Source organism: Medicago sativa, chromosome 4, assembly GCF_051527215.1.
Source record: "Medicago sativa cultivar Bolivia chromosome 4, Bolivia_mono, whole genome shotgun sequence".
Lineage (NCBI taxonomy): Eukaryota > Viridiplantae > Streptophyta > Magnoliopsida > Fabales > Fabaceae > Medicago > Medicago sativa.
The window spans coordinates 35,332,020-35,404,108 of record NC_140752.1 but is presented as its reverse complement, the minus strand read 5'-3'; the positions used below and the strand labels follow the sequence as shown (position 1 = coordinate 35,404,108).

The window sequence follows — 72,089 nt, the reverse complement described above, 5'->3', positions numbered from 1 at the left end:
TTTTTTAGTTTATTTTATTGCTTTTTATCATTTTAGTCTTTTTTTTTTGTGGTGGTCGGGGTTTGAACCTTGCATATATTATGCATTGTCCATACCAACCGAGCTAAGCTCACGTGGACAATTCATAGTTTGTTAAAAACATTTTATCATTTTAGTCTAACTTAGTTGCTTTATTTTCTTTTCTTTTTTTAGTTTATTTTTTTATTAGTTTTAGTATCCTTAATGCTTTATTTGCTTTTTTTTTTTTTATAGTTTAGTTTATTTTAATGCTTTTGACAATAAGTGGCACACTACACTAATTAAGGGTTGCAAGACAGCTCTCGACATTAGAAAAATACCTACTAAGCCACATAGAAATTCTCCACCCCCTTAAAATTACCTATGCCATCTTGTGATAGTCAAAATTTTATAGTACTCTATTACGACCTAGTCCTGAATTCAAGAAAAAAAAAACACGGGAAACTTGACCTCTACTTTGTTAAGGAATAAGTTCTCAACAAATGTCTCACGGTAACTCATGGGGACAACCTCACAAAACCTTCCTTCAATCTACAATTCTTCTCCATCAGAAATAAACTTAGAGTGTTGAGTACCCGTCAACCTACAAGATTTTGAGGGAGGAATGATTAAGTATGAACTTGGTAGGTAAACTTCTTAGTTGATGTAATAACAAATGAGCCATCAAACTAGTCCCTGACTTTGTAAAACACTTTCAAATAGGTTTTTCGAAATGAATAAAGCATCAATATGAACCCCAAATTATCAACCTATCTCCAATGTCGGTGGACCATAGAAATATACCAAGTAGTTCCTAAACTATTATTACTCCATAAAAATAGTCTCTCCGTCATTTTATCTTTTTTAAGGAAATTGAGGACTAACTTGATGCTTTATAATATTTTAAGGAATACTTTGTATACTTTTATAGTTCAGAGACTAAAATTGAAGAGAGGTTGATAGTTCGGTGGACCAAATTGATGGTTTATTCATTATGAAATTATAAATATTTCAAAAAGAGGCTTCTGACTTTATTCAACTCTTAATAAGATACATATATTTAACTACTTACTATCCATTAGATACTTATATTTTAACAACTTAATATCAATTTAGTCCTTATCTTCAATCAATTATTATAGTCCCTAACAAGTTAACTGAAAGACTTATATGAGCAAAACATGATAGAATCAAGACTTTTTTTTTTTTTTTTTTTAAATATTTTGCAATATCAAGGACCTATTCAAAACACCTAACAAAGTGATAGAAAAAATTTGGTGGTATATTTTGTCATATATATGAAGGGATCTGAAAATTATGCTTAAGCATCTAAAGACCTAAAGAAATTGTAAAAATGGTGGTTTACTCTGTCATATATGAAGGGATTTGAAAAACTTTGGTGGTTTACTCTATCATATATGAAGGGATCTGGAATTGTAGAAATCTGAAGAAATTAGTAAACATTTTACACTTATGGGTTGACCAACTTGGAGATGTCAAAAATTTCAAATGTTTCATTTTCCACTTTTGGATTGATTAGTCACATGTATTAAAAAACCATAACTTTTTTACATCTAAACAAGACATTCATAATCGTCAAAGTTAACCGATACAACCACATTTTTTTTTTGGTTACTTTTCTTCTTCGATATGTGACACTTTCCATTTAGAGAATTGCTATATCCTACGACAACTAAAACCACGAAACCCACGATACAGTGGAAAACATGGGTGGGGTCAGTTTTTTTTAATTAAAAAATAAATATAAATTGTTGATGGATGGAAATCATGGGGGGTGATTGTATTACTCGTGGTTTTCGTGGTTAATACTTCTTCGTGGCAACAAGTATTTCCCTTCCATTTAACTTATATAATCTGAAAAGAGAAGAGGTAAATTTGAAAAATTAAGATTTTTTTTAAATAAAAATTGGGACCCTTTAATTAAGATATTTTTTTGTAGTAACTCAAAATTGTTTTCAACACAAAAATATTCGAAGTCCACACAAAATCAGCCGAACCATTAGTGTGGTCCATTCATAACATTACACATGAATAAAAAAAAAAATTGGTACAAATTACATATTGATAAATTAATTATTATATTAATACATCACATTGTATTTTAATAGGTGAAAAAGAGTCATATTATACCTAAATATAGAATTCTAGATGCAGCTTCTGAACATTGTGTCACGTACGTGTCAACAACTGATTTACACCAAAAACCCTCTTTTAACAAACCTATCTCACTCCTATATATACCTTCTCTTCCTCAAATAGGGTTATACCAGTTCCACTCCTTTCAGCAGCCGCAGCTGCTCTTTTTTTTTCTTTTTGAGCAAATGTTTTTCTCGTAGCTTCACAGCCGAACTCAGTCATCACCTTCAACTTCATGTAATCAAAATCTTCTCTTCAATTTCCAAGATCTACACAACCCTCTTTTTTGAATCACTAGTGATTCTCTTTGCCATCTATATGTGTAGATCAACGAGCAATTCCACAGCTAGATGCAGCGTGGGTGCATCATGTGTTGGGGATCTGCTACTACAAAGATCGTTGAGGGTGGCTTTTGTTTCTGGGTCATCTCCTACGTGGTTTAATGGATCAATTAGGAATAATTTTATTATTCCATCGGGTGTAATTTCCTTGATTAATTATGTCATAAGGTCTATGTCTTAACGGTGACATAACCTTATTTCTTCATATAAAAAAGACATTGAGTTTAAAGTTGTAAGATCTATAAATCTTTATAACTTTCAAATCAAGTGCTAGCTTCAATGTTTTTTAATATATGAATGATGAATTCTTATTTTATGGATCTGATTATTCTAGCAGATATTCTTATTGTATCATTTTAAAATATAATGATTGTGATTTTATTGATTAATTAAGATGTATTTTTTATCTATTTTACCTGAATGGAGTGACTCAGTCGTTGGTGTAAGAATGGTGTTTGTTTTCTAGTGAGTGTTTTAAGTGCTTATGGAGTTTTTGTTTGGGCTGCTACTGGTTTCGGTTTTGCAGGGGTAAGACTGCTGTTTCATTTACCTTTGTGTTTTTTTGGGCGTTACGCGAATGGGCGGCGCCTTTGTTTTGTTCTGTTTCCGGCTATTGTGCTTTTGTGCAGGCTAGGCCTTCAATATATTTGTTGATTAAAAAAAATGTTTAAGTTATGTATTTACTCATTTATAATTATTTTATGTTTTTCCTTCAAAGATATTTGTTTACGTTTAAATTCTGCTTATAAACTTGTCTTTGCCATTTAAATAATGGTATGGAGAGGATAATTTTATATAAATAAGGGACCATTTTAAATAAAAAATTAAAAATATCACTGTAGAGATGTCCACAAGTCTAGTTCAATTGGTAAAAGTTTAAAATTGTTTGGTCGAATGTCTTGATCGAAATTTGAACCTTGGCCTCATCAATCGTATGTGAATTTTAATAGTTATTTGTCCTTTCTTCTATAAAAAAAATCTCATAAAAAATCATGACATTTTTTTATACCTAAGTTTTCATTTTCATTTAAGAGTAGGGGTGTTCATATTCAAATCTAAGTAAAACCGTAAACCATAAAAACTGAAATTTGTTAACTGTGTTTGAGTACACCTTTGGAACGATGTTTGGATTGAATTTTTGATATCTTTTTAAAATCAAACTAAACCGAATTGTATACATAAATATTAATACTTATTTATTTATATTAATATTAATATATCAGGATTTGGCATGGAAGAAACCGCCTCCCATATCTTCCTTCATTGTGAAGTTTTTGGTTCTTTATGGCAGTATTTCAGATCTTGGATTGGCATGTCGGGAGTTCATCCTCAAAATATTAGGGAGCATTTCTTTCAATTCACTCATTCTATAGGACATTCGAAGGTGCGTCGAACTTTTTTACAACTAATTTGGCTCCTTTGCGTCTGGTTGATTTGGAATGAACGTAACAACAGGTTGTTCAAGAATAAAGAGACACCGATTTTACAGTTGTTAGAAAAAGCAAAATATCATTCGTTATGGTGGTTAAAAGCAAATAACACCAATTTCGTGTACGGTACACAGAGATGGTGGTCGGACCCTTTACTTTGTTTGGGTATCGACTGATTTATTGTATCTATGTTGTAAACAATTCTTATTCGGGGTGAGTTTCTCTAGTACACCTTGTACTGAGAGTTTCTTTCATCGCCGCTAGGGAGGTGTGATCCGGTGTCGGTAACGCATCTTCAATTTGCTGACGACACGTTGATTTTGGGTGAGAAATCTTGGGCTAATATTCGGGCTATTCGAGCGTGTCTCATTCTTTTTCAGGAATTATCTGGTTTAAAGGTGAATTTTTCGAAGAGTAGTTTGGTTGGTGTGAATGTTTCTGGTTCTTGGTTATCGGCAGCAGCGTTGGTTTTAAATTGCAAAGTTGGTACTATCCCTTTTTTGTACCTTGGGTTGCCCATTGGTGGTTATGCGCGAAGATTGGCTTTCTGGGACCCCCTTCTTAAGCGTATTCACTCTAGACTGTCGGGTTGGAGTTCGAAATTTCTCTCTTTGGGTGGCCGTCTGGTTCTCTTGAAGTCTGTCCTGTCATCGTTGCCTGTTTATGCACTTTCTTTTTTCAAAGCTCCATCAGGTATCGTTTCCTCTATCGAATCTATTTTTAATAATTTTTTTTGGGGGGGGAGTGTAGACCACAGGAAAATTACTTGGATTGATTGGCAATCTATTTGTCGAAGTCAGGAGGTTGGAGGTTTGGGGGTAAGGAGATTAAGAGATTTTAATATTGCCCTTCTAGGGAAGTGGTGTTGGAGATTGTTGGTGGATAGAGATAGTTTATGGTTTAGGGTGTTGTCCGCTAGATATGGGGTGGAGGATGGTCGGGTGAAGGAGGGTGGTCGTGAGGCTTCTGTTTGGTGGAGGGACATATCGTCCTTGCGTTCGGAAGAGTGGTTTCAGGGTAATGTTAGTCAGGTGGTGGGGGATGGGAGAAATACTCTATTTTGGTCAGATGTGTGGGTGGGTGGGATGTCTTTTAGAGATCGTTTCACTAGATTATATGACTTATCTATGTTGAAGTCTGAATCGGTTTTTAATATGAATGTATTAGGATGGGGGGATGGAGGGGGGGCGTGGAATTGGAGGCGTACGTTATTCGTGTGGGAAGAGGAATTGTTAGAGGAACTTAGGCTGTTATTACTAACGGTTACATTGCAGGTTGGTAGAGATGACCAGAGGGTGTGGCGGTTGGAAACTACTTCCGTCTACACAGTTAGAAGCGCTTATAACTTCTTTAATGAAAATTTTCCTGCTGTCTCTGCGGTGCCTATCGATTCCTTATGGCATAAAGATGTTCCTTTGAAAGTGGTGTTATTTGTTTGGCGTTTGTTCCGTGACAGGCTCCCCACAAAAGATAATCTTTACCGTCGTCAGGTGATTGATTTTGAGGCTCAGTCGTGTGTTGGAGGTTGTGGGGAGGTGGAAACTTCTTCTCATATATTATTACATTGTGCTATTTTTGGTTCCGTTTGGTATTACATTCTCAGGTGGATTGGCTTGTCTGCGGTGCTACCTCGCGATGCTGCAAGTCACTATTATCAGTTCAGTTACATTGGTGGTGTTTCCAAGACACGGCGTTCAATTTTACAGGTTATTTGGTTTGCAACAGTGTGGGAGATTTGGAAAGAAAGAAATAATTGTATTTTCAACGATAAAACTTGTTCTATACCGCAGGTAGTGGACAAAATTAAGTCTCTAACTTTCATGTGGTTGAAGGGGAAACATGTCAGTCTTCCCCTCAATTACCATGGTTGGTGGCTTAGTCCCTTCTCCATTCTAGGCATAGGCTAGTTGCTTATCTATTCTTTCTGGTGGGCTTTTGGTGCTTTGGCGTTTGCCTTGTAAATATTATACAGACTTGTTTTCAGGTGTTACTTCCTTTGCACACCTTGTGCTAGGAAGGCCTTTTTGATGTGGTAATATATTTCATTTTAGTTTCTTCAAAAAAAATATATATATCATTTTGATTTCTTCAAAAAAAAAAATATTGCATTAATATATTAGTCGTTGGTTTTCAATTTTTTATAGTAATAATTTATTAGTTAATTTAAACTATATTTTTTTTTTACTATTTCATATGTTTTAAGCATAGTCGATTATATACTATTTTTTTGGTGGTGTCTGGGATTCGAACCCTTGACCTTGCATATATTATGTATTGTCCTTACCAACTTAGCTAAGCTCCGCGGGGACAGTTGATTATATTGTAATCCGCAAGTGCAAGGTTTACCGATGTAGTAATAAAAGATATTGTTCCGACAGGGAGTTATGAATTCGATTTACTCTTAACAATGATTAGAAGAAAGTTCAATGGTTGAAAAGTTGAGATTTTGTTGATTTAAAAATAACAGTAATAAAAAGCGCATTGGGATTATTGGTTCGTCATGGTGACAAATCCTTCACAAACCAAGCCCTAAGCCTAGAACGTTAAGTTGGACCTACTTTCTAAAGACAAGTTTCTCTTTGGCCTATCACATCTCCTTTCGGTCTCAGTGAGTGTATCTCGTTAGCAACCACGCCTATTCTCATGGTTGATTGCTATTAAAACCCTTGAAGTACGAAAATTTATTGTCTCAATGTTTGCCAGACTATTCTCATGTTTCACAATCCTTGTCTAATTTCACTTGTTCCAATATCAAAACTTTATCTTTCGATCCTTCGGTTGATATTTGTGATTATAAATTAACAACTATTAAACTTCGCCTTTCGGTCCATCGATTAATACTTGTTAATTCATTATAAAAACGGTGAAATAGATTAGAAAATAAATTTACATAAAATTAGGGTTCGAGACTTGGTTTGATAGGGATTAGGTCATTAGACTCATCCAACAATCCCAAGACAAATAAGTCTACTCACTCATGTTCATTGTAGACATAGAAGAGAAGAAGAAGAAAAAGAACATGAAATAAAATAAAGATGAACTTTTATTCAAAGGAAACAATTGTCACTATTAATTTCCAAGAACATTAGATGATTCAATATGTTTGCTAGTTGCTCTATTTATAGTCTACAACTACTTAAGCCCCAAGAAATACATCAATAGAATGTTCCACAAGAAACCATGGGTTTTAGGTCAGAAATAAACTAAACAGGCATCTTGTCTGAGAAGCAAAAGCATCAAAAGGAGTGTTGTGGTGCACGCACGGCCGTGCCAAGCCTTCTGGTGGTTGGTTTTCTTTGAAATGTTGGAGGCACCGGTTGTGTCTTCAAGGCACGGGCGGTGTCTGATATTTTTGCACAAGATCTTCATATTTTTGGACCGAATCAGCTCCAAATCTCCTTTCTTTTGCTCTAAGACTAAATCTTTCATATATTTGTTCTTGAAATTAAATAACTTGCAATTGAAGTAAAATAGTTCTAGAAAGGAACTAAAAACACATAAAATCTAAATAAAATAGACTCAAATAACCTATTAAAAACACTAATTATTGACTCATCATATATACTCAAAAAAAGCACAATCGATTATTTTCATTCTTAAATTATTATTTTTTTAATTGAATTTTCATTTTAAATTGTTAATTTTTAGAATAATGTATGCTATTTTTTTTATTTTATATAACCAATGATTTTACCATGTCTTTGTGATATTAACTTTAACTATGTTTACTGTAACGTCCGTCGTAATTATTTAATTATTTTAATGAGTTTTAGCATATATTTATATGAATTATGTGATTTATGAGAGAATATATGATTTATATGTGATTTATGTGACTTTTGAGATTTATGTGAGTTATATGATTTTTGTTAAGTTATAATGATAGTGTGACTTATTATTAAATAAAATAAGATTCGAAAATAAAATAATTATAGAGAAGTGGGACTCTTTTATAAACTTGGAGATTTTAGTGGTTCAGGAGGAAATAGAAAAGAATAGGAGAGATATAAATAAGAGAAGTTAGGTAGAAAGACATAGAACGTACTTTTTGGTGAAAAAGGGAGAAAAAAGTCAGAAAAGAGGAGAAGACCTGGAGAGTGTCGATTTCATCTGTTATAAGGTAAGGTTGAGACTAACTTTCAATATTATTAAGTCAATGATTCTGAAAAATAGATTTAGCATGATGTAGGTTGAGTTTTGTGAGAATTAAGAATTAGGGTTTGAGAGCAATTTTGATGGTTGAACCATGAAAACTTGTTGAATTGATGTAAAACTTGTGTACAGACCTTAGATATTTCATAGGATGATAATTAGATGCTGTTTTGATGTTAGAACCATGAGATTTGGTGAAAATTTGAGAAAATTGGAATTCTGGCCGAGCTGACATTCATCGCTCGCCACTGCGAGCAGCATAGCTCGCCTCGCGAGTGATGAAGTTCATCGCTCGCCTCGCGAGCAAGATCGCTCGCCATAGCGAGTAAACCCAGAACGCTCGCCACTGCGAGCAAAGTAGCTCGCCTCGCGAGTAGGTGATTTTAGGAGTTCCAGAGAGCATGTGTTTGCTCGCCTTTACGAGCAATAGCACTCGCCTCGCGAGTTAAGCTGTTAGTTGCCCAAAAGTTATTTCCTTGCGATCCTTTCGCACGTGTAGTTATGAGTTGATCCTAGAAGTAAGAATGAAGATTGTTTAGAACAATATAACCTGTCCAGAAGCCTAATTTAGATGACTAAGATTAATATTAATGTGATATTAATATATATGCTCTATGTGACTATTCTTGATGATTAAGTTGATGTGAATTATTCTTTAATGATGATATGATATTTAAGCACGGTTATATGCTGCATTTGTTGATGTTTTGCTGTTGTTGACCATTTAATGTCACAAGTTGTAAACGTCGGTCTAAGTTGTAAGTTGTATGATGTTGTCCAAACTCTTTGAGTCACATAAGATGTTTAAGATGATTGAGATGCTCAAGTTGTTTAAGATGTAAGATGTTGAGTCCATTTGCATACTCATTAAAGTTGGGGGCTTGATGCCCTGGAGCCATTGCTCACCCACGTTGGGGGCTTGATGCCCTGGAGCCTATTTACGCTCATATATGTTGGGGGCTTGATGCCCTGATTGGTACCACATGCATTTGCATATCAAGATGATTTAAGATGATAAGAGTTGCATTTGTCGAGTCAAGTTGCATTGTCGAGTCGAGTTGTTAGGATTGATTTATAAGTTAATTATGAATTTGATGATGAATTTGATTATGACTTTATTTATGATGATGATATGATGCTAAATGATTATTGTTGATGTTGTTATGATGTTTTATGTTGTTAAATATATTTTGATGAATTATATGCTTAATCTATTGTTTGTGAAATCTCACCCCTTCTGCTTGAAAATGCAGCCTTTCGTATGGGTAACTTGCAGGTAACCAAGATTAGAGGCGGTCATGAGTGGACTCCTCACACGTGTGTCTTAGGTGCTCTGATACGTAACGGGATGGAAATTATGCTACTGTTTTCTGTTCCTTACGTATTGCTTTCGATTTTCATGAAATAAATGATGAACAAACACTTTATGAGATTTTTATGATGAAGCCTGCGTGCCAAAGACTTTTATGATGTTGAACTAAATCCGCTGCAAGTTTGAATATTTATGTTGAATATTTTTGAAGGATAAATTATCATTTATTCCATTTGTGTTTTTTATGAAATGTGACATTCCGTTCACGAAGAAGTACTCTGATTTATTTAAGAAATTTTTATGTTGGGAAAACGGGGTGTTACAATGGGTATTAGAGCAGGTCGGTCCGTCCGGCCAAGTAGTTGAGTCGAGTAGTGTCGTTTAACAGTTGGAGTACCATTATTATGTTATTCTGATTGTTGTGTGATATGCAAAGAACTAGGATGGCTGGAAGAAATGATGCTGCGATTGCTGCTGCGTTGGAAGCAGTAGCTCAGGCTGTGGGGCAACATCCCAATGCTGGTGTTGGTGCTAATGCTGAAGTGAGAATGTTGGAGACTTTCTTAAGGAATCATCCACCTACTTTCAAAGGAAGATACGACCCTGATGGAGCTCAGACGTGGCTCAAAGAGATTGAGAGAGTATTCTGTGTCATGCAATGTACGGACGATCAGAAGGTGCGTTTTGGTACGCACATGTTGGCTGAGGAAGCCGATGACTGGTGGGTGAGTCTTCTACCTACCTTAGAGCAAGATGCTGCGATTGTTACTTGGGCGGTGTTTAGGAGGGAGTTTCTAAACAGATACTTTCCGGAGGATGTTCGCGGAAGAAAAGAGATTGAATTCCTTGAGCTGAAGCAAGGTAACATGACTGTGACAGAGTATGCTGCAAAGTTTGTGGAGCTAGCTAAGTTTTATCCGCACTACACCGCTGTAGCAAGTCGGTGTATTTCTCTTCTGCTGAAGAAGAAAGTGGAGCAGAGTTTTTGTCTACCAAGCAGCTGAAGCAGTTAGAACGTGATGGAATTTTAATGTTTTCATTGATGGAATCCTTATCTGTTGAGAGTCAAGCAATGATCGATAGGTTACAGGTTGTATGCGACTTTCCAGAAGTCTTTCTTGATGAGATTCCTGATGTGCCTCCAGAAAGAGAAGTGGAATTTTCGATTGATCTTATTCCAGGAACGAAGCCTGTGTCTATGACTCCTTAACGTATGTCGGCTTCTGAATTGGCTGAGTTGAAGAAATAGTTGAAGGATTTGCTTGATAAGAAGTTTATATGACTGAGTGTTTCACCTTGGGGAGCGCCAGTGTTGCTAGTAAAGAAGAAAGATGGTAGTATGAGGTTGTGCATTGATTACCGACAGTTGAATAAAGCAACTATAAAGAATAGGTATCCACTTCCAAGAATTGACGACTTGATGGATCAGTTAGTGGGTGCACGTGTGTTTAGCAAGATTGACTTGAGATCCGGTTATCACCAGATTAAAGTAAAAGATGAAGATATGCAGAAGACAGCTTTTAGAACCCGTTATGGACATTATGAGTATAAAGTGATGCCTTTCGGTGTTACGAATGCGCCTGGTGTATTTATGGAGTATATGAATCGCATCTTTCATGCATTTTTGGATCGTTTTGTGGTGGTATTCATTGACGATATTTTGATATACTCCAAGTCTGAAGAATAACATGATGAACATTTGAAGATTGTCCTGCAAGTGCTAAAAGAGAAGAAGCTTTATGCTAAATTGTCAAAATCTGAATTCTGGTTGAAAGAGGTAAGTTTTCTTGGCCATGTTATTTCTGGTAGAGGTATTGCAGTTGATCCGTCTAAAGTTGAAGCGGTATCACAATGGGAGACTCCTAAGTCAGTTACAGATATTAGAAGCTTTTTGGGATTGGCTGGCTATTATAGAAGATTTATAAAAGGATTTTCTAATTTGGCACTTCCGTTAACGCAGTTGACTTGTAAAGGTAAGCCCTTTGTGTGGGATGTTCAGTGTGAGAATAGTTTTAATGAATTGAAGAAGCATTTGACAACGGCTCCGATCTTGATTTTGCCGAAGTCTGATGAACCTTTTGTGGTGTATTGTGATGCATCCAAGTTGGGCTTAGGTGGTGTGCTTATGCAAGATGGCAAAGTGGTTGCGTATGCATCAAGACAGTTGAGAATTCATGAACGAAATTATCCTACTCATGATCTTGAATTAGCTGTAGTTGTATTTGTGCTTAAGATTTGGAGACATTACTTGTATGGTTCGAGATTTGAAGTGTTTAGTGATCACAAGAGCTTGAAGTATTTGTTTGATCAGAAGGAATTGAATATGAGACAGCGAAGGTGGCTTGAATTGCTGAAAGATTATGACTTTAGTTTGATTTATCATCCGGGTAAAGCTAATGTAGTTGCAGACGCCTTAAGTAGGAAGACTTTACATATGTCTACTATGATGGCTAAAGAGTTTGAGTTGCTAGAATAGTTTAGAGACCTGAGTTTGGTTTGTGAATTGTCACCACAGAGTGTTAAGCTGGGAATGCTGAAGATTGATAGTGATTTCTTAAAAAGTATTAAAGAAGCGCAGAAGGTCGATGTTAAGTTTGTGGACTTGTTGGTTGCTGACAATCAGACTGAAGATAGTGACTTTAAGGTCGATGATCAAGGCGTGTTGAGGTTTCGAGGTAGGATTTGTATTGCAGACAATGATGAGATGAAGAAGATGATTCTTGAAGAGAGTCATAGAAGTAGCTTGAGTATTCATCCGGGAGCTACAAAGATGTATCATGATTTGAAGAAGTTGTTTTGGTGGTCTGGACTAAAACGTGATGTGGCACAGTTTGTGAATTCTTGTTTGATTTGTCAAAAGTCGAAAGTTGAGCATCAGAAACCTCCTGGATTGATGACACCTTTAGATGTGCCAGAGTGGAAATGAGATAGTATATCCATGGATTTTGTGACGAGTTTGCCCAATACTCCTAAAGGGAATGATGCCATTTGGGTGATTGTTGATAGATTGACGAAGTCGGCTCACTTTATTCCGATTAATATTAGTTTTCCTATAGCTCAGTTGGCAGAGATTTATATTTGAGATATAGTGAAGCTGCATGGTGTTCCTTCGAGCATTGTGTCAGATAGAGATCCAAGGTTTACTTCTAGATTTTGGAAGAGTTTGCAAGAGGCTTTAGGTTCTAAGTTGAGGTTGAGTTCGGCTTATCATCCTCAGACAGATGGTCAGTCGGAAAGGACGATTTAGTCGCTAGAGGATTTGTTGAGAGTCTGTGTACTTGAGCAAGGTGGAACTTGGGATAGTCATCTACCGTTGATAGAGTTCACGTACAATAACAGTTACCATTCTAGTATTGGAATGACACCTTTTGAGGCTTTGTATGGTCGGAGGTATAGAACTCTGTTATGTTGGTTTGAGTCAGGCGAGAGTGTGGTTTTAGGACCGGAAATTGTCCAACAGACTACTGAGAAGGTAAAGATGATCCAAGAAAAGATGAAGGCGTCGCAGAGTCGACAAAAGAGTTATCATGATAAACGTCGGAAGGACCTTGAGTTTCAAGAGGGAGATCATGTGTTCCTAAGAGTTACTCCCATGACCGGTGTGGGTCGTGCATTGAAGTCAATGAAGTTGACTCCGAAGTTTATTGGTCCGTATCAGATATCAGAAAGAGTTGGAACGGTGGCTTACCGAGTGGGTTTACCACCGCATCTTTCGAATTTGCATGATGTGTTTCATGTGTCGCAAGTTCGGAAGTATGTTCCGGATCCATCTCATGTGATCCAAAGAGATGATGTGCAAGTTAGAGATAACCTTTCGGTGGAGACTTTACCAATGAGGATCGAAGGTCGTGAAGCGAAGAAGTTGAGGGGCAAAGAGATACCCCTTGTGAAAGTAGTTTGGGACGGAGCGACTGGTGAAAGCTTGACATGGGAACTAGAGAGTAAGATGTTGGAGTCTTATCCAGAGTTGTTTGCTTGAGGTAAATTTTCGAGGACGAAAATTCTTTAAGTTGGGGAGAGTTGTAACGCCCGTCGTAATTATTTAATTATTTTAATGAGTTTTAGCATATATTTATATGAATTATGTGATTTATGAGAGAATATATGATTTATATGTGATTTATGTGACTTTTGAGATTTATGTGAGTTATATGATTTTTGTGAAGTTATAATGATGGTGTGACTTATTATTAAATAAAATAAGATTCGAAAATAAAATAATTATAGAGAAGTGGTGCTGTTTTATAAATTTGGAGAGTTTAGTGGTTTAAGAGGAAATAGAAAAGAATAGGAGAGATATAAATAAGAGAAGTTAGGTAGAAAGACATAGAACATACGTTTTTGGTGAAAAAGGGAGAAAAAAAAGTCAGAGAAGAGGAGAAGACCTGGAGAGTGCCGATTTCATCTGTTATAAGGTAAGAGTGAGACTAACTTTCAATATTATTAAGTCTATATGATTCTGAAAAATAGATTTAGCATGATGTAGGTTGAGTTTTATGAGAATTAAGAATTAGGGTTTGAGAGCGATTTTGATGGTTGAACCATGAAAACTTGTTGAATTGATGTATAACTTGTGTACAAACCTTAGATATTTCATAGGGTGATAATTAGATGCTGTTTTGATGTTAGAACCATGAGATTAGGTGAAAATTTGAGAAAATTGGAATTCTGGCCGAGCTGACATTCATCGCTCGCCACTGCGAGTTGCATAGCTCGCCTAGCGAATGATGAAGTTCATCGCTCGCCTCACGAGCAAGATCGCTCGCCATAGCGAGTAAACCCAGAACACTCGCCACTGCGAGCAAAGTAGCTCGCCTCGCGAGCAGGAGATTTTAGGAGTTCCAGAGAGCATGTTTTGCTCGCCTTTACTAGTAATAGCACTCGCCTCGCGAGTTAAGCTGTTAGTTGCCCAAAAGTTATTTCCTTGCGATCCTTTCGCACGTGTAGTTATGAGTTGATCCTAGAAGTAAGAATGAAGATTGTTTAGAACAATATAAGCTGTCCAGAAGCCTGATTTAGATGACTAAGATTAAGATTAATGTGATATTAATATATATGCTCTATGTGGCTATTCTTGATGATTAAGTTGATGTGAATTATTCTTTAATGATGATATGATATTTAAGCACGGTTATATGCTGCATTTGTTGCTGTTTTGCTGTTGTTGACCATTTAATGTCACAAGTTGTAAACGTCGGTCTAAGTTGTAAGTTGTATGATGTTGTCCAAACTCTTGGAGTCACATAAGATGTTTAAGATGATTGAGATGTTCAAGTTGTTTAAGATGTAAGATGTTGTGTCCATTTGCATACTCATTAAAGTTGGGGGTTGATGCCCTGGAGCCATTGCTCACCCACGTTGGGGGCTTGATGCCCTAGAGCTTTTGCTCAATTAAGTTGGGGGCTTGATGCCCTGGAGCCTATTTACGCTCATATATGTTGGGGGCTTGATGCCCTGATTGGTACCACATGCATTTGCATATCAAGATGATTTAAGATGATAAGAGTTGCATTTGTCGAGTCAAGTTGCATTGTCGAGTCAAGTTGCATTGTCGAGTCGAGTTGTTAGGATTGATTTATAAGTTAATTATGAATTTGATGATGAATTTGATTATGACGTTATTTGTGATGATATGATGCTAAATGATTATTGTTGATGTTGTTATGATGTTTTATGTTGTTAAATATATTTTGATGAATTATATGCTTAATCTATTGTTTGTGAAATCTCACCCCTTCTGATTGAAAATGTTGCCCTTCGTATGGGTAACGTGCAGGTAACCAAGATTAGAGGCGGTCGTGAGTGGACTCCTCACACGTGTGTCTTAGGTGCTCTGATACATAACGGGATGGGAATTATGCTAATGTTTTCTGTTCCTTACGTATTGCTTTTGAATTTTCATGAAATAAATGATGAACAAAGACTTTATGAGATTTTTATGATGAGGCCTGCGTGCCAAAGACTTTTATGATGTTGAACTAAATCCGCTGCAGGTTTGAATATTTATGTTGAATACTTTTGAAGGATAAATTATCATTTATTCCATTAGTGATTTTTATGAAATGTGACATTCCGTTCACGAAGAAGTACTCTGATTTATTTAAGAAATTTTTATGTTGGGAAAACGGGGTGTTACATTTACACAAAATCATAATTTGGATATCCAAAAAGTCAATCCAAACTAAATCAAATAAAATTGGATTTTATCGAATTTTTTAGAAGTCATTCAAACCAGACGACAATTATATAAATTTTCTAATCATGTGATATTTTGCCTTATAACCGATATAAAACACGTTGGAAACATCTCTAGTGCTGATCTCTCTCTCTCTCTCTCTCTCTCCACCCCAAATTATAAACAAAAATGGGTCAACAAAAACTGATGTATTTAGTCCAAATTTTCAATTAAAAACATCAACTTTTGTTGACATATATTTGCTTATAATTTGGGACAGACAGTGTATATGATGTATCAAATGATAGATGTTTAAAAATGATGAAATATGAGAGCGTTAACAATTAGACATCAAATTAAACATATGTTTCACATTTGATTTTAATTTTTAAACACTCACATGACTCTATTCTTCGTCCCATTCATGTGCCCATCCTATCCTATCTCTTCCAATTCGTCTTCATTCCTTTTCACAATCCCGCCCTTCAAACCTTCCTTCCAACATATTTTCATTCTCCCTTAACATCCATCTTCATTATTGGACTGCTCACATTGACCTACATAAAAGACTACTTAGTATATTTCTATAGTTTAGGGACCAAATTGGAGAGAGGGTGATAGCTTGTGGACCAAATAGATGGTTTGTTCTTCATGATATATTTAATATTTACAAAAAGGTTCATGAATAAATTAAACTATTAAATTAGTCCATATATATTTAACCACTGAATATCAATTATGTCTATATATATTTTAATAACTTACTATCAATTTAGTCCCTAACTTGCTGTCAGAAGGACTAATATGTGTAATACATGATAGAGTCTCAAAGACTTCTTTTCAAACGCTTTAACATGTTGTCAAGGACGAATATGGTGGTTTACTCTAAAATATATGAAGGGATTTGAAAAATATGCTTAAATATTTACCGCTTATAGATTTGATAACTTAGTTTTAAAAATTTGAGTATCTGAATAATTTTGTTTTTACTGTTACAAGGATAAAAAGGCAAAAACACAAAAAATGAAAATTATAATCTACAAAATCAAGTTACCACATACTCTACTCCTAGGAGGTCCGATAAGCCTGACATAGTAGAAGTGTGGATTATGAGAACCGAGGATGAAGAAGCTCCAGACTTTGCTAAGAAGTTAGCTTAAGTTTAGTATACATTGAACAAAAATTGTCCAATAAGAATTTTACCATGTAATTCAAATTGTTTTTCTCTTTATATTTTCCATCAACTCATATCACCCTCTAAAACCAACACAAATATATTAGATGTATTAAAATGTACCTTTAGGATTTAAAATGAAAATTTGCAAACAAATTTCTATTAGTCATCACCTTAAAACTCAAACCTCAATACTTGTAAGAATCACAAGCAAATTCACTCTTTCTAAAATTTGAGAGCTCGTTCCAAGCACCGGAAAATATATTTTATTTATTAAAGTTTAAATCAACAATGATAAAACAATGTTTAGAGCCGGACGATTGGCCAATATTGAAGGTGTAAAAAAATATACTAAGATTGCAATTTTTTCTGATTGAGAAGATCCTTGATGTCTTGAATTAAACTAATTTTATATACACGGTTGCTCATAAATGAAAAAAGAAAAGCCATGATTGTACATCCTACTATGAAAATTGAATCTAACATACACATCATAACCATCACTAGATATCGTATTATCTTTACACTTCAATAAATCTTTTCTAATTCATTCATTGCATGTTTTAATTATTTACGATAGCAATTAAAAATATAATTATTACACCAGACTTCTCAACTATTCTAAATTTTGTATGATATATACTTTGATTCAAACTAATATCAATAAAATCCTAAAGTATATCGTTCGATGTCATGATAAATAAAGGAAATAACATTGAAAGATGTGAATTATAACCAAAATTGATAGCTAACCTAAGAATCTCCTCCAACTAGCTTGACTTTTCTGGTCACCGTCTAATTCCTAGGGAGAATGTGCCTTACAAATCTGAAATTTGGCGGCAAGTAAAATTTGGCTTTTCAGTGTGTCCCAAGGCAATGAAAGTCAGAGTTTCCTTAGGTCTGCTCATCTATGATTCATAGGACACTCATATCACACTCTCTATGCTTACTTAGTAGTTCTACAAACGGACAACCCTAATCTACGTCTACCTTACTAAGGGTTTCAAGAGAATGGTTTCATTAGGCTACAACTTATTTCCTTTAGCTAGACATTTGTTTCCCTAATTACTAACCAGTTACATCCTAGGTTCGGCACAACACCACTCAGTCTTAGTAATGTCACCTCCTAAGTACCTACAACTAGGGTCAACTCTCTTTCGGTATCTTTCGCTATTTAATAATCACTCACTTCTTAAACAGATAGTTATCAGTAAAAGGATTTAAATATTAAGATATAAGCAGCCAGTTAGTGATAGCAATGCTAGGCCCTGTCACAACCTACGTACCTAACTTAGGGTTGCACCTATCACAAAAATAAACTAAGGAATTTCCTAATAAAACTTAAAAGCGAACAAAAAAAAAAAAAATATAAACGACATTAAACTAAATAAATATCCAACAAAAATAAACAGAGGTTAACTCTAACCTAAAAAGTTTTAGTTACACATGATAACTAAAGACAAATTACTTAAGATAAAAACATACCCTAGAAAATCAAGAAGAAGATAAAAACTCTCCCGAAGCTCCAAAGTAGCCTTCCTCTTGAACTTCCACAGTTTTGAACGAGAAATTCTGAATGAAGAAGGCTGGTACTTATTGTGAGAGTTTCTACCTAGGTTTGGGCTAAAAGTGTGGGCTTTACCCAAAATAAAAACAGGAAAAGACACTTGTGCCCCACAATTTTAGATGCACGGGGCACATGCTCAGCATGCCTAGCGCATGAGAGAGAGGGCAAAGTCATGCCCTAGGCGCATGAATAGTGCCCTAGGCGCATGGATGCCTTTCCCATGTGCTATGCACATGGTGCTGTTTCTTGGGCCCAGATTCTCCTATTTTCCGTCATTTTAGGTCTTCATCTTGAAATAACTTGCCTTGGAACTATGGAACAAAATTCCTCCCTGTTGTAAGTCTTCTGAGCCTCTTGAATCTTCATTCTTTGTCTTCTTGAATCTTCAAAATTCTTCAAATGTCCTTGATTTGCCGATTTGCATGATTTCTTCGTGAATTACCTCAAAACCCACCTAAAATTGCTATGTTTCTGGAAAACTTGAATTACAAACTCAAATATAGAAAACATTACAAAAGTCCCGAAATCATAAACAATTGCTCTAATACTCCTCCTTTTTGCTGCTAAACCTTACTCTAGGAATGTTGAATATGTACATGCATATTTAATTGCAACCTTGAATGCTTTGATTTGATTATGTTTATTATGTGGAATATAATCTAACCCCCAATGGTCGCATCGTTTGGTTGACCGCCTGCCTATTTGTTCGAATGGGTTGACGACTTGCATGATTGAGTTTGCTTTGCTAGTGAGTTGCTGGAGGATTTGATTTATTGCTAGTGAGTTGCTGGAGGATTTGCTAGTGCTATGCATAATCTGGTTTTCATAAAAATTCGCAACGGGAGACAATCATCATACATAATATCTCATCAACATGCAACAATCCTCAAATACGTACATGAGTAATAAATCTCAGGCTTCAAATACATAACCATAATCTCCTCAAATAAAATTCAACAACGGATAAATGAAAATAAACATAAATGTCTGACACCCTAATCATAGCCTAATAAAGAAAGGAGGTAGCTCAGCAGCTGAACATAACATCTAAACTCTTGATTTATTTGATTTATCGCATGATTATTGCTTGCATATGGAGTTTAGGGTGTTACATTCAGCTGACAGACAGTAGAAACTTGCACAGTTTTGGACAGCTCCTCGTCCAAATATTTTGAAAGCCAACATAGATGTTGGGCGCGACAAACACGGGAAGGTCACTTGTTGCTGGTTATTCGAAATCTTGACAGGGAGGTGCTATTTGCAGCAACATGAAGTGCTGATATCACGGCTGATCCACTCTTGGCCGAGACTCTTGGTCTAAGATGGGATATCCAAACAGTTTTAGAATTACAATTTAGTAATGTTGTGTTTGAATTAGATGCATCTGTTGTAGTTGAGTGTTTTAATGGGATGTCAACAATAGCTAGTATAAGCACTTTTATTAGTGACTGTCATGACTTGTTTGGTAATTTTATTTGGTAGTTCTTTTAGCTTTGTTAATCACTCTTGTAATGCAGCTGCTCATGAGCTTGCTCGGGCTGCAAAATTCGTAGGATCGCGGACTTGGGTGGGGAATGTCCCTCTTAAAGTTTGGTCTTTCTTTTCTCTTGGTTTGTTTCTTTAATGAAAGTGTGGATTATCAAATAAAAAAAAACTTCTTTGTGTAGTATAAATCAAATAAAATTATCCAGTAAGAATATTTCCATGTTGTTCAAATTAATTTTCATTTTTATATTTTCCGGCAACTAAACACACAGTTCTTGCCGTTGGCACTGTTGCTAATAGGCCGTGCGCATGCCTGGATTATTTCATGAGTACTCTATAGATTTCGCCAAGATCTCATACAAGCGGCCCCACTTGACACTCACATAGGTGATTTCATCAAGTGTATGATGCAAATCATACACAATCCATAAGGGATATGAGATTCATTAAAAGCTTTATAGGCTTATCCTCTCAGTAATACAATGTCTAGCACTTCACGCGCGCGCACACACACCACATGAAAGGGACGAGAACAAAAATTAATTAACTATGTTTTGGTGCTAGCAAAACTAATAAGTGACTTGTTCTTACCCATATGAACCTTATTCATGGGATCTCCAATCACAAAGGTTGAGTTCCCATCACTTATTAATTTCGAATGACTTAAGTCTCAATTCCCTTGATGTACACAAATTTATTTCATCCCAGGGGCTTTGTTTAGTAGCTACTTTATCCACAAATGATGAAGACGTACGATTTTCTTTCATCATATATATAAGATTGACTAAGATGTCTCTAAGTCAATCAACCTCATATAATTATAAAATTGTCTATAACAATAAATTTGATCTCTATAATTATTTTTATACATATCTACTTGCATTATTATTAAGCGACATCACTATACATGTGGATAAATATAAATCTATTTGTAGATTTATTATACAGGCCTGCTTGAATGACTTCAAGCGACAACATCCCATAATAAGCAAAGTAATTGTACATTTTTTATTTATTCTCATTGGATTTCAATTTCAATTAACATCATTGCCTTATTTTGATGCAATGGTTCATCAACTCTAAACAATATTTCATATATTGTCAAAATGACTTCCTTGATATAAATCATCAGGTCTACTTAGATAAAGTCTAAACGACAAACCCCCACATTGAGGTCTAATCGACATACCCCCACATTGAGAAAATATAACTCTATGTATATACTTATTTTACAAGTTTATTTGAATAATTTTCAAGTGACAACAGTTCCACAATGAAAAATAAATCCCATAAATATATACTTTCTCATAAACAAATTTCATTAAACATCATTATATTAATATTTTAATACAATGGATAATCCATAATATACCATATAATATTTTATGGTATCTCACAAATATTTCATGATTTTACCATACATATTTTTCAATAAAATATTTCTTCAATTTTCTTCTATCAAGTATAAGAACCATACTTGATCCTATGATTCCATTCACATCGATTTAGATGTCACTTTATCCTTTAAAAAAGTTTCGGCATAGCAGATAGTCAAATAAACTAAAGGAAAGTTCAATCCAATACAAGATGATTTAATTAGAGTATCACTTTACATTCAAATACACATTTCAAGAATTTCTGAAGAATATTGTGTCACTGCATTTCAGAAAAAAATGTATAAACTATAATACCTTAGTGTAAGTTCACTTATACAATGCATATATTAACTCTTTAAAACACATGTTAAATTAATGAGAGATGTATATAGCTAGAATACAAAAGCATGAGATAATACAAGTATTCACATGCCAAAAATAACTTTAACTAGTTCCACACCTACATGCCGAAACAATAACAAATTCAGTAAAAGAATGGATATGTGGAGATATACTAACATGCTTGGATACATAAGGATGGATCATATCCATGTCATACTAGTGAAATGATAATCCATACTAGATACACAAATATATAGGATTATTCCCAAAACTCTTAAAATAAAGTTTTTTTTTGAACAAATCAAAATGGAATATATTGCTCAAACGGACGAATAATTCATCCCGCACAAGGTGTGCTAAAATGATGAATCATCCAAATCTGTTACAAACTAGAGCACCTATGAATAGGTTGCCACCATAAAAGCAAGAAAAAATTACACAACACCCATACAACAAAGTGGGTGTCTCCACCAATCATGATAACCAAAAGCAATAGGAACAAAGTGCGAAGACAACCAAAGAAATGAGTTCATCTTCACCTTTTCAAAAATACTGTGTATATTGATTACCGCATTTTTGAAGACACGATTGTTTCTATCTTTCCAAATTGCCCAAACACACGCATGCCAAATAATTTTAAGGTAGGAATGAGTAGCTCTTGGAAGCGCCGCTAATTGAGTAAACTGCAAATAGTGCTCCTTGATACTTCCTGGAAAAACCAAATAGATGCCAAGCCATTGAGAAACTAAATTCCAGACATTCCCAAATAATGCACAACCAATAAAAAGATGATTTGTTGTCTCAGTGAAACCACATCCTCCAACACAGATATTATCATTAGGTTGCAAGATATGTCTTCTCTCTAAGTTTGATTTTGTCGGAATTCTATCTTGAAGAAGACGCCAAGCAAAGAGAGAAACTTTAGATGGAATCAATCTATGCCAAACAGTAGATATTACGTTTTCAGTTGTCGGTTCAGCTTGAGAAGTTAGAAATTGATAAGTCCCACGCACCGAATATCCATGAATGGGATCAAGTAGCCACCTCAAATAGTCATGAATTTTATCCTGCAAAAAAACGTTATTTACCATGACAATATTGGTTAGATCCAAAAAAAATATCACATACATTATACCAAAAATTAACGATTAAAAGTGAAAATTCAGTCAAAAATTAAATAATTTAAGAATGAAAATAATCGATTGTGCTTTTTTTTTTTGGAGTAAATAATCGACTATGCTTAAAACATATGAAATAGTAAAAAAAATAGTTTAAATTAACTAATAATTATTACTATAAAAAATTGAAAACCAACAACTAATATATTAATGCAATATATTATACTAATAAAATAAATAGGTATATGCAATTTGGTTTACTTCGACTTTAAAAAGATATCAAAAATCCAATCCAAACATTGTTACATAAGTACACTCAAACACATTAAATAAATTTCAGTTTTCATGGTTTACAGTTTTAATTTTGATAGATTTAAATATGAACATCCCTACTGTTAAATGAAAATGAAAACTATCTTTTTTATAGAAGAAATGACAAATAAATATTAAAACTCACACGCACAATTGAAGAGGCCAAAGTTTAAATCCCGACCAAGACATTCAACCAAACAATTTTAAACTTTTACCAATTGAACTAAAACTTGTGGACATCTCTACAACAATATTTCTTTCGAAAAAAAATCTCTACAACAATATTTTCAAGTTTTTTGTTTAAAATGGTCCTTTATTTTAATAAAATAATTCTCTTCATACCATTATTTAAATGGAAGACAATTTTATAAAATAGGGGCCGAATTAAAACATAAACAATTTTTTTTTGTGAGCGACATAAAATAATTATAAATGAGCAAATGCATAACATATACATTTTTTTTTAACAACTACTATATTAAAGGACTAGCCTGCACAATAGTGGCAACAGAACAAAACAAAAACCACCCTACAAACCCTAAAGAATGCTGCCTCAAACAGTAGGCATTCCTCTACAAAATATACAACACAATTCATACAACAACGATGGTATTCAGCCAAAATACATAAAAATCCATCTTAATTAATCAAGGAAATTACAATTGTTAAATTACAAACCTATACAATAATACTATTTGCTAGAATCATCAGATCCATCGAAAATTGTTTTAAACATAATTCAGATTTAAACATCATGCTTTATAAAAAAAATTGAAACTAGCACTTGAATTGAAAGCTACATAGTTTTGTTGCTCTTGTGGATTTATACTCAAGGTCGTCTGAATATGCATAAACAAAGTTATGTCACCGTTGAGACAGAGACTTTGTAACATACTTAATCAAGGAAATTACACCTGGTCGAATAATAAATTATTCGTAATTGATCCATTAATTAGATCTCCAACACATCTTTGTAGCATCAGATCTCCAACACATGATGCAGTCACGCTGCATCTAACGGTGGAATTGCACGTTGATCTACGCATATAGATGGCAAAGAGAATCACGACGGATTCAAGAGGAGAGTTATGTGGATTTTGGAAATTGAAGAGTGGATTTTGGTTACATGAAAGTTAAAGGAGATGACTGAATTGGGCTGTGAAGCTATGTGAAAAGCATTTGCTCAAAATGGATGAAAAAAAAAGCAGCTGCGACTGCTGAAAGGAGTGGAACTTGTATAACCCTATTTGAGGAAGAGAGGGTAATATATAGGAGGGAGAATGAGTGAGATAGTAGCTTTGTTAAAGAGTTTTTATTGGCTGCATCTAGTCTAGAATTCTAGATCTAGGTCTATGACTTTTTCTTTTTCTTTTTTTGGTCAAGGGTCAAGGGTCAATGACTTTATTTCAATTAATAAAATAGGGTTAATTAAGTTTTTAGTCCCTATAAATATTCACAGTTTTGTTTTTAGTCTCTACAAAATAAAATCACACTTTTTAGTCCCTATGACATTTTCCTTAAGCATTTTAGGGACTAAAAATGCTGATGGAAAAATTTTATAGGGACTAAAAATGCTGATGGAAAATTTTATAGGGACTAAAAATGTTGATGGAAAATTTTATAGGGACTAAAAAGTGTGATTTTATTTTGTAGGGACTAAAAACAAAACTGTGAATATTTATAGGGACTAAAAACTTAATTAGCCCAATAAAATACCATGTGATGTTTGTACCAAAAAAAAAAAAATACCATGTGATGTACAAATATAGTTAATTTATCAATGTGTAATACCAAAGGTTCAACTGTTTTTCGGGGGGCATTGAATATTTTTGTGTTGAAAACAATATTGGGTTCCTGCAACAATTTTTTTTTTTTTGGGTTTTTTAGAAAAATTCAACAAAATTCCTCCTATCCTTACATTCTTATAGTATCCAATTTTTATTTAAAAATAATCACAATTTTTCAATTTTACATCTTTTTGGATTATATAAGTTAGGGGTTTGCTAGAACACACCCATTAATTTTTATGTGGGAGTGTTTTAGCAAAGCTACACCTTAGGGTGTAATTAACCACTTTTTAGTTATTTACTTGCTAAAACACTCCCACATAAAAACTAGTGGGTGTGTTCTAGCAAATGCCTATAGGATTTGCTAGAACACACCCACTTGTTATTGTTAGAAGGTGTGTTATAGCAACATACACCTTAGAGTGTATTTAACCACTTTTTAGTTATTTACTTGCTAAAACACTCCCACATAAAAACTAGTGGGTGTGTTCTAGCAAACCCCTATAAGTTAAATGGAAAGTGTCCGGGTCGGTTAACTTGGACGATTATGAACATCTTGTTTAGATGTAAAAAAAACAAATATGATTTTTTAATACATGTGACTAATCAATCCAAAAGTGCAAAATGCAACTTTCGAATTTTTCGACATCTCCAAATTGGTCAATCCATAGGTGTAAAATGTTTCCAAATTTCTTTAGGTTTTTACAATTCCAGATTAGAAATCTAGAGGTCTAAATCGTACCCTTGAAGTTTTTTACACATCAAGTTTTGGCCAATAAAAAATTCTATTTCTTTTACCGTCAAATCAAACTTCAACGAACAAAATATGTTTTCTAGTGCTTAGGATGTGCTCACAGATTTTAGCAAGAGTGAATCTGGTCGTGATTTTTACAAGTATTCAAGCTTGAATTTTAAAGTGATGACTTATAGAAATTTGTTTGCAAATTTTCATCGTAAAAATAGGGAGGTATGAGTTAATGGAAAATATAAAAAAGAAAATGTGAATGCAAAGAGTTCAACCGAGCTGGGCCTCCCAAAGTGATGGGTTTCAAGAAAAAATTATTGTTCAATATCCCCACCCTCACTCATAAAAGAAAAATAAACATCTTTCATGTTTTAATTTCTAAGTAAAAAATCATGTTGCATGTTTCTATTTATAAGTTAAAAAACATATCTTTAGTAAAAATAATTGTTAATTTTTATTTCGGTGGCTAATAATCATTATACAGGTGTTATATTCAATTTAAATAGAAGATTAATCTTTTAAAAAAATTATGCGTATTTTTATTAGGGACCTATTTTTACTATGAGAGTCAGCCTCCAGTTTTATAGGGACGGCCCTGATTTAAACTACATGGAAATATTGTTATTGGAGAATTTTATTTGATTTATACTACACAAAGAAGGTTGAAAATGCAGCTACTAGTACATAAACTAACATACACCCCTAGTTTAATCATTCAGATATTCAAATTCCTAAAAATAAGTTATCAACTCTGTAAGTGGTAGATACTTAAAGCATAATTTTCAGATCCCTTCGTATATAATATATAACGAAGTAAACAACCAAAATTTTTCTATCACTTCGTTAGGTGTTTTTGAATAGGTTCTTGATATTGTAAATTATTTTTATAAAAAAAAAAGTATCTGGTTCTTTTTTTTTTTTTTTTGAAAGAAAAAGTCTCTGATTCTATCATATTTTGCTCATATAAGTTTTTCTGATAACATGTTAGGGACTATAGTAAATGATTGAATGTAAGGACTAAATTAATATTAAGTTGTTAAAATATAAGTATCTAATGGATAGTAAGTAGTTAAATATATGTATTTGATTAATAGTTGAATAAAGTTATAAGCCTTTTTGAAATATTTATAATTTCATAAAGAATAAACCATCAATTTGGTCTACCGAACTATCAACCTCTCTTCAATTTAAGTCTCTGAACTATCAAAATATATAAAGTATTCCATAAAATATTATAAAGCATCAAGTTAGCCCCCCAATTTCCTTAAAAAAGATAGAATGATAGATCAGAGACTATTTTTATGAATTAAAAATAGTTTAGGAACTACTTGGTATATTTTTATAGCCCGCGGGACAAATTGGAGATAGGTTGATAATTTGGGGATCAAATTGATGCTTTATTCATTTCAGAAACCTATTTGAAAGTGTTTTACAAAATCAGAGACTAGTTTGATAGCTCATTTGTTATTACATCAACTTAAAAGTTTAGCTACCAAGTACATACCCAATCGTTCCTCCCTCAAAATCTTGTAGGTTGACGGGTAGTCAGCACCTTTAAGAAGTAAAATGCCCAATCATGCTTGAAGTGAAATGTGTTGTGTGCTTTCTCTATTGAAGTTATAAATCAAATTGGAAGTGTGCATGCACAATTGTTGCAAATTAAATATGTTGTCTACTTTGATTTAACTGTTAAATCAAATTGAGAGTGTGTGCACATGCAATCGCGGGAAGCTAAGCTTGTTGTTTTGCTTTGATTTAACAATTAAGGTTATCATTCAAATTGAGAAGTGTACATGGCAATTGTTAGAAGTTAAATTTATTGTCGAGTTTGATTTAACAATTATTGTTATAGATCGAATTAAGATTTAACAATTAAGGTTATCATTCAAATTGAGAAGTGTACATGCGCAATTGTTAGAAGTTAAATCTATTGTCGAGTTTGATTCAACTATTATTGTTATAGATCGAATTAAAAGTGTACGAGTGCAATTGCGGAAAACTAAATGTATTGTCTATTTTGATTCAATAATTAAAGTTATAGGTCAAATTTAGAGTTTTAAATTCATGGGTTTTCTGTTGTTATGTCAATTAGATTTAGTACAAATCTTCTTTTCTGATAAAATAAATAGACTTACAATAAATAATAACTAAATAATGAAATATTATTTTTTGAAGGGCTGGTTTTCTTTTTTTACAATAATTTTTAAAGGACTTATAATGTACAAGTATCTGGAGTTTAAAAAAGGGTTTTCCATTTAAAAAAATACAGTCAAATACAATAACTAGACTATTGACCAAATCCAGGCAAAGAAAGTTGTATTAAATGAATGGGCAAGCAGTCAACACTATATATTTGACTAATCCTCTCTTCTTCTTTTTTTACAATACATGACTATTTTTTTTAACAAAGTGACTAATAGTAGTATACTTGTGTTATTAATAAGAAAATGAGAAGTGCTATGGACACTCTCTTTTTAATATTATCTTTAACATTTGCGTTTTTAAAACTCACGTGAGTCTTACATTTTGAAAATGCACTACACATGAAATGGCAAGACTTGCATAAGTTTCATCTGTTGAGAAATTAAGTGTAAGAGAAGGTGTTAGAAAATGAATGTTCCTAATTCTAGGAAATATTATACCACTCCCTCTTTCCCTTTTTATATGAGTACTTTACGAAAATCATGAATATTAAAAAAAGTTGTTGAAATAATAAATGTGTATGAATGTAACTATTAGTACTAAATTACGCTTGAGTGTATTCATATTCCAAAATGAATTAATAGTATTAATGATGGATATATTTGAAAAAAGAGTAATAAATATATCTAAAAATTTGTAAAATGTCATATATTTATGAGCTAAAGTTTTTTTTTGTGAATGGTCATATAATTAGGGATGGATGGGGGAGTATTAATCATATAACTTTATCAAATATTACCAATGAAATGCATTGTTTTAGTGGTAGTGTGCCCATGTGTTTGGTCGCGATACGATTCTGCAGCATGCTGCAATGTAATCTACAATTTACCCGTTGCGTCCTAAATTATGACGTTTTGGCTATTTCACACGTATTAAGAAATATAATTAATTTTATATTAAAAATATATATATATTATGGGTTGTTTTACAAAATTGTCCTTAATAAATTGTATGAGAAAGATAAATTGAAAAATTGAAAGAAGAGAGAGTAATAAATAGTTAAGGATATAATAGGAAAAATAACATTAATATTTTGTTGGTATTGTAAAGTGACATATGATTTGGAACAATTTTTTTTTCTCAAAACAAGATATAATTTGAAACGAAGGTAGTATACTTATTCACACAACAAATCAACAAGTAAACTCTAAAACGAGTTTTGCCATTCAATTACGAACTTAGTGAACTCTAAAACGAGTTTTGCCATTCAATTACAAACTTTATCCACTAAAGAAAGTAAAACTTTAGCTTAAAATGACATAATTATTAAGTTTTTTTGACATGTAAAAATACCTCAAATAAAAGTTTGCTTTAGGCTTAAGAACATGTTGGACCGGCCATGTACATATCCCTCAAAAAGAAAATTGATTTTCCCACTTTACACAAAGCTAAAAAACATCAAGAAATGACAAGTTTAACCCTAAATTCCATCGGTAGTTAACTACCGTCAATTAAAATCCAGCAGCAGTTAACTGTCGTTGAGACTAAACTTGTCATTTCATGGTGTTTCTTAGCTTTGTTTGAAGTGGGAAAAACAATTTTCCCTTAAAATTATCCACAATCGATGTAAAATAAACCAAATTATAGGAATAGTTTAATGGAGGTGCATCGTCTAAGAAGAAACATTTATTTTGTCATATAAGCATATATCGTAACCGTTTTTCAAATTGTAACTGCTAGATTCATAATTCCTATTAGACATCAGTTTTTTTAAATGGAAAAGATATATTATATATTAAAAGGAGATATCTCCTACAAGATTACAATCATAAATAAAAGTTTGAGTAGTACTCAGGTCAAGTAATAACAAAAACAAACAAACCCTCCCACTAAAAAAAAAACGAACTCCTATGAGGAACACCCAATCAACCAACCAACCCCTAAACCAATAGAAAGAACATATGTTACCAAAATGTTTTTCTAAAAACTACTTCTAAGAGGTAAATTTAATCATATCCACCAGCTGGAGCACAAACATCTCCTTCCCCAAAAAGATGTGAGCATTTCGGGATCTCTCCTCAAGGACCACACAACATATTGCCAGATTAATAAGAAACCTAACCTCTTCTTTTTCCCCCACCTAATTCGAACATAAAACTATGAAGACTCACTAAATCTGAAGGTAAAACCAACTCCCACCCCAACCACCTAAAAACATGATACCACACCCGGCTTAAAAAAGGACATCTAACAAAAAGGTGACAAACTGACTCTACAAATTCAATACATAAAACACAAGAAATACCACCATGGTCAACTATAATTCTCCTTGAAAAGAGATTCTGACGAGTCAAAATCCTATCCTGAATCAGCTGCCAAGAGAAAACATTCACCTTGAGAGGATAACACGACTCTCACACCCTTGCAAGAAAGCTACACAAATTCTTCTGACTTCACCCCCCCCCCCCCCCCAACCCCACACCCACACACACAGTAGCTCTCATATGAAGGAACTTATAAGTATCTCAACGAATAAATGCTTGATGAATCATTGCTCCAAACCTAAAAGTCTACACCTTCAGAGAAGGGCTGAATCTCTAAAGTCTGGTGCAGCTCTTCCAAAATCATAAGTTCCCACTCAAAAATATTCCTCCTCCACTTAAAATCCTAGACCCATATAGATCCCTCTCTCGCGATCAAATCAATCGCATTAGCTTTTTTCTGGATATAAACTTGAAACAGCCTGGAGAAACAAATTCTCAAAGGAATAGCTCACAACTAGAGATCTATAAATTAATTTGTAGATCGACCAACTCTAACCTTTTTGAGGATACTATATATCAGTGAATCAATCAGTAGACTCAGACTGACATGTTCCCAATGAGGAGATTCCTTTGACCAGTTTGAGACACCTCTTAAACCCAAATGATGATCCCACATAAGCCCTTTCAAATATATTGCTCCAATAATATCTTTTCATAAAGTCTCCCCTCATGTGCTCAACCTCCAACGCCACTTCCCCAAAAAGAAAAGATTAACTAATCTTAAATATCTGATGCCCAATCCTCCTTCACTACAATGGATGCCCTATTTTCTCTTCTAGCAATGTGATGATGAGGAGTATTAAATATTTGTAAATAAACTGTGTTTAAAATATTTTAAAAAAAGTGTATAAAATAAGTAAGAAATGTGTCATGCATAAAAAAAGTATGAAATGTATAAAATCCTACACTCCAAAGAAAATCATACACTTCAAAAAGTAAAGGGTACATAGCTTTTTGTTTTGTTTTTTTTTTTTTTTGACAGCGGGTATATAGCTTACAAAACAATAGAGTTATAAGATAGGGCCTCGTGGCATTTTCGAGTAATGCTGTATAGATACAAAAAGTGATTAGTGATGGATATTGTATGCAACATTTGTGATTAATCCATATTTTTCGGTTTATTATCTTCCTCTTGTTTTCTCTATTCTCCAATTCAAAATCTACATGTTTTATACATATGACAATGGTCCTCCATGTCTCCTTAAAGTAAGCTATGATTCACAACCACTAGCTTAATTCTTCCAAAAGATTTGCCCAAAAATTGGTAACATTTGATCATCAACAAAACAAAAATGAGAAGAAAAAAATTGTGTAATTGGTGATGACATTGTAAAGAAAGATAACAAAGCCAATATATTTTGTTATATCTAATCAAATTAATCTCTAGCATGGCAATAGCTTTAACCCAATGCTCAGAAAAGCTAGGATACCTCATAGTTCAATTAGCAAAAAATTTCGTTATGTTTATGGTGATGGTGATTGCATGCAATGGTTTACATTTTCTACTAAAGCCTTATCAACAACCTCGCATTACTTCCGACATAATTGTAAGTTTCCTTCTCAAAATGAACCATAATTGTATCATATTAGAGAAACGTGTTTTGACTCGGTCCATACTACCTGTAGTCAAAATATGAGTCGTCTGATCTTGATGGAATGATCAAGATACACATGAATGTAGGGTTTGGACTAAAAATTGAAAATGAATTTTTGACATACAAGTTGTTATTCATGTTTATTATTATGCAGGTTGGATTAGTAATGGGAAATGCACCATTTTTACGTGATTTATATGGACAATTCAACCATACATTTGGATTTATCATTGATTTTGGAATGATGTGTTACATGTTTGCTTTGGGTGTAGAAATGGATCCTTACGTACTCTTAAAGAAACCAAGTAGGGATGTTCAAGTTGCTTATGCAGGAATATTCACCACATTCATCATCGCATGTTTCATAACATCACTTCTCCAATTCTTCCCAAACCAACAACATGTACTAGGGTACACTCTCACCCTCGCAACTCTTCTCTCTAGCACGGCATCACCCGTCCTAACCCGTCTTATAACCAGTCTCAACATAGGAAAGTCGGATATTGGGAAGCTCGTCATAGCAGCTGGGATGAACTCCGATTTTATCTGCTCTTTGCTTCTTTCAGTCGGCTACATTTTAATACCGCTGGACACATATTGCTCCGGTTTGGAACAAAAAGGGCAAATTAGAAGGGCTGTTGTAATGAATACTGTTGTTCTAGGCCAAGCATTGTTCACAGCAACGTTTGCACCGGTTTTCATGAAATGGGTTGACAATGAAAACCCTGAAGGGAAACCTATGAAAGGATCACATTTGGTACTATCCCTTGCATTCATGGTCATGATTTGTGCTTCATCAATACTATATAACTATAATCCAATTCTAAGTGCATTTATAACTGGAATATGTTTTCCTAGGGAAGGAAGAGTTTCAAAATGGGTTATTAGCAAAATCAACTACATGTTGACAATGATATTTTTCCCCATTTTTTTCTTGTGGATGGGTTATGCAGCTGATTTTAGGCATTTTCATCCTGGAGCTTTAGAAACATGGTTAAGATTGTTTATACCTATCATAATAGCAATGGTTGGTAAAGTTGCTGGAACAGTTGTTTCTGGTGTAATTCTTGGCTTTCATTGGCCTGAATCAGTTGCTATTGGATTGCTACTTGCTACCAAGGGACATTTCCATATCTACATGGCTATCAAAGTGGCAAGTATTCTCCTAATTTCTCTCTTCACTATCTCAAATAGTTATATGCTTCTTTCCTTTATGTGTCAACTCAAAATTCTAGGATGATAACTTTGATATCTCCGAGTGATATCAACCTCCCACATGTATCCTACGTTTTGTGTCATTTTGTGTGTCAAAAAGTTTGCGCAAATACTTCAAATTGAAGGTGTTATGTGGGACACCGACACAAAACTGACATATTCATTTACATTCAAATATTTCACTTTCTCAAATTATTACCAGTGTTGACGTGTCAATACCAGTCTCGGTGTCCCGCTTTCATATCTGTGTCAATGTTTCATAGGTCAAACACACAACTTAAAAAGTCTCTATTTAATGTGTGTGAATTGAAACATGAACATGCTTCTAATAGCAGAATAAATGATAAGACTGTGATGCAAAATGCAGCATTTGAATCTTACTTGTTGTGTACATGTCAACAAAAAATCCAAGATAAGAGCATTATGCAGGCAAAAGGCCGAAGTTAGACCCTGCAGAGTTTTGCCTGGAATCTATCACTCTCCTTAAGAGATATTTCGATATCTTGAGAATCTATAAAAGGTTTATAGAATTGAATAAATTGTGATGATCAAACTAAATATACATAGCTACACTTTTTCATTTATTAAAAAAAAATTAACAGAAATCATTTTTAGCATTAAATGAATCTCATGGCTTATCCTTTTACAACAGATGGGTTGCGGCTCCAATACTTCGACCGGCATTGCGTTGATAATTGCAATATTTTTCACAGTGGTGCACACCCCCGCAGTCGTTGCACATATCATAAAACGCGCAAGGAGAAAAGTACCTACTCGTCGCATGTCCCTCCAATTACTTGATCCAACAAGTGAGCTAAGGATTCTGTTGTGCCTTCATGGACCTGACAACATTTCTGCTTCCATCAACTTCATGGAGATCTCAAGAGGGAAATCAGATCCCGGCCTTCTGGTATACGTCACGGAAATGATTGAACTGACTGATCAAATAGCAGTCACGGTAGAAAGAGGGGAAGGAGTAGAAACAACAAATGTGAAAGATAAAGATGTCATGGCGATGAGAGATCAAATAACTAGCTCTTTTCAAGCTTATATAGAAGATGATGATGATGGCGTCACGCTCAAAAGAACAATGGCGGTTTCAACAATAAATAATATGGCACAAGATATTTGCACTTTGGCAGAGGATTTGATGACTGCCCTCATCATACTACCCTTCCACAGGACTCAATTGAAGAATGGAAAATTGGATGGTGGCCATCAAGGATTCAGATATGTGAACCGAAAGGTAATGTCTGAAACTTTAACCTATGATCACTTATAAAAAGACATGAAGACAACCTAAACCATGAAGTACTTTAATAGCTCAATCATATATACCTTCTCCAAGAATATATTCAACAATGTTATTTGATGTGAAAAGACTGTTAAAAAGGTAACTGCCAGAAGATGAAAAACATGTAACAATTTATGCCGAGGTCAAAAGAAAATGCTTTAAAAGTAACCAAACACTCACTCATTTCTATTCATTCAATCATTTTCATATAAAAATCTTTTCTGCTGAAATGTATTTTTCCTAATAGATAATTTGATACTCAGTTATTGAAGAGTGCTCCTTGTTCCGTGGGGATTCTAGTAAACAGAGGTTTGGGGTCCCTTGGAAAGATATCAAAGACTGGAGTATCACTCAATGTGGCAACATTGTTCATTGGTGGAAAAGACGATAGAGAAGCACTTGCCTACACTAGTCGAGTAGCAGGGCATCCAGGAATAAAACTCACAGTTATAAGATTTTTAGTTGATACCAGTGCTGAATCCTCAAGAATAGCAGCATACAGGGTAAGCCTTCCAGAGAAAGGCGAAGAGATAGCGCTGGACGATGAATGCTTTGCCCACTTTTACGATAAACATATTTCCGGAGGTCAAATTTCTTATATGGAGAAGCATCTAGCCAATGCAGCAGAGACTTTCTCTACTCTCAAATCGTTTGAAGGAAAGTACTCACTGGTCATTGTAGGAAGAGAAGGTGGATTGAACTCAATATTGACGAAGGGGATGAATGACTGGCAACAGTGTCCGGAATTGGGTCCAATAGGGGATGTTCTTTCAGGACCAGACTTCTCAACAACGGTGTCTGTATTAGTAATCCAACAACACAGACATAAAGGAGAAATAGATGGACTTGATGAGGAATTCAATATCATGTAGGTGTAGATGGATAGGTAGAGTAGGGATAGATGCTAGTTGTACAGCAAGGAAATGGAAAAATTGGTAGGAATAACCACTTTGAGAAAATTGTAAAGATAAATGTGAGTGTCACATCATTCTTATAATGCTAACTTCAAGCATGCGCATCATCATAGATTAACATTGCTTTCATTACTAGTAGCCCGTGTTTGGTTCGGCTTTTTTAACGGACAAACAAACACATGCGTAACCGGTTAGATACCACCAGATGCTCTTGGCAGAGTTAACTTAACATGGTACAAAAGAGTTAGACATGAAATCCATGATCTACAAGATCCATGTGACAGGACTAAACTAGTATTTGGTAGTTTCAATACAATGCAAATCCTCCCTTTTAAACATTTGAGTTGATACAACTTTGAATTCAATACAAAATATTCTATTTAAATTCCATTTAACCGGAGTATCTGCTTCTAACTCGCAATTTCCATCTTGATTGTTGCAAGTCAATAGTCCTTTGAAAACTTCAACAACTCCGCCTGCAATTAAAATTTTTAATTTGTTAGTAATAGTACTAAAAAAAATAATTTAAATACTTATTAGAATCCATGAAGGATCTATCCTCTCCCACCAATCGATAAATAACCAGTATGTATGTACATTTCAAAAGAATTATATATAAGCCAGAAAGAAAAGCCGACACAAAAATACAGTCATATAAAAACATATGACAACAAAATGCAAAGCGCCCTTCTTATTCTTTTGAAAAGGCAAAGAAGATTACTATTAATAAACAAGGGTCCAAAGCACTATTTGAGAGACTAGCCCAGACTGAGCACATATACCCGTCATGATTAGATTAGATAATAATTACCACCCACCCATACAAATGGTACAGAAGAACTTAACACAGTACATAACAGACTATATATATCAACTTACTACCAGACTCCAATGTGCAGTATCAGATTAAAGCTCCAAAGAGAACACAACTCACAGATTACTTCTCGCATACTATCACAGCAATGAGCAACATTTCACTTCCACCTTAAAAAATTCGAGTTCAGGTATGCTCCATTTAAGTAATGCTCCATTTAGTCCATTTATGATCTTGGATGCATGACATGTGGCAAAATAACATCTAAGGGTTGTGATTTTAAATTAAGAAATAAACTTATTTAATTAATTAATTAATAAAAACAGAACTCTGTCTCTCTTTCTGTCAAACACATCGGTTCCTCTTCTCTGTGCACCACCACCCCTCTTCCTCCTCTCCGTCGCCTCCCTCCTTTTTCTCCATCGAAGCCACCTGTGTCATCATCGTCCCAGCCACTTTCTTCTTCATGTGTTTAAAAAACATTCAGTGATTTGTTTATTTTTTTTTAAAAAAAAAAAAACCCTTCAACCTTCATCCTATCACTGTACATCGTTGGCCCTCTCCCCTCTTCCTCTTGTGATGGACATCAATTAATTGCCATAACATGCAAAAAGAAGAATCCAACAGAAAAGAGAAGAGAAACGTGAATCTGGGATGAAAGGAAGGGGGCATGGTTTGTGATTTTTTAATTTTACTAAACAAATAGTTTTATTTTTAGTTTTAAATCTTGGCCCTTGGATGTTATTTTGCCACATGTCATGCATCAAGGCCCTAAATAGAATAAATGGAGCATTACCTAAATGGAGCATACCTGAACTCAAAAAATTCGCTCTCCTCTTTCCTATCAAAGCTCAAATTCTCAACTACTTCTTAGTTCTTACAAGTTACTACAGTACATTTCAAACTTTACCCAGAACGACTTACTGCGTTAAGCCAAAGCATGCCAATGGATTCATGCTCGTGTGAAGTGGAACAGTTAAATCCCTTTGATTTTACCTTCAACCAATTCCTCCACAGATATCAACTTCTTACTTTGTAATATTCTTCTATTCTTCTCCTTCTAAATCATCCAAACACATCCAATCCAAACTATCAACTTTATGTTCTAAACTACCTGTCCTCCACAAACTATTCCCAAATGCATGCAAAGAACGCTTCTAATTAATAAAATGAGTTATATACGCTGAACCTCGGTCAACTCCAAATTTTTCCATGACCACTGGGTCAAATGACAAATCTAATAGTAGTTAAAATCTGCTACTACTTTCAAGAATATTAAAGATATTGAAAAGTGACAAGTGTAACGACTAGCGAGCCTAGCCTGGCAGTAATAGCGCTAATACTTTATTTAACATGTATAAGAATTGCCAAGAAAGGAGAGTAAATAAATATGGAAAATGTAAATAGAAGCGGTATTGAGGACGCATCGCACAAAGAACAAAAAAGCAGAAACACTGTACCTCAAAACCACTCTTCAAGGTATCAAGTTCCTTGTCCAGATCATTAATAGACTGGTTATATGCCTGCATTGGTGAAGACTGGCTGGTCGTGTGTATCTGGAAAAATAACAACAGAACAGTTGATACTGAGCTCCCAATTCGCATACAGATAAAAATAAATATTCACTTCTAACTCCTACTTTAAGAAAAGAAAAAAAAAAAACACAACATACATAGGTCATGTTTGGATAAACAAACAACTTTACAAAACGCTTATAATATAATCGCATATCATTTAAGTGTTAATGTATGAACTAACTCTATAACAAGATAAAATGAAATCAAATTGTTTTCATATAAGCTATAAGTTGTATGCATAAGCTACTCTGGAGAGTGTATATAAACTGAAAACTTATGGACATGTCATAAGCTCTCTCTTGAACATCTCACTAGTGCTTTTGTAAGTACATAATCTCAAAGAAATCCAATTCATTGCTATAAGAAAGTGTGGTTAGAAGATAAAAAAAGATCCATTAGGACCGAAACCAATTCAGTTCATTTACACATGATTTATCTGTCTTATCCAAGGATTAATAAGCTCAATGCAATCCATTTTCTCCAAATAAATATATAGCCTGTTTGGATTGACTTATTTGAGCTTATCAACTAGCATAACCGCTTGTGACACTGTTTGGAAGAATTTACGAAAATAGCTTATAACCTCTTCCTAAGCTGTTTTCAGCTTATTTCTATAAAGCTCTCCAAGATAGCTTATGAAAATGTCTTACATTTTATACGAAAATAGTTTGACTTTAAGTCTCTCTAATCTTTCAATTATACGATATTATATTTAATTATGTCATTTTTTAATTACTACCGGTGTCGACGTGTCAGTGTCTGTGCTTCAAATGGGAAGTAAGAAACTAACCCTGATGATAATTTTGTACTGAAGAGGATGAGGAAGCATGTATCCAGCGAATAACACATTAGGGTCTTTGTGAAGCTGCCTGAAAACATTAAAAAAAAAATCCAAATTAAAAAACAAAAAATAAAAAAGTTAGGGTTTTGATAAAAACGAAGAAAGAGAAAGTGGGTAGTACATACATGCGGAGGATATTGCCGATAGTGTGATCTTCTCTTTCAATGGTGAAAGATGCTGCGTTGATGATCTTCGTGTCCCTCTCGTACGAAACCCTTTATTTACTCGAAAAAAAATTATAAAAAAAAAAATGAGAAAAAAGAGAATAGGTAAAGAAGGTGAAAGAAGAAGAGTTGAACGAATAGAGATACTTTTTTATGCCTTCGGGGACGACGAAACGCTCGTAACGATCGGGTGCATTCATGGTTTCTTCTTCTCTTTGCTCTCTCTGTTTTCTACCACTCTTCTTCAAACCAAACAACACAGTATCTGAGAGAAACTACAATAGAATCCGATTTTTTATATGCTTTTTTTTACTCTAAAAAAATACCTTTTTTTTTTTTTTTTACTCAACATTTTTCTTTATTTGAGATTAAATTAGATTATTGATAGTCCACAAGTCCTAGCTCAACTTCCCTCAAAAAAAAAGTCATAGCTCAACTAGCAAAATGCCGAAATTGTTAGGCCGGACGTTATGATCGAAGTTCAAACCCCGGTACCTCCACTTGTGTGTGTGAGTTTATAATGACTTTGTCATTTCGTATATCTACCAATAAAAATTATTAGATTATTGATACAGTTCACCATAAATTTTTATTAGAAAAAAAATGATTAAAACATGTGATTGGTCTCAATCTTTGTAAATCACTCTCAAACTATTCTTCGAATCTATTAATATTTTAAAATAATTCATGTCTTTGTCAAAAGTATTTTAATTAAGTCTCTCGTCATGTGACAAAAACAAATAGAAATAGATCAAATTGAGAAACTTTTGACAATATTTCGAAATAGTCCATGTTTTTGTCAAAAATTTCTCAATTAAGTCATTTGTTATGTGACAAAAACAGAGACAAGTAACTAATTGAGAAACTCTTGATAAAGATAGGGACTGTTTTGAAATATTAATAGAGTCGTCGACTAATTTGAGAGTGACTTACAAAAACACCGATAAAATGGTGGTTTACTCAAAATAAAATATTAGTACGGTTTAAATATATGTTGTTAATTAAGTTGATCAATTGAGGGTTAATAAGTATAATAAGAAAATTTTGTCAAAAAAAAGTATAATAAGAAAAAAAAATAGTATTATAAGAAATTTCTGTAAGAAAATAATAAGAAGAAATTACCATTTTTGTGTTTTTTTTTAACAAATCAAAATGATATATATAAACAGCGGTGAATCACCCTACACAAGGTGTGCAGAAGGAGAAACACCTGCAAATATTTACATAGTCACAGTGCCACAAAAAAAGCACCAACCAACAACAGTAAAACTAAATTACACGTAAATGCCCATACAAAAAAGCGGTTGTTTCCACCAGTCATGATAATTGTAACTGAAGGAAACACTTGTGGCTTTCAACCAAAGGAAAGAACTTAGCTTAACTTTTTCAACAAGGGTAAAGGGAGTGGCAACCGTATTTTGGAATACTCGGTTGTTCCTCTCCTTCCATATAACCCAAACAGTAGCAAACCAAATTATTGTTAGAAACATGTGTGAGCACCGAGGCACACCCGCCATTTTAGTAAACTGCTGATAATGAAGTCGAAGGTCACCTGGATAAACCGCATAAATACCTAACCAAAGCCTGACATCAGCCCATAAGCCGCTGGAGATGTCACAATAAAGAAATAAATGGAACGTCGTTTCAGGAACACTACAACCAGCTACACATGCCGCAGAATCCACTTGAATAATACCCCGCCGTAACAAGTTGTCTTTTGTCAGAAGCCTGTTTCGGAGAAGACGCCACACCATAAGAGAAACCTTTGTTGGAATAAATTTACGGCAAATATCATCCACAAGATTGGTGTCCTGCGTCGCTTCTGATTGTATAATCTAACGATAGGACTCCCGCACCAAATAGCCATGTATAGGATCCAACGTCCACTTCCAAGTATCGTGAATGGTGACCTGCAAAAAAATGTTATGCAATAAAACAGAGCACCCCCTCACTCTCTTTTCCTCCCAAGCTAACAAACGACGTCTCCACACCCACGCCAAGCTATTTTCCTAATATCCTCACAACCCCCCCACCCACCCCCAAAAAAAAAATCTTTTAAAAAGAGATTCAATAGAAGAAATTATACATGTGGGGGCTTTGAAAAAGGAAAGAAAGTAAACTGGAAGAGAGGACAAGACAGATTTCAGCAATACCAGACGACCACCGAAAGAAAGGAAATTATTATTCCAGGACGATAAGTGAGCAACTATGCGATCAAGAACAGGTTTCTTAAAACTCAACTTCCGTGAATCCCTACCTATAGGCAGCCCCAAGTAACTGAAAGGAATAGTCCCCTTTCGACAATTCATAACCAAGGCAGCCTCCGACAACCAAGAATCAGAAACATTAACCCCTGTCAGCATGCTTTTGTGGAAGTTCACCTTCAGACCCGACACATCCTCAAACAAAAGTAATACTGCCCTCATGGAATGGAAATTCAACCAGCTTTTCTCACCAAAAATAAGCGTGTCATCAGCAAACTGCAAATGAGTTAACCGCACCTCATTACACGGCCTATGCCATAACCATGGAACAACTGCGCCTCTAGCATCGATGTCATCAACACGTTGAAACCTTCGGTAGCCAGCAAAAACTGGAAAGGTGACAACGGATCCCCTTGACGAAGGCCTCTCTCAATGTGAAACCCTTCTGTTGGGCAACCATTCACAAGGACAGAAGCCTTTGTTGTCCCTACACATTCATTAATCCATTTCTGCCATAACGTTGGGAAGTTCATGTAACCCATTACCAAATCAAGATATTTAAGATCCACGGAGTCGTACGCCTTTTCAAAATCTACTTTGAACATGAGAAGCTCCTTATTCAAACGTTTCGCTTCATCAACCACTTCGTTAGCTATCAGAATACCATCTAAAATTTGCTTCCCCTTTACAAAAGCCGACTGGGTGTCTGAAACCACACTACCAATAACACTTTGTACCTTTTAGCTAAAACCTTAGCCAGCACCTTATACACACACCCCACAAGAGAAATAGGCCGAAAATCATTTAACCGCTGCGGACTATTCACTTTCGAAATCAAAGCAATAAAATTTGAATTTAACCCTTTTGTAAGTTTACCGTTGCGATGAAATTCCACCAAAAATCTCATAAAATCTTCCTTTAGTAAATCCCAAAAATGTTTGATGAAGTCAAAACTGATTCCATCCAGTCCCAGACTTTTGAAACTGTCGCAGTCCCAGACTTCCTGCTTCACTTCTTCTAAGGTAAAGGGCAGAGTTAAAGATCATGCTTCTGTGAAAGATAATTTACGGAAATTAAGGCCATCCACCGTCGGCCTCCTAACCCCTGCGGTTTTGAAATGATTAGAGAAATGTTGATAAACTGCTGCTAGAACATTTTGCACCTTGTCAACACTGACACCATCGACAGACACCACATTCATATTATTATGATGCCGCCGATTGGACATATAACCATGGAATTTTTTTGAATTTGCATCGCCTTCCTTTAACTAGTGCATTCTTGATTAGTTTGAGCGCGGGCCATAGAATGAAGGTTCATGAAGTTCCTCTACCTCAACATCCAGAAGTGTCGTCCCCTCAGCCTTGGTATCTAAGAATTTAATTCGACTTTTCACATCCATAATCTTGCCATCCAAATTCTGAGAGTGGTTCTAATGTCATTCTTTTAATCTTGCTTTCATCAATTTTAACTTATGTCTCAAAACAAATCCGGCCCAACCTGTAACATTGAAGGTAGACCAATTTTCACGGACAAACGCTTCGTAACCAGGATAGTCTGACCAACATTTTTGTGTTAGATCACTAACTTCGTAGGTACTTAATCCCTAAATAGATAATGGGCTTTTGGGCACTTAATCTGATTTGTGTAGAAACATAGTGTAGGCTCAAACACTAGGCCCATGATAGGTGGTACCTAGGGTTGCACGGTTATAAATAGAGAGGCTAGGTCCCCTTTGCCATAACTCTGACTATTCTGCTCATTAGTGGTTTGCCCCATCAAAAACCCTAAGTTCGGAGCATGTGAAAGGCTGAGGAAGACTCTTGTCTCAAATCTCGACGAATCCTTTAAACATGATTTCCATGTAAGTGTGTTCTAATTCATATAATAACATGGTCTTGGTGATTTAATTCTTACATGTGGTATCAGAGCCACTATTATATGATTTAGAACCTTGTTTATCACTTGTTGTGAATTTTTAATTGATTTTATTGGATTTTATTATTTCTATAATTTATATCTCATGATTCTTTGAAAATTGGCTTATGAAACTTGAAGGTTTTTTGTAAATTATGATTATACGAATCCAACGAGATCAAAATCGTTAATTTTTGTTGTCTGTATATTGAGAATTTCAAATAAAATCATAAATCTTTTTTTAGGGTTTATGTTAAAATTGGGATTCATGATTTCGGCTAATATTTCATGTTGTTTTTCATGAAATACATCCGGTTATTTTTTGTGTTAAATAACTTGATTTTGTTGTTTTTCCTTGCGATTCTTGTGTGTAAATTCTGGTCGAAGCCCATCAAAAATCGCATAAAACCATGGAAATTTGAGTGAAAACCCGTTTTTAAAACTGTGACCCGTGTCTGACCCGGTTGAAGATGAAGTTTCTTGAACAGCAGACGAAGCCCACTCTCACCCAGAGAGAGTGCAGGCGCGTGTGACCTCACTATTGTTCCAAAATTGATTCCGTTTTTTTTTTTTGCGTTGATCTCGAAATTAAATTTATGATTTTTCTGTATACTTTTCATAATTTTCTCCCCTGCATAAATATTTTCCGTGAATTGTTTGACAATAATATGGTCATTTAAACATTTTATGATATTTATAAAATTGAAAAGTATATTGAAAAATTAAAATTTAATAACAACACTGCTCCACTTTGATTACTTGAATTTATCCCACCAAATCAATTTTGCATTTTTTTTCCTGACTGTTTTCAGTTGTTGCAATAACTGATTTATAAAGGGTTAAGGGCACCTGATTGTGCTACTTGATTTCTTCACTAATTCATGAAGGTAGTAAACAATGTGTATATATTTATGTATACTGATTGGGGCTTTTTATGCTTTTACATGAATTAAGTTTTATGGAATTTATGCGAACCACTAAGTGAAATTGATTTTTAATTTCATGCTATGATTTTTATGTTTTAATTTGGACAGAATTTATGTTCATATTTTGGCATGAATTGATTGAATCCATATGCTACTAAAGTGATATCTTTTTTTTATATTAATTTATTTTATATTAATATGGACCGGAAAAGATATGTTTCTCATCATGCAATTGAATTCAAGTTCTTAAAGTAGATATGGATATCGATTAATTTTTGAGTGATTTGTTTCTAAAGATTTAGAATTAAATCTTTTCACTCTAATATCGTTGTCATATCTTGGAATTTGATATTAACCTTGGTATTTTTTGGGCTGATATATTTATATATATGGTCTGTACTTCATAGTGAATTTGCATATTTGTTTATAACGTTCAACTTTGTTTTCAAGAATTTGTTCTTGTTTTGAGCAGTCAAGTTTGAAGCTTTGAATTGAAAGATTTGGTTTTTCATGTTCAAATTGAATTATTGAAATTGTTTCAAATTTCAAAATTATGCGGCTGATACTCAAATAATTTTGGTTCCGGAATTGATTCTACTTGAAAATAGAAATTGTTGGTTATGATTCTAGAATTGATTTTTACAATCAAATTTATTGTTCAACTCATCTAAACATAAATCAGTTAACTTATAACTCAATTTTAGCTAGAAACAATTTTGCTAAATCAATTCCCTCAAAAATCAATTGTTTTCACTCGAAAGAAAATATAGGATTAGAATGGACATGGTAAGTACTATGGAACTTGCTTTCAGGGTAGGTAGTCCTTAAGCCTTTGTTTTGCCAAAAGTGTTGAGTTGGTCAATCTGTGTACCGAATAGAAGTCCCACTTTTGCAGGAAATGATATGTACCCTGAGGAGGCTTGGAGTGGAATCAAAACTATTGTGCATTATTTCATGGTGACAAAAGCATCAAGTGTTTCTAAAGTATGTAGGTGCTATGATTCAGTGTCGAGGTAGATAATAATAATAATGTAATTAGATATGTGTTTGTTGAAGAGATTAGAAGGCAACAACCCGTGACTATGTTACCACTAACTAGACATTCAAAATATAGTATGTGGAGGAAGGCCATGGACAGGGAAATTCGAGCTATTGAAAAATGGAAACATGGGAGCTGACATCCCTTCGTAATGGTGATAAGAAAACAAGTTAAATGAGCTTTAAAACAAAAACTAATGGGGATTTGAAAGTGCAGAAACACAAGGCTTTGCTTGCAGTTGCCATGTATTCGTGTGCCGTCCGGAAGTGCTATTTGCACCCCCATTTTTACTCTGTTTGCTACCTCAGCTAGACTGTCTATGTGAATGACTAACGCAAAGAGAATTATTTCTCACAGCATTGTTCAGCCAAGGATCATTTTGGTTTCCTTCCTTTCCCTTAGATCATAACTTGTCTTGCAGTTGGATTCTTGGAGAGACAAAAAAATATATTCTGATACCATGGTTATCAGTTATTCTTTTTTGGAGAGCTCTGTCAATTGTGATTGTCACATGCAGATCATGTTCCTTGTACAAAATTCACCAAGAAAGAACAACAGGTAACCAATTTTCGTAATGATTTTTTAAATACTAGTATTTTTCAGGCCAGAAACTTTATCAGAATGTTTTCAGGCCAGAAACTTTATCAGAATGTCTGGTTGATACTTCAAAAAAGAAATATTCTAACTTGTTACCAATTATGTTATAACGACATTCACTAACCTTCTCTACCAAATAAATACTCCATGTGTTATTCTGCAACAATTTTAAAATGCTATAACTCGATAATCAGGAACAAAGTTTATGACCCAATTAACATACGTTTAAAAATTAATAATGTAATTTAACTTTGTAACTTCGTAATTCATGCAAGTTTACCCTTCAAAGAACCACTACACTTACCTGAGTACACACGATGTGGTCATAACTCATAACCATGGTAAAGGTGCAGAGTCACATGTGGCTAATTAAATATTTTCTTTAATGCATTATCATGCATTGGGACCACAGTTACCACAACCAAGCATTTTTTTCAATTGGTGTTGGGAGTGAGAAGAAAAATAAACTATCATTTCCTTTAACAAAATGACAATAATCAATAATGTCAACTTTCAAGAAAATATCTCAACTCATAAAAACTGCAATTCACAAACAAACAAAAATAAACTGCTAGCAGCATTTAATCATACATCTAACACCTAGGGCACATCCGTCCCTATTCTACAGTAATGGTGACCTGTGCATTACAGGCAGAAATCTACTTTATGAAATCAGATACATGTAGAAAAACAATAAAAGAAAAAAAAATTCTAGTATGCGATAAAGATCCTGCAGTTCAGAAAAGGGCTTCGGTAGGATATAGTTGATCCTTCCAAGAAAACTGAAATTGCTCCAATAGAGAATGCTTACCCAAAAACCAGCAGCAATCTGGGCGGCTAAGAATATAAATTTCACTAAAGAGGCCTCAAAGATGAATAATCTTCTAGTCAATGAATAAAAAGTCTCCACATAAAACGATCCCAAGGGTTGGATAACTTGAGTTCATGTTTTCGATCTCTTTTGCTTTTGAGGAACAAAACGAACTCCCTGCTTCCTGAGTTCCAAGATACTCACTTTTCCATCATCGTAAGTAACATGTAGATTTGAGGTGCCTTCAACTACACCAGTCACCTCTCCCTTGTGCCTGGACAAAAATGTAAGGAAAAAAAAATGTAAACCGTAATCCATTATTACAAGTCTAGAATGATTTTGCAACAACAGCCTTTAAATTTATTGATCAAATCATTACCAATGCTGTAAAATAAATAATTTTTTTTTTTTTTTAAGATTCACGCATTCCAAACTTTCTTAAGTTTTCAAAAGTTTTCAAGTTTGAAAAGAAGTCTTGTAAAGAGTTTTAAAATAAATAAACATAAAATGTAACATGCAATAAACCACCAGATTATTACTTCGAAAATGGAGTATCTGGGGGAAACATAAAATGATGGACGAAACATATAATAAATTATTGGCTGGGGCATGCTCCCCCGTGTATGACATTATTTATTATTTAATAATATTTAATACTCAGCTTTTTTCCGTTGCCTAAAAAAATTTAATAAAAAGCTGAAGGCACTAACCAAGAATCATCGGATGTCTGATGAACTTCAACTCTCTTTCCAATTGCATCACTTCCCAATTTCATCAAAATCCAGTTTGCATCCATGTTCTCATGATTTATATTCTCTCCAGGAGATTGACTTGCACCTTCAGAGTCATTAATCAATGATCTTTCTTTACCTTCAGAGTCATTAAACAATGATCTTTCTTTAAAAGGTGAAGGCCTCTTCCTTTTTGACCTCTGGCCCTTGATAGTGGTCTTCTCCTCTTCCTGATGAGAATTTTGACTACTCGGGATAGGCTTTTTGAATTTAAATCTCAGTGAAGGTTTAGAATCTTTTGGCAAAGAATGTGAAGACATGTGATTATGGTCATGTGTCTCATCATATACATCAGAGCTACCTTCTGACTGCTTCGCCAAATACGTCTTTTCACCTCTTGACGTTGCACCTAATCCAACTTGGTTGATCATTCCATGAGTATTACGTTTTCCCCGCATGATGTGAGATCCCTCTAAAGGACCAACTTCACCCCCATCCAACATATTGCCTCTACCAGAGGTGAAGTTGAATTCAGAAACACTTGGCTTTACTTTTCCTAACTTGATTGTTTTTCCTTCTCTTCCGTAAACCTTTAAATGTTTTGACTGGCCAGAATCAACCCTACTTCCTGAAAATTAAATGAACCTATGTTACTTTTCAGAGACAACTCATATGGACATCAATAACTCATACTTAATGCTCAGTAAGGTGAAAAAAAAAGCCACAGATCCAAGAAAGGGAAAAATAACAACCCTACCTTTACCATCAATATCTCCAGCTGCTCCATTGTGTCTATCTAATGCAAACTTGTTTCCCTTTGTCAAATGGGTTGAATTTTCATTTCCTGATAAATTTGAACTGGAAAAAGTCACGCAAAGAAAGAGAAATAGAAGAAAAAAGCTATCAAACCATTCAAGATCATGTGCACACATGCACGATGTAGACACAGATTATACAATAACCGTAATTGTTGTTGCATAGTGATGATTATTTTAAATGCTAATTACATTTATTTTACCTAACGTGTATAAAATATGCCACTGATTTGATGGGGACAAACAAGCGATATTAACTGAAAAATAGTTGTAACCCATTTTCACATAATCAAATCCCACCCCGTTTCTCAAGCTAAAATATGGCGACATAGTAAACAAATAAATAAATGAGACTTCATGTAGACGTATACCATTGGCAGTAACCAGATCTTGATCTCTTTGGAAGCTTGCATTATCAGACAGCGGAGAACTAGCTACATTAATTTTCCGTGCTCCCAAATTTATAACCAACTTATTCTTTTTCACATTCTGAGATTTATCACCACGTTTTCCACTCTCTTCACTATCCAAAATATTTGCCTTATTGCTTTTAATTCGAACAACTCTGGGTTTCCTTTCTTCATCACTGACCATCACCTCATCAACAAACTTACGTTTCAAAATCCCTGTCTGATTGACAGGACAAGATACTTCAGTTTGACTCAAGCTTCCAGTAGCAGGTGATGAATAAATAATATCAGGACCTTCATTTCTCTGGGATTGCATGTCATCCAAGCTATGTAAAGATCTAATATCACTATGTCCTTCAAAACTACGGCGCTCATCAATTTTACCCGTCATGAATGACACAGAGTCCTTTTTCTTAGCAGTCTTTTTGTTCGAAGATTTCTTTCCATAATCATTCATCTTGGTAGGTGAATTATTGGGAAAATTCTTAAAAGAGAACTTAAAAGAGCGTGCAGAATCACTCTTTAACTTCAAAGGCCCGCTATCCTCATCGTCAGAATATGGTGAAATTGAAAATATTTCTTCTTGTGTTGGTAAACCAGCTGCAGCCCTCAAGCTGGTAATTAAATCTTTATCAGCATCATTCTTTCTCCTCCAAAGCTCTTGAACAGCATCCTCAAGATTCTTGACCTGGAAGATACAGATAGATATACAGTGGGTTCAGGAAATAACATTTCTTCCAATTGAGAAACAAGTAATTATATATTGAAGGCATGTGCATACCTGATAACATTCCCCACGACAAGTAGGACATGTATACTGCAGATTCCCATCCACTTGAAATTGGTGATATCTTTCATCACTGCAAAACATTGTTTCATAAAATACGCATTTCAAAATGGTCTAATAACTGCACAGCTAAAACAGACAGCATAGCATAATTTACAAGACAAGGTCAGGAATCAGCAAGCACAATCATTCAAGTACAAAAAATAGAAGCAGAAACTTGTTGCAAGAAAATTATCTACCAACAGCAAGCATCTATATGTACCTCGAGAAAGAAAAAAGGTGCAGTTAACTATTTTAAAGCGCTAATTTTCAATTTTTTTGTACACTGTTATACCGTAACAGGTAAAATGGACAATACCTTGATTCAGGATATACAGTTGCAACTCACTAGACATTAAAAAAATAGGACTCAGAAGTAAATACCAAATGTTATCAATGGATACAACGTATTAAACAGAGTAGTTAATAGCGGCGCTATAGCGGCCAATAGCGGCCGCGCGGTGCGGTGCGGTACCGGACCGCTATGCAATAAGCCATGGCGTAGCATTATGAGATAGTGGCCGCAACACTGCATAGCAGTTTTGCAGTCTTGCACCGCTATTTCATTTTACGTGAAAATACAAGATTCTCCTTGGTTTTAAAAAAAAAAACAAGGGTATTTTTGTCATTTTCGTCAAACCCTAATAACTTCAGTTTCTCTCTTCCTTCTTTCATTCTTTACGGCACCTTTCATCTCCTTGGAATTATCAGTTCTTTTCTTTAGGATTTAATGTTTTGAATTTTGGTTAAGACTTTTGAATTTTGATATTATGTTGGAGACTTGAAAGCTTTCGTAATGTTTTGAATTTTGGTGGTTTGTAACTTTGAATGATTTTGAGTAAAACCTTTCATAAGATTTAGGTGGTTTGTAACTTTGTGTGATTTATGAATGTGTCATGAGATTTGAATGTTATATTTAATTTTATATTAGATATATGTTTGTTTATAATTTGTAGTATTATTTATATAATTTGTCCTAAAAGTTATGAAATAGCGGTCATAGCGCTAGGCGCTATCCCGCTATAGCATTTTTGGGGTCGACCGCTACGCGCCGCTATCCGCTATTAACTACTATGGTATTAAAATAATAACAGAGCGTTCCTTTACATATATGTTCTGGAGTTGCGAAGGAAAGCAGTAAATATGGTAAAGTAAAAGCAATGCATCTTCATCAGTGTTATTAATAGCCGATCGCGGAAAAATAGCGGATCACCAAAAATCCAATGAGAAATAGTGGATAGCGTAGCGGGTAAATATCAGAAACCACAAAGTGGTTGAAATGTATAGTTATATATTGTTGTCCCCAAAATATAATGTTGCATATACATAAAAGCTACATAAACAGGAATTAAAAAAGTGACCGACATAAAACTTAAAATCTCATTAGTTCAAACAATTAATAAAGCATATGATGCATAGTCGCATGCATTGTTGCAGAAAGCCAGCAACATAGATTAAAAGTGACTTAAAACTCGATATAAATATGCAGTATGAAGTAAAGAGAGAAAATGGAGAGGCAGAGGCGGTTTAGTGATGAGACGTTACTAGGTCGTGGGGTTTAGGGGTTAAATAAAACCCCATCTCGTCACCCACTCAGCATTATTTTATTTTGAATGTTTTTAAAAATGTCATGTGCAGCTCACATGATATTTTCAATGTTATCAAGAGGGAAAAAAACATAAAACAATAACTTCCGATATGTAAACAATAACCGCTATAGCCGATGCGAAAAGCCACTGTTATTTTAGTAGTAGCTGAATCGCAATAGCACATCAGCTTTCGTCATGGTTGCTCCAAACCCGATATCTAATAGTGGTAAATCGGCGCTATACCAGGTATTTAACAACACTATCTTCACAAATACAAGCAAACTAACCTAATATCATCACACTGGCAATGTACCCAGCGTTGGCAATGATCACAGCAAACCATCGGTGTTGACTCTGAATCTCTGTAAACCTACAAAATAAGCCAAAAACAGCGTGATCAGTCGGAATTCCTTTCCTGACACACGTTGTGTATGTGTGAGCACAAGTGTATAACATAGTATTTAGGCTGCACAAAACAAGATGCATGTGAAGCCAAAATGAAATCAAGTTACGGTAATATAGTATTTGCACAAGTACAGGTATAATATTTCAGATGCTGTTTGAATGTTAATGGGACCTAATTCAAACCTGTCATACTTCTAGACAATATTTCATAAACCAACATGCACATGTTTCATCTCCCTACATTTAGACTCACAGTTCAAAAGGATAATATACAGAACATAAGGAATAAATTCCTTCCAAAATTAGAAAATATATCAAAGAAATTCATTTGATATTGTTCTATGTACTTCCCCAATGATAGCTGATTGTGATTTATTAACAACATGCTAAAAGAAAATTAGGAAGAGATCTAGAGAAAAGACCGGTACCTTCAGACAGACAGGACAGTAATTCCCTTTCACAAACAATCTTCCACATGCATCACAGCACGTGTATCCCAGAAACCACCTATGAATTTCAAGAAAAGAGAAGAGTCATTAGTTAATCTGCAGAATCCGCAAAGTGAGAAAGAATTAACTGCCATGGTGGCTCATCAAAACTAAAGACGGAAAATTTCAAACTACTTTAAGTAGCCTACTTGACTCGAAGATGACACTGCAGTACTGCTGGTCATAAACAGAAAAATTCATTTACATGCTTCAAAATTGGAAAAGATAAACTATTCTGAAGTGTTGATAATTAAAAAATAACCTGCCTGTTCAAAACAACATTAATAAATTAGTTTACTATTTCCAAAACCCTCAGAGTAGCAGGCAGTAAAGTCGAGTAAAAGCTAAAAAATAAACATGGGTGGTAATTGAATACGCATTCAGCAAAAGAATTTGGCTTTCTTCCAACTGGAAAGATAAACTTCGACTATAAAACTAACACAGCTTTCATCTTCCAATCATGTGGCCAAAAAGACAATTATAAGGGACATAACATAATAAATCATGGGAATGGAAAAAACATTCAGGATACCACCAGTAAAAGAAAACACAAATTATTCTAGATTCATACCTGACACTTAGTCCATTCCCAGGGACATTGGATGCGCAACTGTGACATTTTGTGTGTTTCGGGCACAAATAGGGCCCAGTACTAACATTCTGCATTATACATAATCATATATGAAATGATGCGTATGAAATCAATACTAAGCACACTAGTAAGGGATACAGACTCTACCTTATGAGGAGGTTGCAGACAGTAACAATGGTAAGCACCATCACATCTTTTGCAGAACATGAACTTACTGGGATCACCAGTCCTTCTGCAAGCCTAGATGAAGCAAACAAAACATAAGCCAAACAGTACTCTAATGAAACAATAGCTGGTATAAGCAACTTCTATAATAACAACCAAAGACATTCAATTTATGTGTAAAAGTTGTCTGAATAAAATATATATATATATATATATATATATATATATATATATGTGTGTGTGTGTGTGTGTGTGTGTGTGTGTGTGTCGGAAAGACAGTGACTGCATCAATGCCAATGGCACCTAAATGAAGCACATGAGAAGAAACTAAAAACACGTCACAAGGAAATAAGTGGACTGAGATATTTTGAACGCAATGTAAAAAGGAGATTACATTTGTACCCAAAAAAAAAGGAGATTACGAAACTCCCAAAGCCACTAAAACCAACTGGTTTCCCAATAACACGGCATGGAAGGTTATTACTTATTACCAGTTCGTAAATAAACGGTAAATAAATGGTTTAATCTTATTGCCATGTAGGATACAAAATCAATTTAGTTTCCAAATAAAAATAAACAGCGATAGGAAACTGAATGACAGCATAGACACCGGAATATGATATATATAATACGACTTTTGTGAAAATTTTAAAAGACAGACAGAGAAAAGGATTAAAACATAAATAAATTTGGTTATGCAAATTACATGAAATATCCCCAGTGTTAGAACACTTTCATTATTTAAGCGTGGGCAATATGAAGATAATTTTGCAAAATAGACGAGCAACATTGATATTATAACTATAATCGGTTACAAATGCAGCAAGCAACCGTTGTTACATTAATATTTATTAGAAAGATAGAACCTTAAACAGATAATACATGAAAAAGCACTAGCTCGATAGCACTGTACATCACCCGTTATTACCTCACAAATTCGGCAAGCTCGGCAGGTCCATGAACTCCAATGAAATAAATCTGCCAAAAAGTCGACACACAGAATGAAAACACGCGGCATTTAGAACATAATAGTATATATGGAAAAATATACCTTCTCACCTCTATTATTAGACCAACTTTTCAAGCAGCTCCTATGGTACTTCTTACTACAACTTTTACACGACAGCATCTTTTTCGCTTTCTCACTTCCTTCGTTCTCGACACGATTGCACATTCGACAAAAGACCTTTACATTGGATTGCCCCTGTTCGTCTCCATTAAGATTGCCCGATGTATCCTGCTCATAAAACCACCGGTCAGTAATAAAAAACAAAAAACAGCATCGTGTAAACCTAATCCCCAAAAAATACAAGAAATCCACAAGACAAAAAAATTACCTACAAATCAAATTAAGCACCACGCACGCACACACAAACATAACAATGATAATAACAAAAACTACACAATGAATGCTAAATAAAAATTTCATACCAAATCAACTAGTGTTGTTAAATAACGGCTATATTGAGATTCGAACAAATCGCGATACGATATTCAATTTGTCGATGGCGGACCACAACGAAAGGCCAAAAAACCGACGTACCGGTCTACATATGGCGCCGTGGCACCGGCATCCTTCACAAATTTTGCATATCAAATTTTAAAAAAAATCTGCACCGATATCTATCTGATGTGGCACCGCCATGGCCAATATTTTACAACACTGACACTATTTACTACAAAATATTGTGAAATACCAGCGTTATAGCACTGTTGAATAGCGGAATTAGAACAAATTTCTATTTTCCGCAATCCGCAATTGACAATACCAAAGTCAACAAACAACATTAAACCATAACTCCAGCTCAATTTTCACAAATTTTGCATATCGGTTTTCAAATTCGTCGTGGCACCGCCTTGACCAATATCTGACATGACTGACACTACTTAGTACAATTTTTTTGGCAAAATACCGGCGTTATAGCCCTTTTGCATAGCGGAATTAAACAAACTTCTATTTTCCACAATTCGCAACTGACTTGCATAGCGGAATAAAACAAACTTCTATTTTCCGCAATTCGCAACCGACAACACTGAAATCAACAACAACATTAACCCACGACTCCACAGCTCAATTTTCAAACACAAATACATCTATTCCACCATCACATATCACAATTTCACCGTTGCACAGAGGAATTAGAACAAACCGCCGCAATTGACAACACTAAAATCAACAACAACATTAAGCATAACTCCACAAATCACACATCAAAATTTCACATAACTAGGGTTCCAAAACTAACCACAACATCGCCAGATTCAAGCCTCCTAGCATACTCCTCAGCAGCAATCATAGCAGCAGCACCTTTTCTCTGAAGAGCATCACGCTTAGCTTTCATGGATGCAGATTCATCAGCCACATCACCACCACCACCACCACCACCGCTAACAGCAACAATTTCCGGCGGCGGCGGTGGCACCACTTTCGGCACCGCAACTTGAATCGTTCCACCATCTTCCTTCCGTGAATCACCGAGAAAATCACTCAGCAAATTCACCTCATCGAGAAAATCCTTCGTCGCGTTCTTCGTTCCGTTCAGAGAACGCGGAAACCCTAACGAACAGAAACAAATTCTTCGACTGAAGAAGAAAATGAAAATAATAATAAGAGAAACAATCACATATATATATATATAATTGAAATTGAAAAGAAGAGGGTAAAAGAAGAGAAAGAAAAGAGAGGGAAAGAAAAGATAAGAGTAAGAAAAAGAAGCATTACCATGTAATTGGACAAGCAACGTGAAATGCCATAAGTTGTTTGAGATTTAGATTTCAATTTTTTTTTTTTGGTGTAGTTTAGGGGATCGTTGTTCCCTCTTCTTTTCTCTAAAATTATTAGTGCTAATATGTTTTTATTTTTATTTTACATTACATAATATATAAAAAGGGGAATTGAATTTTAATATATATGGGAATTAAAAAAAAAGGGGTAGAGATGAGGGAAAGTGCTGTAAGTAAGTATAAGGCGACGTCGTGGAGATGAGGAAGGAAGAAATAGAAGCGATAGAGAGGATTTTGTATTGTAACGCTCAACCGAACGGGCCTTTATTATTTGACCCGCTTTCATATGGTTCAGGCCCATTACTAAATATTTTCTCTTTTTTTTTTTGTTTAGTGTTGGGGTGTGTGACTTTACTTTATGAAAACTAGTGTATTTACCGGGTGTTGCCTGTGTTAGACATATAATTAAGGATGATAAAAATTCCGTGTGCACGGTATCAACAAATAAAATTTACTATGGACCGCTACGGGATGAATATCTTAATGGATACACCAATAGAATAAAATAAATCATATTTTAAATACTTGTAAATTAATAGATACATATGCAAATGAAATTGAATGGATTTGATAAAATTATTAACATATGTAGAATAAAATAAACATATTTTAAGTACCCCTTCTCCCATTGAATTTTGCTCACTCCCTTAAGATCTGCCTAAAATGTCCCTGCGTGACTTAAGTCACGTTGAGGTATAACTTGCGTGACTTAAGTCATATTGCGTGATGTTATAGAACAACAAAGTCAAAAACATAAACCATTCACTTTCAAAACTTCCCAAATATGATTTTTCTCCCTCCAAGTGCGATTTTCTTCATTATTGCGTCAATCAAAGTCAATTTATACCCCCAAAATCAAGCAAGTGTTATTATCCTATTGCATTGTCTTTTTTGGTTTAACTTTTTTTTTTGGAGAAATTTAACATTTTTAGGTTTTTAGAAATTTGGTTTGCATGTTGGTTTTTAAGATTGTTAATGATGAATTAAGTTAGGAATTGTAGTTTAGATGTTGTTTAGAGTAAGTTTCACTCCAATGTGGTAGTTTATGGTTTAGAAATTGTTAGATTTATGTTGATTGAATGTTGAACTCTGGGTGTTTGATAAAATGTCTCAATGAAAATTTGTTTGTTTTTTGCATTGTTAATGATGAAATTAGTTAGAAATTAAATTGTTAATGTTGATTATAGTGAGTTTGAGCGTAATGGGGTAGTTTACAGATTGAAAGTGCACTGGCGAAATTGAACTGTTATTGTTGATTAGTTAGAAATGACAAAATGTCATTGTAAAAAAATCATTGATCACTGATATTTGCTTTTTAAAATGTTGTGTAGATATGTCTGAGAGGCACGACAGACTTAAAGCAAAGAGAGAGTATGACACATAGTGCACGGGCCGAAAAGGCCGCTGCGCGCCCTCGTCATTATAGACGGAGACATGGCGGTGTTAGGATCAGGAGTGATGATGCGGAGGCGACGTCATCCTAGGCGGCTGCATCGCAGATAGTGGACCCCACGCAGCATCAGTATCATCATGATGAGTATGAGCCTCATTATGAGCATGCTCAGCAGCAGGAGGGTGAGGTCCAACATCAGGCTCAGGAGAAGGAGTTTGGACCGGAGAGTTTTCCCGGGGGCTCTATTGACATGTCGCTTCTACTGAGGTTTGGTATACACGTGGCATACAAGTTATGGAGCGACACCGAAGTATAATTGTTTAATTTTTTTAATGATATGGGAATTGATATGTTAATTTTTACGATTTAAATTGTTATGTTAAAATATTTAAAATACACGTCAATTTAATTACGTGTCAATTTAATTGTTTGTTTTAATTTAATTTTATGATTTAATATCTATTCTCTATCTATAAAACTTAATGTCTACCAAAAATACAATCTTAAACCTTCTTAATTTTTTGACACATCATCAAAATTATATCCTTTTATGTCTTTTGCTTCAACTTTCCCCTATTTTTTCTCTCTCAAAAACAAATTAAAACAAACTCACTCAATAAAACACACTAACTAAATCTTTTTTAAAGAAAAAACAAACTTAATCTTAATCTCAATCAAAACAAATTTTCCTATAATTCAATTTTTAAATATCTAAAGAGTTAAAAAAGTTACAATCGTCTATTTTCTATTCTCTAATCATGATACTTAATGTCTACAAAAGATACAATCTTACCCCTTCTTAATCTTATGGCACGTCATCAAAATTATATCCTTTTGTGTCTTTTGTTTCAACTTCCCCCAATTTTTTTCTTTTAAAAACAAATTAAAACAAATTCACTCAATAAAACACACTAACTTAATCTACAAACAAACTTAATCTTAATCCCAATCAAAACAAATTTTTATATAATTCAACTTTTAAATATCTAAAGAGTTAAAAAAAAAACAATACAATCTATTATCTTTCTCTAATTATGAAAGTTAATGATCAGTAAAAACATAATTTTACCACATCTTAATATTTTGACACGTCAACTTATATTTATCTTTTTGTGTCTTTTGTAACAAAAGAACCTATTTAACTGAGAGAGAACATAAATTTCAAAAGATTGATGTGATTTTGCAACAAAAAGTTTCTTTTATATTGATGTATCTTTTTTTGGTGGTAGCTGGGGTTCGAACCCCATACCTTGCATATATTATGATTATGCATTGTCCCTACCAACTGAGGTAAGTTCACGATGACTTATATTGATGTATCTACACAAACTACATTATATTAATTTTTTTAATGATTTTATATTACCATAAACAAACACAAAATAGATTATGATATTTTTATTAAAATTTAAAAAAATCACTAAATTATTGAATGTCAATATTATTTTTATTTTAATTCGTAACAAATAAGCACTACGGGGTTTGCTATAAATTTTAAAAAACTTTAAACAAGAAGATAATCTTGTAACACAAAATCCATTTTATATTGTTGTATCCAAACAATTTTTTTCAAAGAAGTTATTGTTATTATGATAAACAAACACAATATTGATTCCACTTTTTCAAAAATAATCCCTAAATGATTGAATATCAAAATATATATAACTTTAATTCAATATCAAAATATATTTTTATTTTATTAAAAATAAGTTTTGTGATTGTACCAATTTTTTTATTTTTTTATGATGTTCATGTGCTTTTATCAGACACTGAGTCTATTGATGATACATAACTAACTTCCTATGATTTTTTAGTTTTTAGGATGCAATAGAACTACCTTCCTATGAGTTTTTCTTTTGTAGGTAATCCAATGAAAAAATGACAATTGTTTACATATTTAGACTAAAAAATAATATTCATAAATATAAATTTTAATAAAAGACATTAACAAATAAATTTCATTTATCAATAAAATAACAAAATATGGTTGAGACAGTTAACTTCGATACTAACAAAACATTGAAAAAATATTTTCATTAAGAAAAAAAAATTCAATAATTTTTGATTGATAATCACAAAATAACAAAACTTCATTCTTAAAAAAAAATAACATAACTTCAAGAAAGTTACAAAATATTTATTAGTCAAAAAATTAGACATTTTCAAGATTGCTTCTTTTCTAAAAATACTTAGTCAAAAGAAAAATTATATTAAATAAAAAGAATAGATAAAGAGTCTGAGGGCATTAGACTTGACTCAGGTACAACCCAAAACGGGGATACAACATAATAAATCAGACCAAGAGGATCGACCCAAATCTATCATAACAAAAATTCACTAATCACGGGCGCACCCTAGCAAACCCATATACGGGCGCGACATCAGTTTACAAAAAAATATTAAACGTGAACCTCTGCGAAAAACAATTAATGGATCGACCGTCAACACAATAAATAATATAGTTGTACAATTTATAAACAAGACTCATAACGACATCTTTATCGATAATGAAATCTTTATAATTTTAAATATTTTTACATATAATTACACTAACCTCCCTTAAGATCTTCTTAAAAAACACAAACACCCGCTCTATTTTTTAACTAAATACTAATCTCCCTTTTTTTTTATCAAATTGACAAACACTTCTCTTATAATATAACATGATTTAAACTTTGTTAATTCCATTTATTTTGAGCAATTAACTTCTTCACACAAGTATGAAACTCATTTAATTTTCGACCATTTTTCTTTCCATTTTTCATGTAGGTAATTTTCCCCAACTTATTGTTCCTGGGTCAAGGTGGTTTAATTTTTTTTTTTAAACTCTAATGTATAATACAGATATATCGAATATTATTTCCTTTTCATTGATCAACCACAATGTTCATCCACCAAAAAATTTCTCATTTCTATATTCTCTTTTGATCTGTTCTGTAATTGTCGACGTTAGATTCTATTTGGTGGTAAAAACAAATGTTCTTATTGTTTCTCCATTGCGAGAAAAACACTTCATTTAACTTATTTGTGAAAAGAGAATGCTGATATAAACAAACCAAAATGACTGATTAAATTGTATATATACAAAGTGATTGAAATGGATAAAATGAAGGGAGATTGATGTGTTTCAAAAATTAGAAGGGGTATCTGTGTTATTTAAGAAAATCTCAAGGGAAGTCAAAATAATTTTCCCTTTTATCATTAACGTTGGCTTTATCATAAGTTTTTTCTTATCTTCTCAATTCATATAACATTGCAAATGTGCTTCAACACATAACCCACACTTCAACGCTCTGCCCGTGCGTAGCATGTGCCCCGTGCTTAGCACGGGTCTGTTGCTAGTTTATGTTAAAATGTTTAATGTTTATTTTAATTATTGTTTTTTTACGATTAAATTGTTTTATCTTTTTTAGTTATTCAAATGTTTATATTTTTAACCATTTGGTGTTTGTTTAATTTTTTGTATTTCAGTTTTAGAGGACGCATAAGGTGACCGCTGCCTCGCACGGGAAGAAGCTTAAGGCTGAGAACCGACCGTCTCGGGACAGGACAAAGATTGGTTCTAGGTGCGGGTGAATGCATCCGGTCTTATTGTCAAACACATGGGAATGAGCAATTTTCAATGGAAGAAGAACGATTTTCTTACTTTATTGATTTTTTTTTTAAATTTCATTCGTGGTTTTTGTTTTTTTCTTTTAGAAAAATAAACGATATTTGTTCATTTAAATTGATAGGGTGCATCGATACAATACAAATTCAAAGTCGTTAAAACCAAAAACAAGTAACACTAGTGTAGATATTCAAACTTATGAAGACTTGTCGGGATAATATTTACTCATGTATTTAAATATGAGGATTAGGTCTTCTTAATTGTGATTCTCTTTGATTCAATTTATTGACGATGTGGTGGGAACTTTGTTCCTCAGTTGTGGGTTTCCTAACTTCTCCAATAGAGTGTTTGGTACAACTGTTTTAATTTTTGAGCCACACTAAGAAATGAATAAAAAAATAAAGATAAAGACAGAAGGATAAAGGGATTAAAATGTGAAATATGCTTGTTTGATTGACTAAATGTGTTATGAACCGAGTATTTATAGTAAAACTATTACCTATTGGGCCAACGGCGTGGCTTACAACTTTAAACCTATGTTCAACTAATTTTGTAGGTGAATTTTTCTTGTCCAAGGGATCGTGGTGCCCCACATTCAGTTTCCAGCCTCCTTCTTTCACGGTATGATCTGTTGACACAATCCTTGGTGCACGACTCCAAGATGATCGCATCTCTTTCCTCATACCTCAATGTGGTTAGTGGTGCTGCAAACATAAAACATGGTTTTTTCACCCCCATTGTCCAATCTCACTATGCTTTGACTTAGCTTAAGGCTTTTACGACCCATGTACTAAGTTAGTGGCCTTTAATCGGCTTGGAGGCTTCCTCACATAAACTTTAATCGCATATTTGTTGCGATCAGCTAATAGGATAATTATTTTTATTTGTAAATAGATGCCCCATGCGTTGTATTATCGGTTGACTCTTGAGAGGTATGATGATGTGACACAAGAATCAGACTTTGAACATTATCATCATTGCCCGATAACGACGAGAAATTAGAAATTACACATTGATGAAAGCAACAATATTTTTTTGAATATTCATAATAAAATAGATAGATTGTTACAAGTAATTGAATATGAAGAGGAACAAATTAATGAATTTATGGATGAAGACCCTGAGGGTGGAACTAACTCGGAATTTGTGGACGCTGTAACAACCCGTTTTCGCTAGGATTTTTTATTTATTATTTATATGTGTTTATCTGTGTTTATATGTGCTTAATTGCTTGTTTGTGTATTTGATTTGGGATTAGTGGATTCTTAGCCTAGAAGGGTATTTTAGTCATTTCTAAGACTAAGTGTATCTTGGTCATTTGGTGAGTAAGGGTATAATAGTAATTTTAGTGGGAATGTTATTTTTAGTGCTTTAGTGAGAATCATTATTTTTACTATGTTACTAGCGAGTTGAAGTAATTATTTTAAGATGGTAAAATTATGAGATGTTTAGTAAGTTAAGTGTGGAGTAACTTTTTAGAATTAAGTGACAAGAGTTTTGAGGCCCAATAAGAATAGAGTTACCCTAGCCCATTATTGTGATATAAATACATAATTCATGAGAGGAAATTAGGGTTACACTCATTCATTCTCACATTTCACAAATAGATAGAGTGGCTAGAGAGAAAGTAGAGAGATCGAGAGAAGAATATAAGAAAGAAGAGGAAGAACTTAGAAGAGAAGAAAGCAAGAGCTAGAGGAGGAGAGTGAAGCCTTAACTAGAGATTTTGAAGTTTTGAGGTAAGGGGGATAGTTATATTCTACTTAATAAGCTATAAGCTACTTTTTCACTTATGGGTCATAAGTGATTATGAATGATTATGATTTTTATGATTTTAAATGTTAATTTTCATGCTCATAATTGAATGATGATTTTGGGTATGTGAAATTTGTTATAAACTTGTTGTTGGTGCTTAAACTTCATTTTTGTTAAGTGTTGAAATGAATACTTTGAGCGTTTAGCTTAAATTGATGAAAAATGATGTTGTTGTTGATTGTTGGTGAATTCATGATTATATGCCATGAATGTTGTTGGGTATATGTTAGTGATGATAATTCATGCATTGGGTGTTGATAAATGTGTTGTTGTGGTTAAGTTGTTAAGTTTTTATCTCTTTTGTGAAAGCGGGTTAAAATTGGAGAAGTTTGATTTTGATGAATTTGAATGGATTAATGGAATTTTTATGATGAATTAGGATGATAAGAATTTCTGTTTTTGATCAAAGGTTTTGGGTGAGAAATCGTTTGGGAGAAAATCGAGTTTTTGTGTCAAAAGTCGTTTTAAGCACTTTTGTGAACTAAGTCATTTTGGGATGAATTGAATAAGTTGTTTTGAGTTGCAAAAAAATGTTTTCATGTATAGTTTGAATGGTCTGTGTGTTTGGGACGCATTGGTGAAAACAAAATTAAAAATGGATCGAAAATTGGAATTTTATGTGCGAAAATGCGAAAACAAAAAATCTTCACTTCCCCACCTGTGAGGGAAGCACGACCGTGCGCCCTCTTGGCACGGGTCGTGCATGAGGTTCTGCCTAGGATGGGATGACCGTGCCACCTGTTGGCGCGATCATGCCAGCCTCCCGGTGAGTGGAAACGTCGATTTTTCACTTTTTTTTAGGGTTTTTAAGCATACTAATGGATCCCAAACACCTAAACCTAATCAAATGAAGTGTAATTGGACTTCTAAGAGTGATTAAACATATGTTTATAATACGATTGAATGGGTTTTGAAAAATGAAGAAAAAGAGACGAACTTTGCAATTTTTGAGAACTAGTTGAACTTTGTGAAGTGAACTTGTTATGATTGATTAACTAAGATGTTAGTGATATGTAGGGACGTTTTTGATGATGTGTAAGAACATGGAACTCTTATTTTGTTCAGAAAATTGAAAATAAACGATTTTGTGAAAATAGACGAACTTTGTCAAAAGAGGCTTTATGATCGAATAACTTGCAAATGGCTTTGTAAACATGATAACATGATGAATTAAGAATGAAACCATGATTGTTGGGTGTGTGATATGTTGGTTATCATGATGTGATTGTTTGTCGCCTTTTATGCAGATTGTGCTTTGTGAAACGATGTTGTTTCCTTGTGGTGATAATTGTTGATGTTGAATATGATGATGACTCTTTGTTGATTATGACTTGTTGCTTGTGTGGATGTAAATACTTGATAATGCAAATGATGGTGTTTGGTGAAGATATTATATGATGGTGTAAATTGTATAATATAGTTGGTGATTTGTGCATTGCCGAGTCTTTGCTTGTAAGTCCATGCATTCATAGTCATGTTGAGTCTTTGGTGAAAAATGTAATTGGTGGTGTTTATTACATTTGTTAGTGGAGAACGTAATTGGTGGTGTTTGATACGTTAATGGATTCAATATGGTAAAATTATCTCTAGAATCCAATTGGTACCACATGCATGTAGAAGTGTCTGGAACATTACATGCACTTGAAGTTACTGAAATGTGTCATACTTGAATATGCAACTTGGTGAATATGTGCATTGATGAAATTTGGTGAATTTTGTGGACTTGCGTATGTTGCTTGACATACTATGATGGTGATGTGATAATATTTATGTGGAGTTAATATTCTAGGAATGTTGAATATGTACATGTGTATTTATTTGAAAATTCTTGAATGTTTTATTTGATTATGTTTATTAAGTGAAATATTATCTAACCCCCAGTTGTTGTTTGGTTGACCGTCTGCCTATTTGTATGAATGGGTAAACGCCTTGCAGAATTGAGTTGCTTTGCTTTGATTAGTGAGTTGCTTGAGGATAGCGTGGAGCTACCTCCTTTCTCTTTTGCTCATGTCTAGCTAGGCTCCAATTAGGATGTCGGACATTTATGTTTATTGACTTTGTCTATTGTTGAATTTTATTTGTGGAGATTATGGTTATGTATATGAAACCGAAGTATGGTGTTGAGATTTTACTACTCACGTGTTGAGGATTAATTCATGTTGTGGTAATGTTATGTTAAATGTCTTTCGTTGCGAGTTTTGAAATTAAAATTATGCATTTTTAAGAAAACGAAGTTGTAGCATCATGAGTTCTCTTTTGATTTATTTGAATTTATTGCATGATTATTGCATATGGGGTTTAGGGTGTTACAGACACCACTCAAGTTGACAAATATGCATTAATAATGAGTCAATTCCAAACTAAGTGTAGAAAGATATATAGGTTTAGAACAGAAAGAACACAAAAGACTTATTGAACAAGTCATGGGAAAAATGACAAAATTAGATGATAATGCAATTGAAAAACAAAGTATCAAGAATAATATGTCTCAACAGTTAATACGGTAGACAACCAACTTAAATGATTGTTTTCAATTAGTACCTTTTAAGTCAAAGAAGAAGGCAAAAATTTATAAATTGGCATCAAGAAGTAACTATGCCACAACGTCAGATATTGGTTACACAAAACACTTCATCATGAAGTGCATATTTTGGAATGTAAGGGGTTTATACAACTCCCCAAGATTGGGTCAAAAGAGGTTCATTAATTAGCATAAACCTAATATAATGTTAATTGTTGAGCTTTGGATGTCATATGATTCATTTCCTTCAATGTGGCTTGCTAAGTTAAATCTTAAAGTATTTTCTGTTAATAATAGAAATGAGATTCTCCTTAATTTTTGGTGAATTTTCTCTTTTAACATAGATCATGTTGTGATATAAATGGACAATCAACAAGTGTCTTTATTATTATTGAAAATGGTAAATAATTTGGTATAACTTTTGTTTATGCCTTAACCAATTATATTCTTAGAAAGCAGTTGTTGCAAGCTCTTACTTTGATCCAAAGTCATAATAGTTACCTTAGTGTTTTATTGGTTACTACAACGCAATCATTGGTACTTAATAACATAAGAAAGCTAATCAACCTGCTGGGGTCCCCATGCAGGTCTTTCTTGACTTGTCTGAGACTAACTAGATGTACTTTGTTTACTTGGTTAAATTGGAGGATAGACTTTAGATTTACGTATATGAATTAGATATGTCTATAAGTAATCAAGATTTGATTGATATGTTCTCTTCAATATCTTATTCAACTTTAATCAAAAAATGGATCTAATCATTACTCCTTACTTTTAGATTTTCAATTTCTATATATTAAAATTGTTTCTATTTTAGGATCATGCAGATATGAACCGTTCATCTTAAATGCAAAGATTTGATTGCTAATTGTTGGAACACGAGAGTGATTCAATATCTTATGTTCATTCTTATTGAGAAATTAGAGATTTTGAATTAGCACCTTATAATCTGGAATAAATAGAAGTTTCGCAATGTTTGTGATCAAGTTAGGCTTGGACAAGACATTTTGTTTCTTATTCAACAACAACTTGTCAACACTAGCTATAATGATACATTGATGACTCGAGAGAAAAAAAGCTTAGAATACTCTTGATGAAGCCCTTAGAATATAGGAAGTGTTTTGGCTGAAAAAGGCTAGAATCACTTAGGGATGGTGAATGTGACAGGCACACTAGATATTTTTCACAGAGTGGAAAAAATAAAATAAAAAATGAAACTAAGCTTATTTCATCTTTAAGGCATTAGGATAACATCATCATTAACTAAATGGAGTTTTTTAAGAGTGTAGTGAATCACCATACAAATTTATTTTATAATTTTTTTTTTGTTTTCAGGGTAACGGTCATGTTCAACATGTCATACCAAACTCTACTAATGACGAGGTTATTGGTATGCTAACAATGATCCTTTCTTTTGAGGAAATTCACAATGTTGTTCTTACTTTAAAAAAAAATGCACCAGTCCATAATGGTTTTGGTGCTCTAATTTTTGTATTCATCACTAATAAAAAAGAAGTAGATACAAAGATATTAAAAAGACAATGAACACCTTAAAGTTGATGTACCGCTTGAAAGAATAAAAAATTGCTCTAGACGTTATTTTCTATTGTTGATTTACTTCCTGCAATTCTCATCCAATAGAAAATGATCTTTCTCATTTGTGGATTTGGCTCTTAGTGTTTTTTTATTCAAATCTAAATTGGTCTTATAATTACCTCTTACGAGTTTATAATTAGAGTAAATTACACTCCCCTCCCCTCAAAGATACTTGAATTACACTCCCCTCCCCTATTAAGTACTTATTCAAAACTTCTTAGAAATTTTTTCACTCCCCTCCCCTAAGAGAAGCTTGAATTACATTCCCCTCCCCTTTTATGTTAAAATCTACACTTTACTCCCTCAATATTAATTTTTTTTATTTCTAATAATCTAGCAAAAATATAATAATCTAACACACTTCGAAAAAAATAGTATTGTGGGTCTATTTTAATATAATAAAAACTGAATACATATTTATCGCTATTTTTTATTCACAATTTCATTAACATGTAGTTTTAAACCCTATTATAAAATATGAAACAACTCAAAATAAAATTAAAATATGTGAAAAGTTACTAAAGACAATTTTTTTTTGGACATTTTATACTCGAAATTATAAAATCAGTAGCAAAATATTTAAATTTAATTATCATTGACATTTAAATTATAAAAATGAATTAACTTTTCTTAAATGGTGGTTCAAAATTAATATATATCATAGAAGTGTTTATTTACGCTAAAATATATTAAAGTGTAGTGCATATTTAATTATTAAGGAAGGAAGTTGTAATTCAAGCATCTTATAAGGGAGGGAAGTATAAATTTTATTTTACAAGGGAGTGAAGTGTATATTTTAACATAAGAGGGGAGGGGAGTGTAATTCAAGCATCTTTGAGGGGATGAGAGTGTAATTTACTCTTATAATTATGGTAATAGTTATTAGACTTAATTACACTTTTGGTCCTCGTGTTTTGGCCTACTCACGAAATTGGTCCTGCCCTTTTAAAACAGAACAAAATTGTCCTTCAATTATCATTTTTGTTGCATTTTTCGTCCTACCCCCCATTTTATTCTCCAAAAACGCAGAGAAATGACAGTTTTAGACCTACCCTCTATGCTCAACCATGAAATAAACAAAGAATAAAGCATGTGGGTACAAAGAATCCACTTTATTCAACACACTAACCAAAAAACCCCAATTTCTAAGATATGTTTCAAATTAGGGTTTTTTTTGGTTAATGTGCTGAATAGAGTAGATTCCTTGTACCCACATGTTTTATTCCTTGTTGATTTTTTCATGGTTGAGCATAGGGGTAGGTCTAGAACTGCCTAAAACTGTCATTTCTCTGCGTTTCTGGAGTTTGAAAATAGGAGGTAGGACGAAAAATGCAACAAAAATGATAATTGAAGGACGATTTTGTTCTGTTTTAAAAGGGCATGACCAGTTTCGTGAGTAGGCCAAAACACGAGGACCAAAAGTGTAATTAAGCCTAGTTATTATTGTCATGTAACGAATGTTAAGTTCCACATGCTCATGTCGTGTGAGTTGACAACATTGATATGATTTATTATAATTTTAACCTAAATTGATAATGTTGTTCGAGGGATATAATGAATTATTGTATCATTTCATTTACATCGGTATCTGAACTAGAGTTGTGGTAGGTGAATGAGAGGAATAATAGTTTCAAATGGTATAGACAAATTCTATCTTATCATCAAACATGTTACCCCAACTTTCTCATGAATTTTCTTTTCTTAAAGTGTCTTAAAAACTCATAATCTCAAACCATCAATCAAAGTAGCTATATTAATGAGAATTTAAATTGAATATGCAATAACTAATGAAGGCACCTTACATTTTCACTTGAATATCAAGATAGCTGATTGGTAAAATAGTCATCAATAACATCCCAACTTTTCATTCCTTTGTCAAGCTATTTTTAATACCACATTCAAACTTTCTCTTGCCAAAATAATGCACATATGTTATGATGTGTGTTTGATAATGCAACATATTAATTATATTTGGACTATCATCATACTTTTAGAGTAATTTTTGATATAAAATGGTCCCATGCACCGACACATTCTAATAAATATAGAAGGGCTAAATGTTTGTTAGAATGATATTGAAGTACTTAATGTAATTTTTAGAAAACAATGTATTTAAGAATAAACCAACAAGTGCTTGCGTTCCCTACAATTAGTAATAGTGAGTGTTATTTTCCACATAATCATTTCATGTTCTCCATTGTTGTTGTTTTTGTTGTTGTTATTTGTAGCAAAAGGTGAAAAAAAAACACAAGAAGGGGGGTTGATTTGTGTTGACTTTTTCAAAAACTTTTTTAAGTGTTAATAAAACTAGAACATGTTATGATTAGAAGCTATGATCAGAGTCTGGACTAAAATAGAGTATGCAGCGAAATTCAGATAAACACAAATAAAGATAGAAGAGAGAAAGAGACAACACAGACAAATTATTTTGTTCCCCTCATAATCCGAAGTTAGTGCAGTCCCCTTGCACTTCCACGAGATTTTTCACTATAACTACATAAGATTACAAGTTGCTCAAACACATAAGTATGAGACCTCCTGTCCTCACATAAGAGGAATTCTACAATTAGTGTTTATCAAATAAAAATATTGTGTTTATACTTGATATACAATCAGATATGTAAGTAACTTAAAGAGAAAGTGACTTCTGAACACTTGAGAAATTCTAAGATTGAAAAACTGCAAGAACTTTTCCAAGCGTTTATGCGCTAGAGAATTTGACAGAGTATTGCCACTAGTAAAATGATAAAAGTCTCATTTATTTCTTCAATTGCACATGTCCTTATATAAGGGAGAATAAAAGAGCCATTGTTAAAGATTTGCCAACTCATCAAATTCGTCCTTGAGAAACTTGATCAGAGTCGTTAACACTTTGCTTCTTATGGATAATGTTGTTGAATAGTCATTTGAAAATGCTTTGTTTCTAATAGAGATTTGTTACATTCTCTTTGTCCTTGAATTTTTTTTCTGCTTGTTTTTGCACGTGGTCAGAAGAAGACAAACTCTACTATTCAGAGTATGATAATGACATTCCATCAGAAGATAACAAACCAAGACAGAGTCTCTCAAATTATCGACTTCACCTTCAGTAGCTTATTTCTTTCTTTTAGAGTCTGGTTCCATCAATAGCTTCTAAGCAAAAATTCTTTTTCTGATCAGAGCTTTGACTTTAAGGCTGATCTATCTTCAGATTTTGTTTGAAGATAAAACAATTTCTCTTTTGTAACAGATGCTTTCCTATGTGTTTAGAGTCTTGGTACTTCAGAACCAAAACTTAACTTAGAGAGTCATAATTTAATTATATTGTCCTGCATACTTGAACACACATTATCATATCCAATTGTTCTTTCTTACATTGTTATTATCAAAACTTCAGAGGTATTATTCAAAAATCTTTTTTTGTTTAACAAGATGATGGTTTTAAAACCATTGCATTTTCCTTTTCTATAAAGGCGCCAATTTAGGTTGATTTTGTTTCCTCCATCATGAGTTAATGATACACTGTCCTTAACTTTTAAGCCTATGCTGTGAACAACTTCTTCCAAACCAGTTTCCGACCAAACATAGTTGTTCACAATGACCCATTCAATAGACCAGCAACTTCGTATTGAGACAAAAATCTTTTTAATGAATGTTCATGAATGTTTAAGAACATCAGTGTTTAACATAAATTACATCTTTCAAAAAGACAAGAACTCATACAATTCATGAAGTTCATAAACATGAACTCAAAAAAACATTATGAAGTTCAACTAGATTTGAATGAAACAAAAACAACCTTCATAAGGTTCAACAAAAATATAGCTGTAAAAAAGGCATGAACCCGTAAAAATATTGCGAAGTTCACATGCAAGAACCCAAACATATTCTGAAGTTTAAGAAGATTTGAATGAAACTCATAATGCTCATCCAGATTTTCATACAAAAAATACTTTGCACAAAACGAGCACTCTGCATAAGGAAAATTGATAAAGCAGTTTTCCATATCTACAAATCTTGTAAAGCATGAACAAGATGTGACAATACTTATTTTCTCTCTCATGCATAAAAGTGAAAAGACAAAACGACAAAAGAGCATTAACAACTCTCGATAAAGGGAAAAACAATAAACATTGTTCAATGTCATATACTCTTTCAACATGTCAACATAAATGAAAGAATATGATAAGATCAGTTACTATTTTTTTTGCACAAAAAAGCAAAAGCTAAACCCATGAATATTTTGAAGTCATGCAATTTTATCTAAAACTCGTAATATTCATCAAGTCTTCAAGTAAATCTGCAGTTAAAGGTTACCGTGCCTTGTGGCACGCGCCTAACAATCATATTGACCTTAAGAGACGTATAAGTCTCACTCTCATTTATTAAAGTTGAAGTAAAAACATATACCAACATTCATAAGTCATCCAAAATTTTCTGAAGTTATGAATATTGCAGAAGAAATTCAAAGGAGGATTTCCCAACATAATTTGTGCAGTGGGACATGTGCCCAACAACCATATGAGTCTTCATACACCAGTATCAAGTCAAGAACATCTATAAATAGAATGGACATCATAACCTTAAAGGTCAAGAGAAAGAGCTCATAAGAAAACATAAATATCTTATTAAAAGTGTTTACCGTTCATTCATCAATTTAGTGAATACGCTTCAGCATAAATCAGTGGCGGAGCCACTCATGGGCCAGGGTGGGCCATGACCCACCCCAACCCTCAAAAAAACAATTTTTTATAGGTATATATACACATATTAAATTAGTAAGTTATAATATACAGTTAAAATTCTATAAATTAATAATGTCAGGACCGGAGAAATTTATTAATTTAGAGAGTTATTAATTTATCGATAAATTAATAGTTATTAATTAAAAGAGTTTTTAAGTAATTATACTGTACATATCAAACAAAAAGGCAAATTAGTCTATGCCTCTTAGAATTACGTTGCAGCGAACATTGAGACTCAACGTAAATTAGTAACTACTGTGTTTACATGCATTGGAAATCAATAATGACTTTTAAAGTACAGTAAATGTAAACAAGAGGAACAAATGTGTTCAATGTATTCTTAATATATTTTTTTTTCAGTTTCTATGAATTATTAATTTATGATTTTCTTGAGACCGAAAATTATAAAGGAATCCCCGGAAAAATTATTATCTTATTATTTTATCGAGTTTTTCAATTTTTTACATTGGCCCAAGTCGAGACCGGACAAATTTATTATTTTAGAGAGTTTATTAATTTACCGAGTATTAAATTAAAGAGTTTCTACATATGTTGCACAGTATTTCACAAGTGTGTAGCGTGCCCCAACGGTTAGACATAGGTCAACTAAGCCTTCATGACTCAAGTTTGAATCTCGATCAAACATTTTTTTTTAATTTTAATTTTTTATGTGTTTTTTTTTAAAATTTATCAAAAAACAAACGGTCATCAGGTTCGAACCGGCACAAACAAGCTGGTAGATAGAAAGATTTCCTTGCCACCATGGTAACAACCTTCTATGTTTAAGTATTGCTTTAAAGTATTATATATTTAATTCTAACCCTTTCACCAACAATTTGTGTGAATAAAGCACGATTCTTTTTTCAATTAAAAGTATATATGTGTAATATAATAAAAATGATATTTCTATTAAAATATTCTTAAAACACCGGTTTAAATAATATTCCAAAGACAAAAAAAAAATTAATAATCACTCAAATTAACTAATAAGAAAATATAAATTTATTATGTTAAAAGAATTGGCCCACCCAGAGTATTATTTCTAGCTCTGTCATTGGCATAAATGATTCATTAAATCTTAGAGTGTGTATGAGTCTTTACTCATCATTAAGACAAACTTATAAACTCTCAATTCTCTTTATCATTGTAAACATTCTCGTCTCCCTTTTAAGAATGTAAAAGTAAGGTTGAGTAAGATTAATTATTATAAAGTTGTGTATGACTTAATGAAAGTATGTATAAGCCTGTTGAGGCTATATGATACATTTTTGTCTGATGAGGTTAGATAATACAATTTGTAAGCCTAATGATGCTAAAATAATACAAGAGGTAAAATCCCTAGTGTGAGAAGCGTTCTATGCAGAAGTTGAGAAAGTTGTTTCAAGCATCATAGTGAAAAATCTCACAGTTGTGAGGACTGAACTAGCCCACATTGGATGAACAAATATGATTCTCGTGTTTTGAATTCTCCACCCTTACTCATTATCTTCAACATTATAGTTTGAATTCACTTCACACACTCTTGTCATTTTGTTTGTTATTATCACATTAACACTTCAGAACGTTTATAACTTGTTTTTATTTCTTCCAAGTATCGACTTGAAAATCACGTTTATAACTTGTTTTTATTTTTTCCAAGTATCGACTTGAAAATCATTTACCACAAATGAATGTTAATTTTAAAAGGGTCACAATTCAAACCCCATTTCTTGTGACTATTATTTCCACTTCACTTCATCATATCTTCATTGATTTCAGAATGCGAGTTCGATATATTTGAG

The 72,089-nt window shown here is 33.6% G+C and overlaps 4 protein-coding genes across 4 annotated transcripts; 2 read left to right on the top strand and 2 right to left on the bottom strand.

The window, feature by feature from the left end:
• Positions 1-12,882: 12,882 nt before the first annotated feature.
• On the top strand, positions 12,883-13,368 carry LOC146929030 (uncharacterized). The gene has a single exon (XM_085708210.1). It carries the CDS (start codon positions 12,883-12,885, stop codon positions 13,366-13,368), a length of 486 nt encoding a protein of 161 aa, XP_085564336.1.
• A 17,925-nt stretch (positions 13,369-31,293) lies between these two features.
• On the top strand, positions 31,294-35,092 carry LOC146929029 (cation/H(+) antiporter 28-like). Its single transcript, XM_085701133.1, has 4 exons — positions 31,294-31,483; positions 31,686-32,684; positions 33,399-33,992; positions 34,304-35,092. The coding sequence occupies exons 1-4, from the start codon at positions 31,325-31,327 to the stop codon at positions 34,910-34,912; spliced, it is 2,361 nt and encodes a 786-aa protein (XP_085557259.1). The 5' UTR covers positions 31,294-31,324; the 3' UTR covers positions 34,913-35,092.
• Positions 35,065-38,617, bottom strand: LOC146929028 (DNA-directed RNA polymerases II, IV and V subunit 11-like). The gene is made up of 5 exons (XM_085701134.1): positions 38,498-38,617; positions 38,312-38,401; positions 38,136-38,214; positions 37,229-37,324; positions 35,065-35,430 (listed from the first exon to the last, which is right to left on the bottom strand). Exons 1-5 carry the CDS (start codon positions 38,548-38,550, stop codon positions 35,398-35,400), a joined length of 351 nt encoding a protein of 116 aa, XP_085557260.1. The 5' UTR covers positions 38,551-38,617; the 3' UTR covers positions 35,065-35,397.
• A 6,867-nt stretch (positions 38,618-45,484) lies between these two features.
• On the bottom strand, positions 45,485-54,849 carry LOC146929027 (PHD finger family protein). The gene is made up of 13 exons (XM_085701131.1): positions 54,588-54,849; positions 54,112-54,448; positions 52,925-53,102; positions 52,794-52,843; positions 51,848-51,940; positions 51,680-51,768; positions 51,049-51,127; positions 50,503-50,585; positions 48,582-48,660; positions 47,762-48,488; positions 47,333-47,419; positions 46,555-47,203; positions 45,485-46,118 (listed from the first exon to the last, which is right to left on the bottom strand). The coding sequence occupies exons 1-13, from the start codon at positions 54,617-54,619 to the stop codon at positions 45,977-45,979; spliced, it is 2,625 nt and encodes an 874-aa protein (XP_085557257.1). The 5' UTR covers positions 54,620-54,849; the 3' UTR covers positions 45,485-45,976.
• Between the last annotated feature and the right edge of the window lie 17,240 nt (positions 54,850-72,089).

Coding starts and splice junctions, on each gene's coding strand:
- LOC146929029 (XM_085701133.1), top strand. CDS start 31,325: ATGGCAATAGCTTTAACCCAATGCTCAGAAAAGCTAGGATACCTCATA. Junction 32,685..33,398: donor TCTACATGGCTATCAAAGTG/GCAAGTATTCTC, acceptor CTTTTACAACAG/ATGGGTTGCGGCTCCAATAC. Junction 33,993..34,303: donor TCAGATATGTGAACCGAAAG/GTAATGTCTGAA, acceptor TTTGATACTCAG/TTATTGAAGAGTGCTCCTTG.
- LOC146929027 (XM_085701131.1), bottom strand. CDS start 54,619: ATGGCATTTCACGTTGCTTGTCCAATTACATG. Junction 52,844..52,924: donor AAGTTGGTCTAATAATAGAG/GTGAGAAGGTAT, acceptor ACTTTTTGGCAG/ATTTATTTCATTGGAGTTCA. Junction 51,128..51,679: donor GGGAATGGACTAAGTGTCAG/GTATGAATCTAG, acceptor TGAAATTCATAG/GTGGTTTCTGGGATACACGT.
- LOC146929028 (XM_085701134.1), bottom strand. CDS start 38,550: ATGAATGCACCCGATCGTTACGAGCGTTTCGTCGTCCCCGAAGGCATA. Junction 38,402..38,497: donor GTCCCCGAAGGCATAAAAAA/GTATCTCTATTC, acceptor GAGTAAATAAAG/GGTTTCGTACGAGAGGGACA. Junction 35,431..37,228: donor CCTTGAAGAGTGGTTTTGAG/GTACAGTGTTTC, acceptor TTTTAATTGCAG/GCGGAGTTGTTGAAGTTTTC.
- LOC146929030 (XM_085708210.1), top strand. CDS start 12,883: ATGAAGGCGTCGCAGAGTCGACAAAAGAGTTATCATGATAAACGTCGG.